This window comes from Mixophyes fleayi, chromosome 2, assembly GCF_038048845.1.
Source record: "Mixophyes fleayi isolate aMixFle1 chromosome 2, aMixFle1.hap1, whole genome shotgun sequence".
NCBI classification, from domain to species: domain Eukaryota; kingdom Metazoa; phylum Chordata; class Amphibia; order Anura; family Limnodynastidae; genus Mixophyes; species Mixophyes fleayi.
In genome coordinates, this window is record NC_134403.1 from 239,727,676 (window position 1) to 239,799,764 (window position 72,089).

A 72,089-nucleotide genomic window follows, 5' to 3' on the forward strand; every position below is an offset into this window, starting at 1 on the left:
GTCGAAGGCCGCGGAGAGGTCAAGGAGGATAAGTATAGAGAAGTGACCCTTGGTTTGGCTGATAGGAGATCATTAGTGACTTTAGCCAGGGCTGTTTCGGTGGAGTGGAGGGGGCGGTAGCCGGATTGGAGAGGGTCAAGGAGGGAGTTGTCAGAGAGGTGTCTGGTGAGGCGGCTGCAGACAATCTGCTCGGGTAATTTGGAGGCATATGGGAGAACCATATGGCACTACGAAGTGCCATAAGTATTTTTACACAATAAAATTCATATAATGCTGCATTATCCTGTTTGACTTTCATCACTCCTATCTCCCGTGTGAATTTTCACAAATGCGAAGTATACATCACCTTCATTCATTCACCTTTTTGTGTCACCCACTCGTTTCTATCCTTTTCATGTTTTCTAGTTCCCTTTACACTGACTCACCTTTATGTGTCACCCCATTTTATTCCCATTCCCTTTAGATTGTAAGCTCATGTGAGCATGGCTCTCTTCCCTCTTGTACTCCTCCTCTCAACACACCAGATATATTTTGCACCTCTATGCCCTGTCTCCACATCTCCCTTGTCTTTACACCTCCAACACTGGCTCCAATCCTGTTAGTTGGGCCCATGCTTTTCGGCACATGTTCAGCTTGCTCTGATTCATTCCCAATACTTTCCTCTCTCCCTTTTCTAGTAATAGTGGTTTTGGAGCACCCATTCCACCTTTTGGCCCTTCATGGCTATTCTTAACTGTCAATTAAACTACAATGTGTTTATTGTATTGTCCTGTTATGCCATGTACTGTTTTGCTGTAAACTCTATCTATAGGGCCTTACAAAGGGTCTACATTGCCATATAGAAAGGATAATAATAAAGCTGAATAGAGGACCATGAACATCTCAAATAGTGCAACTTATTTGTTTATAAATAAAATGTCATATTATAAACAAAATCAAAAGTAACTATTTCACCAAATAAACAATCAAAAAGACGAAATAAACTTAATCAAGTAAATTGGTCTCTTTATTTGAAAATATGACATATCAGTACTGGAGTTGGATATTCCTCCACGACCCTGCATATACAACACTGAGAAAAACAAATAAAAAGTATGGTCGACAGTAACATAACATAAAAGAAAAAAAATAAATCCTACTTTTATACAAAATTTAGAAAGCAGATGGTTGTAAAGAATGATTTTTTCATATTTTCATTTATATTCAAAAAATGTAAAGAATTTCTCATTTTGAAGGAATGCCGATGTAGTGTTGCTTCAGTATCTTAAACTAATGTTTTAACCCCAAGAGTTCTAGGAGCATATTCAATTGGCCGCGTTACTGTCAAAAGTAACACGGCTTGCGCACAATTACAGTTATTACGATAATAGTGCGCGTAATTACCGTCATTAGGGTACCTTTAACTCAGGGAGTAGCGAGTTGAAATCCAGGTTAGAATTACCATAATAACAGTAATACTTTTAACGCTGCGTTACTTTTGCGAGCAACGTGGCTAATTGAATATGCCCCCTAAAGTCTAACAGCTGCTAAAGAGATCATCATATAAACCATGAGGCTCTAACAATTTTAAAGTAAAATACAAATACATTTTAAAGTAAAATAATCCTTAGATCAAATTTATTTTAGCAGGCTACTTTTTCACAAAAGTAGCTTTGGTTCATTTCCAAGAGAGCAATAACACAAGCTTCAGTGTAGTTTTTTTGAATGCAGTTCACATTTGTACAGAAATGTGAACTGCACTCCTTTTCATTGAATGTTACAGAAATCTGTCAGTAACTTCTCAGTAACCAGTTCCTTAAAGTTTGTTCCATGTCCTTAGGCTGTTTTCAACCAGGCTTTGTTCAACACACGAAAAATAAATGACAATGCATTAAAGTGTGATTTTATTATGCACTGAGCTGGACATTATTCACTTGAAGAATGGGACACATGCATGTCAGCACATAAGATATGTGAGTGTGAACTATACCATGGAAAACTCCATTTAAAAAAACAAAAACAAAAAACATCACATATAAAGCCCAATAAAATCACTTGAGAGATTAAGTGGTATAAATATACCACTTAATCTCTCAAGTGAGAGAATATTAAACAGCTGGATTGAAAAAGTGGAGATGTTGCCCTTTAGCAACCAATCAGGTTCTAGTTATTATTTATTTAGTACATTCTACAAAATGATCGCTAGATACTAATTGGTTGCTTGCTATAGGCAACATCTACACTTTTTCAAACCTGCAGTTTAGTAAATATACCTCCTAGCCCTTAAGCTGACTACAGATGTCCAGAGGGCAAATGCACAGTGCGATTCATTTGCTTGGTGCAGCACATTAAACAGTTGCATTTGTACAAATCGTTTTCAGATTTCGTCGTTTGAGGATTGTGCAATATGGCCATGTTACACGAAGTGTGGCCTCCTTCACTAATGAACTATTGACAACAATGTGTGCTGCAAACTTATTTTATTTTTCACTTCCTTATCATGCCACACTCTTCTTGCCTCTGCTGATCCCCACCTAGACAGGGAGAATGTTGTCCACCAACAACACAATGCCTGCAGGGGTGTGCAAAGCTGTGATTGACGTGCAGCATCGTTGGAGACCTGCTGGAGAGACTGAACACTGGAGTAACTAACTTCTGGGGAACAGGTTTCAATACAAAACTGAAATTTCAAGTGTTGCAGAGAATTATCCATTAAACAAAAATCAAAGCAGGACAATTCAGTTTTATACTTTTCTGAGATCATCAAAGCAGCTTCCACTCAGTTAAGGCAGCAATTGCAAAATTGATGTCTCAATAACCTTTTTTTCATTTTAGCATGTAAAAATACTGAAGATGCTCCTCAATGTTTTCACTTGAATTTTTGCAAGTGAGGAGTGGCTTATCCTTTTCTCGGAGTAGCAATAAATATGCTATATATAAACAATACATAACTAGAATCGGTGTATGTGGGAGATGTGCCTTTATGGTGAAACAGGCAGCAACAGTAATTTATATATAATCCAGTTATGTACTGGTAACATAGAATGCTTTTCTAATAAACATACTTTACTTTAATGAACAATGGATGCGCCAAAATAAAAATATTTAACTAAAGAGTATCAATCTCAAGTGTGCCCACAATCAATTTTCCAATTCTGTTTTAAGGTCACTGTATATAGTTTGTAATATGGAACCTTAAACACTGGAAATGGAAAAACAATGCAAACAGTATGTTCAAAACCTTGTATTTTGTCTTCGTTTTGACAAAGCATTAGAAGTGTGTTCATTAATACCTGTCAAAGCTTCCCTGCAGCTTTGTGCTTGATAAATATTTCCATACAACTCTCATTGTGTATAATCAAATGTTGATGCTACGCTGCAGGCAACCTCAAAATTGATACAAAGCAAAGAATTGTGAGAGAGTTTCTGGGTGTGTGCAAGTCCATCTGCTTACATACTTTTTTGGACTACTGGGTCAATGCACGTTTTATAGGCTTTAAGAATGTGCACTATAATGCTTTAACATAATACCTAATGGTTAATTTTCTACCAATAACATGTGTACTACTCATAAAAAGCATTAACTTGTGCTTCATTCTTTTCTTATGTACATATGACATTATAATATTGTTTTACTTCCACCTTTTATGTTGGAGAATATTATTAATACTACATTCAGAGTTCTACAATAGATTAGGCATGTTTATAGCTACAATGTCAATATATACATTGTCCTGAATAACATTATATCGTTAAAATGGCACCTGACAAGGGGTGGGATATATTAGGCAGCAATTGAACAGTTATTCCTTGACATTGACATGGTGGAAGCACAAAAAAAAAAAAAAAGTATAAGCGTAAGGATCTGAGCGACTTTGACAATGGCCAAAAATATATAACTACACCAAACCTAGCGACCCAGTGGGATTAAGTATATAATACACCACACTGAACAGCAGTGAAGTGTGGTCACATTAATGGTCACACTTCTTAAATTACACTGAAACAAAGACAAAGTACAAGGTTTAAGTTACACTTAACTAATGTCTGTGCATGAGCTAGAAGATGAATCAAACAATAAAAAACAAACTCAAGTAATCATGATAATTTGTGAAAGAAACACATTATTACAGCATATGTAGAACTATAAACAAATGCAAATGTTTGAGGAACACATTTATGTTTCGTTGGAAGAGAAAGTAATTTTTGCCAACAGCTACTTCAAATGCACAGAGGACAATAGTTGGGTTAGGGACCAAACACATATATAAAGTTACAATCATCTCCTTCTCTTTCCACCTTCTCAAAGCCTCTCAAAGCCTCTCAAAGGGTCACAACACACAATCCTCATATCACACAATAAATTAGGAAGGAAAAACTGGGAGGGCACTGAAAATACTAGAGTTGAGGGAATAACAGAACAACAGGTACATGTAAAAATTGTGGATATGTGATGGTGTGTATTTTTTTTGTTATAGACATTGGATTATTAAACAATTATAATGAGCAGAGCCTTGCAAAATGGAAATATGGTATGCTCTGATATCCAATACATCTTCCCACTTGTAGGAGTGTATTACATTATTTTAGTGATTTCTCTGTTCTTCAATATTGTATAGAAGTGAATGGATTTATCTTTCGTAAAGTAAATCAGTCAGTCTTTAGCCTAGTGCTTGACATACACTACAGACATGATAAAGGTGTTGTGCCATTGATTTCCTGATTTTGTCAAATGGAGTTCAACCACTCTCCCCAAAAAAGATTACAATTATCAAGGAGTTGCCATTAAATCCGAATAGTTCTTAGAAAATTTTCAAGTAAGTTTCACTTCAAAGGTGAGCCAGGGATAGTTTAACTACAGTGTATGTAATATGGTACAATGACTTTCTCAGTAGAAAATTTATTAAGTTGCAAACTAAAAACAAAGATTTTTTTGTTCTGTAAAATTAAATGTAATTCAACTTTGCAGTGTATTCCTTTGATTACATTTGTTTGGTTAAGATGCTCCTTTCCTTTCTTATGGTGTTGTTTATGAACCCCTAAACTAACAGTCACTATTCATCATCATCACCATTTATTTATATACTATTGCAACTTATAAGGTTTTATGCAACATTCTAAAAGATGAGGAGCACCATAATGAAACAATAAGCATATATTTATATTACACTCTGAATACTATGGAAAACTAGCAAAATTGTAATTATATTTCATTTTCCACAGCATTAAAATGTGTCACAAATCTCCTTTAACCTCTCCATAGCATCAAGCCCTGCCATAAGTGAATATATGTAGGTATTTACAAAAAAAAAAAAAAAGGAAGGGATGCAACATAGTGCACTATTAGTACTTTATTTAAAAACACTTCATGTGAATTAAAACTATTCATACAAGATAAAAACAGCAAATCTTGTAGTAATAATGAACATCACAACAGGTTCCCATCACTGGTAAGGTATGCATGTACCAAACAATTTAATCTGTTACCCATTTATGGATTGTGTTGTGATCATCATTATTACTACATGTTTTGCAGTTTTATCTCGTATGAGTATTTTTAATCCACATGAAGTATTTTTAATTAAAGTTCTTATACTGTACTATGGAGCACCCTCTCTCTTTCCTTTGTAGATTTCCATGCCCGAAGAGAGTGTAGGTACTTGAAGTTGATCCACAGATATTTTAGCGCATTGGATTTTCACTGGACTGATCTTTTGGACACCACATCACTATTATATCTTATTCTGGTTTGAATAACCTGGATAATCACGCATTGATATACATATATTATATGAATATGAAGGTGAAGCAAGCCCATTACATATATATAAGTAATTATATATATTTAAACGCTACACAGCCAAAAGTATGTGAATATCACATCCATATGTGCTTGTTGAACATTTCAATAATATGATCATTAATATGGAGTTGGTCCCCCCTTTAGCTGCTACAATAAACTTCCACTCTTCTGGGAAGATTTTCCACTAGATTTTTGGAACATGGCTGCTGGGGATTAACAAACATTCAGCCACAATCTAACAATTAGTGAGGTTAGTCACCGATGTTGGGCGATAAGACCTGGTACGCAGTCGGCATTCCAATTCATCTCAATGGTGTTCGATGGGGGTGATGTCAGGGTTCTGTGCAGGCTAGTCTGCACAGAGCCCTGCACAGCCATTTATTGATGGACTTCACTTTGTACACAGGGGTATTGTTATGCTGAAACATAATAGGCCTTCTTTGTAATTGGAACCACGCAATTCTCTAGAATGTCATTGTACGCTGTAGCATTAACATTTCCCTTCCCGGTCCAACCATGAAAAAATAGCCCCAGACCATTCCTCCTCCACCAAACTTTACAGTTGGCAGTACAAATTCTCCTGACTTTCGCCAAACCTAGATTTCTCCATTAAACTGACAGATGGTGAAACATGATTAGTCACACTAGAGAACACATTTCCACTACTCTAGAGTCCAATGGCGTCCAGAGTCCAGTGTGCTTTACAGCAGTCCATCACGAATGGTGATCTGAGGCTTGTGTGCGGCTTTGGAAAACCAATGCATGAAGCTCAGTTCGACCCGTTTTACTGCGAATGTTTGACTGGCTGGAGATTGCATGGTTGTATGCTTATTTTAGTCACCTGTTAGCAATGGCTGTAGCTGAAATTGCTAAACACACTAATTACACAGTGTGTCCACATACCTTAAGCCATGTAATGTATAAATACTGTATGTTTGAGTAGCCTAGTAATCCTGGCTCTGTCAATACCTTGCACTTACAGCACTGGACTCTCATTAGTGCAATGAACTTGCAACTCTTATAGGATGTGATTTTTTAGAAAGTTCATTTTATACCAGATTCCACATCAATTTAAAACAAAAAAAATAAATGGAGTAATGTAGCAGAGACCTCGATATAAACAAATTAATAAAACTAGTACCCCTTCCACTTGGGATATAAGGCAATTTAAGGTTATGGTCAAAATATATCTTAGCTCATTTTTTATCCTTTCACATCTTGTGCATGAAATGCTCTTGTATTCCATAATGAAGAGGTAACAGTGACTATTGCCTTATAACTGAAGACTTCCAGGCATATTGTCTAAATACAATTGGGCAGTAAAATCGGTTCAGTCCTCTAGCCCATTGGTCTTGTATTTTGCCAGATGAAAGGGGCAAGTCTAATACATTACAGGAGAGAATCATCTGTGCAACCTCCCTCCAGCCCATAACGGAATTCCTGCAGGTTTGAAACGCCATAAAAGTGGATAAAAGCTGCTGCCACAACCAGGACATGGAAGATCTGGTGGGACTGGAACTAGAACAAAAGAAAACATGGAAAAGCAGATTATTATCATACATATATACACATAATATGTAAACAAATATCCAGGAACAATGATGGCACAATTAAAAGGAAAAAAAAAATTTAGGCAATCTGCTTAAACAGTGACTGAATTATAACCACATTTATTAATGCTCCTATAAGATTTCTCTAATAGACATACAAAGAAAAAAATGTTTTGCACAACAGAAAGACATCAGCCAAGGGTAACCCTACCATTGCTATCTGTTACTTTTTCCTATCAAAACTGCAAACTGCCTTTCATCCCTCAATCCCAATGCTCCCTCTAACGGTGGATGTAGTGGGAAAATATAAATAAAAAATCTTAAAAAAGGTCTGAATAACAAAATTCGTTTCACTTGTTTTTAATCTTTTTGCTGTTACATAGAGCGAGACATCTGGAAGACAAATGTTTGTTTTTTTCTTACTACTTTTATATGCAGACACATACACAACCAAGGAGTTACATTTTCGGTGATATGTTCCAGCATCGGAATGCTACACTATGTACAAATTCATGAATTGGTTAATTTCATGATTTTGTGTGCACACACACACACACACACACACACACACGTATAAAATAAATGTATTAGCTGTGTATTTTGTAAATATGTATTAGAGCCTATTTTTATATGTACACAAATTCCATACTTAGAGGTGAAATAACATTTAGCGGCATATTCAAATGTTTGTTTCCCGCGCAGCGGAAAAACTATTACCGTTAATACGACAATAGTTAGCTGGATTTCAGCTCGCGGCTCAGGAAGCTGTGAGCTGAAATCCAGCGAGAAAATTACCGTATTAATGGTTTTTACGCGCACTATTACCATAGTAACGGTAATAGTGCGACGAGCGCGAGATTTTTGGCGTTTCCGCAGACAATTGAATACGCCCCTTACAGTCAAAAATAGATACTTTTTTACATTTTATTTATATATGTCGAAATGTTTTCCAAATGAAGCTGTGGCTGGTTTAACCAATTTTTTTGTTCCTTTTGGCTTCGATGCAAGTGTGCACGACTCGTGTTTCACCGAAATAAGAGGATGGAAGATCACTGCACCATGAGTAAGTAAAAAGTATATCCCACATCACTAAAGTTCATCCATACCTACTCTAAAGCTTGCTTTGCTGAAATACAGGGTGTTGAGGAAATCTGCAAAGCATGGTATAGCATAACTGATTAAGTAGTGTGCCTCCACAAAAGGATTTCTCCTGAGAAAGACACACCACCAACCATCTGCAAAGAATCTCCCCTGATTGTATTTATTAGTACCTACTTTCTAAAGCAACATGGGATAACCAGGATGCTGGGAAAAAGGAATAAAAAAAAAAAAACATATCAAGCTATACATATTCCAGTAATATAACAATAATAATAAAAAAAAGCCATATCACCTGTCACTTTTTATTACTGCATTATTACTATATGACCAGTAAAATGGCCATTCCTAAGTCCAACTCATTCCACATAATACAATATCAAATAATTGAGGCTGTCTGTGCAAAACAAATAACAATGAAAGGAAAAAAAAAAAAGCATTATGGTACTTCAGGCACTTACAAATATTGTAATGTTTCTATAAATCCCAAAAAGTGTTCCCAGCTGCTGTTTGACAGGAAATGCAAAATCCCCTATTTCATAACAAGATACAATCACTTAAAACAGCGCACAGGAACATGTTTTTGTCCTTATTATAGCATACGTAGCTATTTTTGTCACACACACATACAGATACGAAGCTGAAGCAAGCTTCTTATTCACTTCTTATTCATGCTCCAGGTTCTTATTCAGAAAAGCTGATTTTTAAAGGATTAAATCAATTTATACAATTCTACTATAGCACTGTATTTTTCTGAATTTGCACTACAAAGTGTTTGGGGTCTCATATACACCCTATAGAAGAACAGATTTTTTTTCATTGCTGAAATCCTAATATACCAGTCATTGCACTCTTTTTTCTGAATTTGCACTACAAAGTGTAGGGTCTAATATACACCTAAAGATGAGTGCTCAAAGAGTCAGTGATTAAGAGGAGGCCAAGCAGGCTTGTCTGTAAAATTTGCAGGCAAATTCTACTGCGTTGTATGTGTAACACCCAAAGAGAAGAGCTCCATTGCTAATTGTAATTGCTGAAATATAAATTAAAGGCCTGCCTGGCTTGGTCTAAATCTGCAGTTACATTTTATTGTAGCATAGCTCATTCAGAAACAGGTGGCAGGGTTCAGTGCTAATCTTCCTCAAACAATACTAATTCATCCCCGCTGGAATCCATCATCATAGAAGTCTGTGTACTTTGATGTAATTGCCGATAATGGCCTTCCTCATGGAATTTGTAGTTCATTTTATGGCATAGCTGTCACGATTTTTGGGCAATTCTGTTAAAGCAGAGCAAATGTCAAAATGTTGTGCCAACTCATCTGCATCAACACTGGGTGTCTTGGGATAGCCAAGTTTTTTCCGAGAAGCAGTTGCCAGAGAAACTGAAGGTGTAGACGTCCTCACAAGATGTTGATAGCTCTTGGATCCTGGCAAAGTTAATTAAGTCCTAGATCTACAATTACAATATAGTTAGCAGATTTTCAAAAAGTATTATTAAGGCAATCACTTGACTCAAGCTAACCGTGTCTGCACTCTCTTCACAGGTGACTACTTTGCTGGACTAAAGTACATTCCCCTCAAATGCTAGTCTTCTTGCAGCTGCTGCATTCTCCTACATGCTGTTGCAGAATCCCGAAAATGACCCTACATTTTTTGGGACACAAACAGCATCTCATGCATGTCATTGTCATTTTTTAAAAGTAACACCAAGTTAGTTGGCAGTCACAGAGTCTATCCGCTCATATATACAAACCAACGACCCTAAAGACACTTCTATCTTTACATATTGGTGCGCTCTTAAAGCGGTAGTTAGAAGGACAATAATTCAGGTGGCCGCTAGATTACGCAGAGCAAATCTTTACCGGCAGACAGTTCGAGTCTAAGCTTACTACCCTAGAAACAAGGAATAAAAAAAATCCTTCTAGAACACTGGGAACTGAGATCTCTCTGGTGAGAGCAGAGTTACAAAAACTGCTCTTAGACCGCACCCTCACTGCGTTAGCAAAGTTGCGACAAAAGTTCTATGTGGCAGGAAATAGAGCAGGGAGGCTGTTGGCAAGGAAGCGAAGGGGAGTACAGGCTCGTAACCGTATCAAGGCCATTGTAGATCCCAAGGGAACCAAACGCTCCAACCCGAAAGAGATAGCAGATATCTTTGCGTCCTTTTATGCTAGCTTATACAATTTGCAGACGGACCCATCCACCCATTATCCAAGTATGGTAGATGTGTCCTCATTCCTAGAGGGACTTCCTCTTCCTTCCATAGACCCCCTCACTAGGAAAGTATTAAACGCCCCATGGTCCTATGAAGAGATCTAACAAGTAATTAAGCAGCTCCCTAGGGGCAAGGCACCGGGCCCAGATGGATATGTTTACAAATTCTTTAGCTCCTTCCAGGCAGACCTACTCCCCATACTAGAGAAACTATACAATGGCGGCACTGAACAGGGAAGCTTCCCTCCCGAGATGTTAGAATCTCATATTATAGTCATCCCCAAGCCTGGGAAAGATCCCTCTGACTGTAAAAACTATCAGCCTATAGCCCTTTTAAATACAGATATCAAGATCTTTGCAAAGCTCATTGCCAATAGACTGTCCTTTGTTATACCCAAACTAATACATCCAGACCAAATAGGTTTTGTACAAGGCAGGCAAGCTCTGGATAATTTGAGGCGTATATTCCATCTTATCGAACAATCCCACAAAACCAAAGAGGCCATGCTCTTACTTTCGCTTGACGCGAAAAAAGCGTTCGATAGACTGCACTGGCCCTATATGATAGAAGTTCTCAAACAATTTGGATTTAGGGGAGATATTATGAAAGCTATTCTAGCATTGTACTCCAATCCGTCTGCAAGAGTATTTAGTGACGGGTTCCTGTCCTCAAATTTCCCTATTTTTAATGGTACTAGGCAGGGCTGCCCCCTGTCCCCCCTTATTTATCTTCTATCAATAGAGCCATTGGCGGTGAGAGTGAGAATGGAGCAAGAGTGCAGGGGGATGACTGTACGTGGAGTGGTACATAAGTTATGTTTGTTTGCAGACGACGTCATGCTATTTGTCACAGAACCGGAAACCTCGTTGCCTGCAATCCATAACATTTTATCCCATTTTAGCAGAGCCTCTCTCTACAAACTCAACACTACTAAAACGGAAGCCCTTCCAAATAATGTTTCTATTGAGAGGCTACGATGGTTGAAAGACAAATTTAATTACAGATGGAAATACACGGAGATAACATATCTGGGTATACAGTTAACCCCGGGACTAGACTCAGTTATAGACAAGAATTTTTCTTTACTGCAGACACAATTGATATTATTAACAACAACCTGGATGTGCTACGAGGTCTCCTGGTTGGGCAGAATTGCAGCATTTAAGATGACACTCCTCCCGAAACTAATGTACCTATTCCGCATGTTGCCTTTCCGCTTACCTCCACGCTTAATGAGCAAACTGATCTCAATCATGAAGTCATACATTTGGAGAGCTAGGCCTCCTCGTATGGCAATGCAACGCATGACTCGGGGGAAACCCCAGGGGGTCTAGCCCTTCCAAACTTGAGAAATTACCAAGAAGCTTGTCTGTTGTCCCAGGTGAGAGACTGGTACCTGCCACAGGGCGAGAAACCTTGGGTGGACCTGGAGCGCGCCCGCAACCCTGACTTACCACTAGTAGATCTCGTATGGGTGCCCAAAGAATGGAGGCCCCCGGCTAATAATTTGCCTGCCACTACTAGAGATGCTTTAGTAACATGGGACCGGCTATGCAGAGATACGGAGGGGGTGGTGCGCCCAACAGCTAACGTGTCCATTCAAGCGGCGGCTAAACAGATCCCTGACTTAAATCTGACAGGGTGGACAGCTAGAGGTATTAAGACACAGGGCCACTTATTTGATGAAGGTAGACTCTCATCATTTACCTACCTATGTGATCTCTACCACTTGCCTAGAGGGGACTTCTACAAGTACTTGCAGATCAGGCACTGGCTTACAACACCGCCACTTAAGAACAGACTAATCGGCCCGCCCATAGTATTATACTACTCTAAATTGACTAAGGGGAATAACAAAGCAGGCATAACGATTTGGTATAATATTTTGCAGGCGCAGGCGGACCCTCCCAAGTCCAAAGTTCAGCTTCAGTGGGAGGCAATCTCAGATTGGATCTCTCGGAGAAAGACTGGGAGCGTATTTTTCTGAACTCATTCAAAATGACCAAATGCCTTAACCACACAGAAATGTTAGTAAAACTTGTAAACAGATTATATGCCACCCCAGAAAAACTACACAAAATATGGCCATCCACCTCTCCATCTTGCTGGCGTAACTGCTCGGAGAAGGGAGACATACTCCAAGTGTTCTGGTCTTGCCCGATGCTGCGGCCCCTGTGGAATGAGGTAGCTCTACTCCTTAATAAAGTATTTAGATACCACGTACATTTGACCCCTGAATTGGTTCTATTACACCATTATCCAGCTTCAATCCCGAAGTGGGATAGATACGTGATGGGTCAGATCTTCATAGCCGCTAGAGCGGCGATAGCCCAGGCGTGGAAACAGCCCCTTCCTCCTCCAATGGCAAAAGTTATTTCTAAAACCAATTTCAGTTTTGAAATGGAAACACTTGGAGTGCCTTATTCCACAGCGACTGCTTCCCCTTTGGTGAAATGGAGAGCGTGGCATGTATATATGACAGATGGTGAGGGGGCACCGAAACGAAATCCACAGCAAAGGACAAGAGCTAAGGCCTTAAATATATAGAGTATGACGGATCTGGAGAGCTCAAGAAATAAAGCTGTGTATAGTATATGCCTTTGGTTACTTGGATGACATTAGGTTGGGCCATCCAGTACATTCATGTGCCCAATATAGCGCATTGAAAGGGTTTTTGATGTATCTTCTATGGTTAAAAGGTGCCGATATATTGTTGTGTTCCTTACCCACTATGTACCCCCCCCTCCCCTTTTACCCATTTGTTTATTGTCCTTCCCTCCTCCCCACTCCCCCCCCCCATCCCCCCTATTTTTATTTCTGTACCCTTTAAAAACTTTTGCAAAATTTAATAAAAACTTTTAAAAGGAAAAAAAAAAAAGTAACACCAAGTTGATTGTGTGAGCAAAACAAGAAATGTGATGGAATTCCCAAACGCTGCAATGCTCTAAAAATATTGGTGTCGTATCAGAAATCACATATCTTCAGGAGAGTCCAAGCAGGATTAGCTATGTTGCAATGACATCCCTTACAAAAAGTAACAGATTGTCAGCTGTATGCCTCTTAGTGAAGCTGCTGATACACAGAGTAGCCTACTTTTGAAAAATGTGACGTACTTGGGTACATGCTGTTACAACCTCCTACATGCTGTTGGAGAATGACGGTAAAGTCCAGAAATTTTTCCAGCCACAGACAGCATCTTCTGCACGTCCCTGTCATCATCCTCATCAGCAGCAGCTAATTATATAGCGCCAGTAATTGTGCTGCGCTGTACAGAGCAGATGAGAACTAAGCAGAAACCATTATAAGTTATGTTATTTATTTAGATAGTTATAAGATATAGTTATAAGTTATGTTAGCTCACATCAGTCCCTACCCCATTCGGAGGTTACAGTCTAAAATCCTAACATACACACACACACACACACACACACACACACGCAGTCAGTTAACCAACTAGTACAGTGGATTCCAAACTTTTCAGTTCAAGGCACCCTTAGTGTTTGTGACAGGATGGACCGCCTATGCCACCCCATCTGTTGCTGCTGGAAACCAGCTGAATTAGAAATAAGAAACTGCGCTCAACCCCAACCCGGCAAGAGCAGCAATACCCAGGAATCCCTTCCTGTTAACTACCAAATACAAAAACCAGCGTATAGCGCTCAATTACCTAGGTATACTGATAGTGTAATGAAAAAGGGGGGGGGGGGGGGATATCAATGGTGAATATGAAGATCTGGTGTGATGCAATAGTGCAGAGACTGAACCCTTCTTCCATAACCAGGGATAAACCTGTATCAATTTATAGTGCACAATAGACTAAAGTGCACTATTCTGTGATTGATTATAGTACTGCAGCTATAAAAATAGTAATATGTCTTGGTAGATATAATGCAATCATACAGAATATACTTCCAGTAGGTGGATTTAATGGCTAAACAAAAGACAATACAAACACCTAAATAGAGCTAAAATACAAAGCGAATAATTGATAAAACATATTGCTTAAAGTCCACGATAAAAGGGGCTATCACAGGTAATCGGTAATACAAGAATGATTATCCATATAAATTGTCCATATAAATCCTCGGTGTCCCAATAACACGATTGTGTCAATTACAACTGTTGTGGAAAATACCGCAATTAATTGATGCCACTCTACTCGCGGCAATTCCAGTCGGGATATAGATATACAGTCTTGTACCTGATGCCAATGAGTTATCCAAGGCGGGTCGCGGTGTAAGCGAAGCGGTGGCTAGCGATGGAGCTCGTATCCCTAGATGTCAGCTTGTTCCTAGCAGTAGTGGTGCACGGAAAAAGCACGATGATGGCGTGCGTTCCACAGTGGAACGCAAACCGGAAGTCCTGTGTGATTAGGCGGAAGTGGGTGTGTTCCAACGCGTTTCATCTGCAGGGCAGATTTCCTCAGGGGTTGTGAAGTAGCGGCTTGACATAATGCTATTTATGGTGGATTCCTCAAATTGAATATTTGCCCAATACATTGTTAATATAAGTTCCTAAATGGTTGTTACTGATCATAAAAGAGTAATGATGTAACACTATGTTCATATATTCATAAAAGGATATGTATAAAACACAAATATCATAACATAATAAAATGGCTAATGTTGAATGTCAAAAAGGTAAGTGGGTGAACAGGAGAAAGACAAAAAAAGACACATACATTGGTGCTAACCAATTAAAATATTCAAATAATAAATGATCAGAAGAGCACATACATTAATAATGACCAATTAAAATGATGAATGATCAATATAGTAAATGTTCAGTCAGTCTGACATGATTCATATATACAACATGCCCATACAGTCAATACAGACCTGTATCACTACTCTGACAGTAACATTAAAGGGCTCACATATGATGGAAATAGTGCTTAGACTCAAATTGCAGACTTATAAGAATATAGATACACTCTAATGTATTAAAACACGCTGTGACTGTGGGGATATAGCAGGGACTCTAGATCACAAAAAATGAGGAGTAAAGAAGTTGACATATTGCTGATTGTGCATAATATATATGGAACATTAAATCATGGCATGTCAAAGATGGCATGTCCTGCCACTAAAATCACCGTATTGGGATCAATCTACAACATGTCTACTACTGTACTGGATATTCCCAGGAGGTCACCCATCCCGGTACTAGGCCAGCTCCACTCTGCTTGGCTTCCAAGGTCGGTGGGGGTTGGGCATCACCAGGGTGGTATGACCGTAGTTCTCATGGAGATACTTAACCCAAAGGGACAATAGGGCATGGACACTACGATGTCACCATATGGCAGCCAATATCAACAAATGTTCCTGATTAACCTATATATCCTATCTTATAAGGAAACATCAAACTCCATATTTAATCCTCGGGGTGTTAGAGTGTTAAGGTGGAGGATCAATTTGGATTCTTCTCTATTGATGTTTTTGATTGGATCTCCTCCTCGCCAGTTGTTATGTACAATCTTAATGCCTAAAAATTTAAGCCCTATAGGGTCACAATTATGCATAGTCTTAAAATAATTAGGGAGGTGGTGTTTATCAAAGCCATTCTTGACATTCCTAATATGTTCACCAATTCTAACCTTTAGGGGTCTGATAGTTCGGCCGATATATTGCTTGCCACATGGGCATTGTATAAGGTAGATTACGTTCTTGGTGTACATGTAATGAAATCCTCGATCGTGTATTTTCTATTGTCATATGCCGAAAAAAACGCAGATATTCCTTTTATGCTGTTGTGTTGAGTCGTACGACAATTGACACATTTGCCACAGTGATAGAAACCTGGTTTTTGTCCATTATTGATTAACCAATTAGTGCTTTCTTGAAGTCCGGGGGCTTTCCTGAAAACTACTTTGGGTTTGGTTGGAATCAAGGGGCCTAAGATTTCGTCCTTCTGTACGATGTGCCAATGTTTGTTAATAATGTGTTTTAAATGATGGGCTTCACTAGAGTAGTTGGAAACAAAGTAAATATGATTGTTGGCAGTAATTTCCTTGCCGGAGGAGTCTGCTTGTGTTGATGAGTGATACTTCAATAACTGGCTTCGTTCATAGATGCCACCAAATGTCTTATTCACTCTCTGATCATTTCCCGCTTGGACTACTGTAACCTCCTCCTCACTGGCCTCCCCCAATCTCATCTTGCTCCCCTTCGATCTGTTCTTAACGCAGCCGCTAGGCTCATCTTCCTTTCTTGCCGCTCCTCGTCGGTCTCCCCCCTCTACCAATCCCTTCACTGGCTCCCCTTCCCCTTCAGAATCCTCTTCAAGCTCCTCACTCTTACATACAAGGCCCTCGCCAACTCCACTGCACCCTACATCTCCTCCCTCCTCTCTATTCATGCTCCTTCCCGCCCTCTCCGATCTGCCAATGACCGTCGCCTCTCTTCTCCCCTGATCACCTCCTCCCATGCGCGTATCCAAGACTTCGCCCGCGCTGCCCCCCTCCACTGGAACAAGCTCCCTCCCTCCATCAGAACTTCCCCTAATCTGTCCAGTTTCAAACGGGCTTTAAAAACCCACCTTTTTCGTAAAGCCTTCCAGTCTCCTGCCTAATTACCTTCCTTTTCTTCTGCCTCTTCCCCTTCTTTCCCCTTCCCCTATCCTCCATTCCTCCCTCTCTCCCCCGTGTCTTTCTGTCTGTCTACCTTACCCCTTAGATTGTACGCTCCTTTGAGCAGGGTCACCCCTCCTCCTGTCTCACCACTGTCAACTCTGCTCTCCAGCAACCTGGTCGTCCTCCTCGAGGACCCTCTTCCCCCTGTCCCCTCCCTCCTCTCCCCCCCCAGGGGTCTCCCTATTATCCGTGCCCTCCCTCTTGGGCTCCGTTGTACGAAGACCTTCCCCTCTCCCCTCCCCCGCCCTTGCTGTGCTTTGAGCTCACTGAGTTACTGTGCTTATTGTTTACTGTACTGTGCTGTCTCTCCTTGTATTGTAATTTCGTTTGTCCCTGTACGGCGCTACGGACACCTAGTGGCGCCTTATAAATAAAAATTAATAATAATAATAATAATAATAATAGATATAATTGTATTCATTGTTAGATAATATTCCCAAATCTCTACCTTGATTAAGAATAGTTTTAAGTTGATCAGAAAAATCCATGGTTGGATTTGTGTCTAAAAGCTTGAGCGCTATACGCTGGTTTTTGTAAACCAGCTGGGCTAACTTTGCCACCGTTCCCTTTCGTTATTTCGAATGCGCCCCTCCTGCCGCAGTGGGGGGGGGGGCCTGCTGCCACTACTGAGCTCCTTCTATGGCACTCAGAACCACGTTCCTTCTGGGTCACTGACGCTGCTAGCGTGTCTCATTGCTGGTGTACCCGGACTGGTACTCCTGAGCTCTTACTATGGATCAGGGATGCTGTGAATGGATCCCCCCTGGCCTATCACACTAACCAGGGCTGCAGGTAGCAGGCAGGCGATGGTACTGGAAGCGCTTGGGTCCAAACCGCAGACACAGCCAGAGAACGGATTACATTTTAGGGTCTAATCTGTAGATCACAGGAAACAGCAATATTGAAGATGTTTTCAAGCAGTTCTTTGAAGCAAGATGGTTTATTTGCTCACACACACACTGGTGGAAGGTACCAGCGTGATCAAGTCAGATGACAATTCAGAAGAACACCTATATGCTCACAGAGATCATCTTTTATACCGTTCAGAAATAGTCCTGTCTCTCTACTGACACATTTCCACTCATCTTTAAACATGTGCTCATCTCACCAATTCTAAAGAAACCAGCTCTCGATCCAGCCTCCCTGTCTCCATTTACCACCCTATTTCTCTCCTCCTCATCCAAACTGCTTGAGCGACTGGTGTATAACTGCCTGTCTCACTTTCTCTCCTCTAACTCCATTCTCTGTATACAGGTTTCTGCCCCCAACATACCACTGAAACTGCTCTCACAAAAGTGATCAATAATCTACTTACAGCAAAATCTAACGGTCATTTCTCCAAACTCATACTCCTGGACCTCTCTGTAGTTTTTGACACTGTTCATCACTTTCTTCTCCTACACACCCATCACTCCATTTGTCTTTGTGACAACATTCTTTCCTGGTTCACGTACTACCTATCGAACCGCTCCTTTATTGTTTCTACCTCTGGAACATCCTCCTCTCCACTCCTAATATCTGTTGGGGTCCCGGAAGGCTCTGTTCTTGGCCCATTACTTTTCTTACTGTACACCCATTTGATTACCAATACCACCTCTATGCTGACAACACTCAAATCTATCTCTCTTTCCCTGACTTATCCCCTTTTGTACTCATGCAAATGTCTTTCTGCCATCTCCACATAAAATAAGGCAAATGGGGAATATGTGTATATAATATTTTGGCTTCTGGCTAATGTCAAGAGGCCATAATGGGGATACTACTGTACCTCAACCAAATTTAAGATATGCATAGAATTCCAGACATTGGATCTCAGAGTGACACAGACTCTGAAGAAACTGGTCTACCAAAAAGGAGAAATTAGACGTACGTGACTGTGGGGGAAACGAGGCATTAATATCACCTCAACTTGTCTGCACCTCGTTTCTCACAAACTGCGGACTATAAAAACATATAATTTTTCTTGCCCTCTGGTTCCCATATTTGTCAGTCATATTTAAGCTTGTATATATATTCTATCTTGAAAGTAGTTAAAATGTCTGCCAGCATGTTTTATCATCTTGCAGTCTAGTCCATTGTTTCAGCCTAGGAAAAAGGATTATTGTCCACCAGTCCTGTATGAATGTACATCACAACAGGGGGTCTCTTGTCTTTGTTTAGCTGTGAGTGCTAGCATAGGGAAAAGGCCCACAGACAGAGCTCTATGTTTAATTACAGACAACTGCATTGTGTATTTAAATGTTAATGTGTCTGGATTGTGATCTCTCCTGTTTAAACAAACTCTGCTGTATAGCCACAGAACAATACTTGTCCCTAATTAAATCAGGAATGGCTCATCTGCTATCATTTTGTCTGTATGTTTACCTGTGAAAAGGTAAACACAGAAAAGGACCAATCAGGCAGGTCCTGAAATTGCTGATGAGGTCATTTTTGGGCTTAAAAGAAAGCTCCAGAGGACACCAAATTGGCATTCACTACCGAGTGATAGCTGAAGTCAGGCTGGCGTTGAGATATAGAGCTTTGCCCTTGACAGGAAAGGGACAAATCGGTCCCTGGAGTATTGCCATTGCACTTATCCACCTCTCCAGGTCTTGGGGAGCTGTGTATCCGATGAAAGCGAAGTGACAATGACTCTAAGGCTACCAGCAAAGGAAGCGGCCCAAAGGAGAGAGGGGGAGAAGCTTGGATTGAGAGACAGCAGTCCCTGAGAGTGACTAGGATACTGGTGAAGTATTTTCATTATACCCATTATGTTGTCTGTGCAAGACTGTAGTGTTTCAAGTGATTATTTAAATATGTTTATTGCTATTTGGTGCTACCATTTTGTTAAATTAACTTGTTTATTTATTTTGGATATATTTGCCTGGGTGATTGTCAAAGATATTTTATTTTGGATGAAGACAATTTATTAATATGAAAATATTTATATTGTTCTGTCTTATTTTGGTATATCATTGATAATTGGTGTGGTGGTGTTGTGTCGGTTGGAGCCTGCGTGTGAGCTGGAGAGAAGGAAGGAGAATAAAGGAATTATTCAAGGGACAGATGTTTCTAATCACAGATGTTGGAACAAAGAGTTGCAAGAATTTCTTCAGAGTTTCCATTGCATCCTGTAGAGCCATGAGGATCAGGATACGCCTATATACTTTCTCAGCCAATTGTAATATGATATTTGTAAATTGTAGTACAGCCTACTTTGAAACAAAGACTATGTGTCTGGTCTGTTGGGGACCAGTTTTCAGTTTTTGAAAATGAGCTGATAATGTTATCACAGCGCTTGCTTATTCTTTTGTAAATAAACAATGATGTAATTTTATTCTTAAAGTTTCTTTTGCTGAAGGAATTATTTAATTACTTTATTAGTGATTTTGAACCTTGGATAGGTACCGGGTAGGCCAGCTGTGTGGCGCAGAAGGTTACGTAAAACCCGGTATCCTCACAGTGACCCAATCTCAGAAATAACTGGACGACTGTGTGTGTGTGTGTGTGTGTGTGTGTGTGAGGGGGTGGGGGGGCTTGGGGTGGCACAGTAATTTATGGATTTTGGGGAGGTGATAAAAGATAAAAGCAAAATATAGTTTCCTACATAAGGTTTGTGCGAACCTATTTAATGAAAAGATCAAACAGGTTTGGGTCAGAGTTGGGCAAAAGGCTCATAACAATTGTTTACCATGGGATACTTAGTTCTCAACTGGATAAGTAGAGGCTACTCTGAAATCTATTTGTTCTCTCTTACGTTTCCTTCTGCCTCTTTTTCCTCTACGTCTCCAAGAGTGCTTGGGCATAACTATGGGCAAGCTCACCTTTCTAACTACTATTCCGTCCCTAAAAAAAAAAAAAAAAAAAAGAATCATTCTTACGGTGGGGATGGGGGCGATTGGGATCTTGAGGCTTTTGGTCGTGCCCATAAAATGTTGCAAACGCTCACCATCTTGATGTTCATCGGAGACGTTGGTGGTTGTGTTGCTCCCATATTATACTACCTTTTATTTCTGCTCATATCAAATGATTGATGTTCTTCCAAATTAATCCTATTTGTCTTACTATTCTCAATCACTGGGGTATCATTTTTTTTATTTTTCCTCTTCATTTCTTTTGTCAAAATGTCCTAACCTTCCCATATTAATAATCTCAAAAATCTTGTGTAAACTTACTACTATTACCTCAAATCAATTATTTTTCATAATTTTCAAACGGCGTGCCAAACAAGTCTATATAAGTAGCAGCCTGGATATTTTTCACTTACTTTTCTCTACCATGTAATATCATCCAGCTTTTCTGGCAATTCTAAATCATATATTTTATGGACAGGGACTAAAAATCTCAAGCCCTCTGGGAATTGTATTATTTTACACATATCTCTGAAATGAGACACTGTCCCATCAGTACCTCACTTCAGCTTGAAATTTCCTGAATTCATTATCAAGTGCACATCTTTTCCTACTGCTTCTGAACCCTTTTTAAAGGATATTAAAAATGTTATTAAATCAGGTAAATCCTGCCATTGCATAAAAAAATGTAGGATACCAACTCTTCAAATGGTCTATGGTCGGGTCTGGCACACCTATCAGATGGAACATACCACCAGTGTGCTTAGGGGCTCCTCCGTGTCCTTTAACAAAATCTGGTCTCCCTGGGCTTCATATTGTGATCAACCCCTGCTTCAATTTTAGTTGAACCTGACTCATTTCTGGAAAAACCAGATTAGACTGCTCTCTCCTGCTAAAAGCGTGAATTCCTTCTCCCTTCCCCTAGTCCCTCCAACCTTTTCTGCCCCCCCCCCCCCCATCTTACCTTATACCATTCCCCCCTTTGTTTGTACAACCCAAGATAAAATAACATCTGCATGGTACCAAATTGACACGAAGTTGAGTTTATATTGTAAAGCACTGTGAGAGAGAGTCATATATATTGCTCTATTTATATGTACATATGTAATCTCACTAATGTACCTTATAAGAATTTTGCTATTCTGTAATATTTTTCAAGATAAGATTTTACTAATAAAATGTATTTAAAACAAAAAAAAAAGAAAGTAGGATAATATATATCTGTTCCTAAATATAGAAACCCAGATTAAACAGCAATATTAATAAAACAATCCAAGAAAAGCAATTGATACTTCAGGTGCTTATACATATTGGACGTTCACTGTATAGAAAAGTTAAAAAAAAGTGTTCCAGTTGCCGTTTAAGAGGAAATGCCAACTCTATTTCATAAGATGCTTAAAACAAAACTCAGAAACACTTAATATCTACATATGCTGTAATAGGAAAAAAAATATTACCCAGGCAAAAATTATTCATAGCATTCCCTGAAGCATACTAGGAGAGTCCTCTATAATACTTCCCAGTTGCATGTAATTTTTCCACCTAAAAAGGAAGATATATTTTCCTGCCTGTGAAATTGAGAATTTTTTTGGATTGGTTTAATATGTGACCAGATGGGCTTACTTCGCCACCCGGTCTGTTGGGGAAAGAAGGATATAGGGATGTTTTTCCTGCACAGTTTATCTGGGTTTCTTTCTCACTGTCAGTAACCAACTGTTACTGACCACTCCTACTGGTGTCACCTGCTGCCAGACATTCGCCGACTGCAAGTGCCAACTGCGCAATAGTTGTAGGAGAAACTCACTGCCACCACTAGACTTCTTCGCAGCACCTAGAACTGCTTACTTCTATGGTAACTGGTATAGAAGTTTTAATGCCTCTTTGCTGTGGGTTGGCTGGTACTTCCTAACTGCTTACTATAGATCAGCACTGCTTGGTCGCTGGCAGAGCGTTGACAGAGATGCTGGGTTCAACACAGGACAGCCGAGAAACGGATTTGAGTGTAATCTTTTATCTGTTGGTCACAGGATAAAGCAGGTAATAGGCATCAGGCAAAACCCTCAAGTTATGTTTATTTGCTCAAGGGGTCCTTACAAGGACCATTACACACTAGTCGAAGGTACTAGTTATCATCCAGAAGTACAGATGGTATAATACAGTTAAAGTACAAGATACAGCTCTTATATACTGCTTCTGACACACATGTTGGTAGGGGGTAACTCAGCCCCCTTCCTAGCTGGCATCACAAAGTCTGAGATATTACATCAGATATTCAGTGAGGATGTAATATTTTTTAATGTTGAATTCAACAAAATTCACATCAATCTTTGATTTTCTAAATTTCTTGCTGGTTGCATTATTCATGTAGTTTGTCTATCTTTTTAACAAGACAGGATAAATGATAAAGAAACCCTGCTGTGTATTCAGGCTAAAAAAGTGTTGCCCACTCACAGATGAAAAAGGCTTAATTAGCATGGGATTTCCTTTCTTCAGACAGTTGCAGAAACAAAAATTTCCTGTAACATCAGTACATTTGCAATACAAAACATTGGCGCACTGCTCCAGTAAGTGAAATGAATTTATATATTAAAGTTATTTCTAAGTGATCCAGCCACACTATACCTACAATCTTTCAATCATTCTTTCAAATTTTGGTAATAAAAATTATTTATAATTAAATTTGGTAACCTCCCCCCATACATACCCAGATATCAAACTTGCCAGGAAAGAAACGTTCAGGAATCCGTGCTGCATACAGACCAGCTCCTGTTATATACATAACTGCCATTAGGAAGAACCAGCCCATCTGTCCCACTGTAGTTGCCTTAACAAAACCCTCTGCAATAGTGAAATGGAGAGTTGGAACAATGCCACTCAGACCAAGGCCTAGGAACACGCCTGGAATGACAAGAAAAATTGTAGGTTATCCTGGAGACAAAGAAATGCTTATAGCTAGCTTATGTTTTTAGCAGACAAACCCATAGAAACCCCAAAAGGTTTTTGACAAAACATCTCTCCTAGATGCCAAGTGAAACAAACAGTGTTCATCTGTTGAGACATTGGTCATAAAAATAGATAAGAAACCATCTGTCTTATATTCATGAGGCTTTTTCAGTAGCAACTGTAGTTAGTATAAAACTTCAATTATTTTTTGGACTAAAATAAATGATGCTCCCTGTTTGAACTGAGATTACCAATATGTTTAGTCAGAGCGTTTTACATTTTCTGTATTCATAGGGGTTAATAGAGAGAAGTAATGAACTACAGCAGATGTCAGTCTTTTCTCAAAATCAATAAACAATATATTACTCAAATATATTACGGTGTTAATATTATTGGGAAGAATACATTACTCTGTCACTTGTTGCCAAATTTTCATATGACACACTATTCATGGAAATGTTCTGGCCAATTACAAAATTACCTGCTCGTGTTGGCCTATGCTTAGGTGTGGCAAAGCGGTCCCACTGTGCTACGATAATTGCAGTGATGCCCAGCACACAGACAATGGACAGATATATGAGACGTGGCTGAGGGGAGCAGTAGAATGAGTAATACAGCCAGGGCACAAAGCTTCCCATGATGAGCAGTGCGATACCAGAGTAATCCAGCCTGGAAAATAGAAACTGGTGAATTTTTGTCTGTAGAGACGTGTGATTGTCAACCAGACACCCTTAAATGGTCATATGTAAGCCACTTTTACCTTCTAAAACTGCAAACTACTCTAAATCTCAAGGATAATTTAAAACAATACATTAAAGAAACACCAAATTTATAAAATTATAGCAGCAGGCATTTTAATGCAAGATATACAAGCTGTAAAAAACAAATATGGCAATGCAATGGGACATTTGGAAGACCATAGCTTCGACCATCTTTTGAAACTTAGCTGTAAGGCTGGAACAGGCAAAATGCAATTCTGCAAGGAGGTTTAAATCAGTCGCTTTTTTTTTATGCACCCCATGATTGAGACTATCCATGAAACCAAAAATGCACAACAATTTTGCAGCACACTGACACACCACAGGGTCTGCCTAAAAAATCCTTAACTTGCTTTATTGCAGTAACCAGAAATCTGCAAAATTACAATTCTGATTGACACATTTACTTATAAACATATATCATAAACTTACTTTGAGAATGTGCGGGACACTTTCTCTGAGTGACAGTACACAGTGTGAAAGAGCCAGGAGAAGCTGAGACACAGTACAGCCCCCAGAAAGAACATTCCAAACACTACCTTCTCTTGCAAGGGAGCCATAAAATACATGTTGGGTCTAAGCATGGTCAAAACTCCCAGGAAAAGAAACAGCACAAAACCTGTATGTAGACATGGAATAATTAAACAGTAGACAAAAAAGGAAATTGAAATAATACAGAAGGTCAAAAAGGAAATAGATGCAAAATCAAAATTAAACACATTTATCTAGGTGTATGGAGAAGAATGTGCTCAACATTCCAATCTTGTCTCAGATTAATCTAAAGGGAAGAGAATCCCAAATGAGATCTTCCGTTATCCACCATGACTATTATTCTCTCATTTACCTAGTAAGTGAGTCCATATGTTTCCCGTCTCTGTGTGTATTCGGAAGATGCTCCTAAAGCAGGCTCGGAATGATGGCATTGGTGGACGGTGTCCATGTAGAAGATAATCGTTGTCCTTAAGCCAATCAGGAAGTACATCATATGGAATGACTCTCCATCGACCTTCCCACATCTTTAAGTAAACACAAACAAAAAAAGCCCCAAATAAATGAAGTAAATGAGTGGCGACTCCTTTTGCAGCAACCACCATGTATAGGAAATCTTCCACCACCTCCCATCAGTGTATTTTTAAGTAACCCAGTCACAAATAAACAAAAAAACTAAAACCCTGTCACACTGCTCAAATAAAAAAAATATTTTGAAAATAACAAAAAAGTGCTGCCTGTGATAACAACTGGAACTTAGTTACGGGTAAAACTCTGTTTCTAAATCATCCCTAAGATAGCACAATCCATGAAAAGATTTCAAATATATAAAACATATGGACAAGGGCTTCCAAACCTTTTCCTAAAAGGCCAAATTCCAGTTAAGATTCATCACCTTGATAATGGTAAGTGAACTTACAAATACTGGCCGAACAAGCAGCCTTGCAAGTTTGCTCAGCAGTGGCTCATACATTCTTGATCCACAAAGCTGAAAAGGTTCTAGACGAATGAGGTTTGACCTATCGTGCAAATTTATTTTTATAACACCCTGCTTTCCTACCACTTTCAATAGCCTTTAATTATGATCAACAGATGCTCAAAGTTAACTCACTCAGAGATGATGAATCACACACCTTCTAACATCCACAGTTTTCCCCTTCACTTGAATTTGCCAGCTTATGATAAAAGGACTACAATACTACTGTAAGAATAAAATAGGAATCCAACCAGAGAACCATTTCTTTCCAAGATTCAGATAAGGTTGTCAAGATTGAAAAAAACTGGCTATATTTACTCTTCTGGCATTAAAAAAATCTATTTTATAATGATGTGCTTTAAAGACACTGAAATTGGTTCAAAAGAAGGGTCAAGGTTATATAGACCCAGTTCAGATTAAATGATGCAAAAGTATGTTCCTATAGTAACAAAAAAAGAGGAGAGACAGGACAGAGGTTATATAGCGGGGCACTCTTGGATAAGTGGTCGTCAAGAAATAAGAAATAAATAAAATGAAAATTTTTATTGGTATGTATTAAAATTTGGTCATCCTAGTAAGAATAAAGCTACGCAAAATATTAAAAAAGACAAAAACAGTGAAAATTAAAAATTGCAGATCAACTGCAGAAACGCTTTGTGGTCAATTTCTTAAGGACTAATAAGTCATGTAATATGATATGAATAAATGGATCAGTGGGCAAATGTGCAGTGAATAGGCAGAAAAACGCCTTTTACGGGTTGTATTCAAATCATATATCCCCTATACATCATTCAATTGGTAGATGTCATATAGTAATAGATTGAGTGATTTCCTTTATTCTGCCTATGAATACACCAATCGCTACTACAGTGCAGTTTCTTATATGATACTCTGAAATGCTTAGGTACTCAGTTTGGTATATAAGAGAATTGTTCTGTGAGCACTGCAATTAGTAACAAAATCACTATCTGTGTATCAGAATTTTAAGTAATTAACAATGTATCTCATTGGCCTATATAGAAAAGAGATTCACCTATAGGCACTATAATTTATGGCAGGATCACTGTCTATATATCAAGACTTGTGATATGTCTTATAAGCCCTCTGATTCTAATTATGTAGGAGCGCTAATCGCTGCTGGGTTTCCAATTCCCCTCACAAAATTATATATAAAGTATCATTGATGATACAATGATTTTGTGTGGGGAATTGGAAACCCAGCAGCGATTAGCCCAACTCCTGAGTTAATCCCATTCAGGACCCAAGCTGATAATATGAGAATCCTTGTGGATACAAGATGGGTCTGATGTTTAAATTTAGCATTTCCAAGGATCAGCCAAGTGACCCCTGGCCAACATGGGTAAAGACCCAACAGAGCCAAAGCTTAACTCTTTATTAGGGCTTCCATACCCCAAGGTTACTAGAAGTTAATTTTTAAGGGACTGAGAAACAGACCATGTTAATTTCAATAAAATGGTTTGAATTGTGCCTCACATACACAGAGGTGTATTATGCTATAGTACGTTTTTATTAATACAAAAAGAGCACAGCCATAAACCAAAAAGGAAATATCATAACAGATAATAAGATCTGTTAAAAGTAGAGCATTCATTCACCAATATAAGTGAGAGACATTCGCTATTGACCACGCAACAACATTTACTAAATAACTATTGCAAGTATGTTAATGTAAGAAGAGAAATTCAGTAAAACCTAATGCTAGTGTTATTGATGGCAAACATTGTTAACCATAAAGTGTTCCAGTATAGCTACAATTGTGCAACAAGGTTTGAATGTTCTGATTCTCTTGTTAACTTAAGTATCAGTTTACAAATATTTAATTAATGCAAGGTGTATCACATAATTCTGTTATGTTTGTGCCCAAAGAGTTTGCTAATTTTGTCAATGATATGAGGTTTTCTGAAAAAAAATAAATAAATAAATAAATATATATATATATATATATATATATATATATATATATATATATATATATATATATATATATACACACACACACACGTACATAAATATATATTTATATTAGTCCATAGACAAAAAACCTTACGGTTTAACATATCCGATTAAGGTTCCTAACACACCATCTAAAATTTAAGAACACTTTTAAAACTCTTCTACTCAAACTCCAAAAAGCAATGAAATTCTGACGATTAAGGCCTTAATGGACGTGTTACTTGCGCTATACAGACATGGTTTGCCATCACATCCTGTGAATTAGCAGCTCCACCATTTTGTGAGTGACAGCAATCTCACTCCATGATAGTGCTGAATCTACAGCTAATCACAGGATGTGATGGCATACCATGTCTGTATTGCGCAAGGAACACGTCCATTAAGGTTCCTGCCATATTTGTTGGAATTTCATTGCTTTTTAGAGTTTGAGTGGAAGAGTATTCTTAAATTTTAGATGGTGTGTAAGGAACCTTAATCGGACATGTTAAACCGTAAGGTTTTTTTGTCTATGGAATTTTATAGCTTTTTGTACAGTGAAAATATTGAAAGCTATAGTGAAAAATGAAAGCTATTCTATCACATGCCACCTCATAACCAACAGCTTTTCGCTCACGTTACCCCATGTCTACTAGCTTTTCCCTCACATGCCACCCAACTCACCAGCTATTCCACCAGCTATTCCAACCTCTGCTCCGCCAGTGACAACTTCACAATTCAAAGAGCATTCTCCGATCTCTGTACAAAATAGAGCCTTTTAGTGAAACCTGCACCACACAAAAAATCTTCTAGTGACCCCTACACATGATAGAGAATCTTCATCTGATCGCTGCACAATAGGTAGCGCCTTCACTTATCAATATACAATACTGAGAGCCATCCTCTGACCCCTGCACAACACAGAGAGCCATCCTCTGAACCCTGCACATCACAGTGAGCCTTCCTCTGACCAACATAAAGAGCCGTCCAGTTATCCCTGCATTATACAGATAGCCTTTCTCCAACCCCTTCACAATACAAAAAGCCTTCTAGTGAAACCCCTCCCAATATAGAGGGTCTTCCACTGACTCGTGCACATTATAGAGAGCCGTCATCCGTCCACTTGCACAATACAGGAGCCTTCCAGTGGCCCCTGTGCAATACTTAGAGAGATGACCCCCACCTTTGGATTCCTGAGCTTAAACTAGCCTATGATCTGCAACCCCCTGGACCCTCCTGAAACCTGGACCAATAGAAGCAAGCCACACACTTTGCATTGTTTTACTGTATTTCTGTTTGCATATAAGCAGCAGTTCCTCATCTAGTGTTCAGTCACCTTGACCACAGACTTCAGGACTGAATGACTGTTCACTGGATCCAGACCACCTGCGATAAGTAACGGCTGTAATTATTACTTCGCTTGAATTATTTTGCTACTTTTTGAGAATAAATATTTGTGCGTTGGAAACACAAATCGAGATTCGACAATCGTTATTGGATAGCGACAAAACGCTCTTAACAATATATATATATATATATATATATATATATATATATATATATATATATATATATATATATATATATATAGCTTTATATTAAGGTTACATCTAAAAAACAACATTTTGCCATTGGAAATCTGTGAGAGGGAGAGCATGGTGTTTGAGGGTCTACATTTTAAAAAGTATTAAAGCTGTTAAACTGAAATTTGGCATGCGAATGAAGAGCCGTCCATAGGTGCCGCATGTCAAGTTTCAGAAAAAATAGAATAAAAAATTACAAATAAGGAATAATTTAAGTTCAAAATCTCGCCGTTTTTTTTCCAGTTCCTGTTTTGCAAAAGTCGCTGTTTTTCTGTTTTTTTTTGGGAGAGCGTAACTCGGTGTACATGGCGTTTAAAGACATGCTGTAAATTTTGTTAGAAAGCTATTAGGGCTGAGGAGTGCCTTTTAGGGTTCACAAGTTTGAGAAAGTTAGTTTTTTCAAAATTTGGTAAAATATGCCCCATTTTAAAGATAGGGGATTTCATAACGTTGCCCATGTCAGATAGAGGTATGTGCTGGGTGTACTCAAAGTGGCTTCACTTGAGAGTATAAATATGGCTGACTGACCCTCTTCCCTTAGATATTTTCTTCTGTGAGCAGGAGAATTTAGCCATCTGTATTGGGTACAGGGGGGCTGGTTGGTATTTTGGGGCTGAGGAAGAGCACACTATACTAGTATTAGCACTGGCACCGCTCTCATTTTACAGTTTATTGATAGCACTAGGGCTCTTCCTACACCCCTGGGCAGTAGGTGTAGGGTAATAACGGCGATAAAGTGGTAAAAAAACAAATGGACGCCATTTTGATTTGTGGAACTACAAGTCCCAGGTTGCCCTGAATAGTGTGGGCATGCTGCTACTTGTGCAACTACAAGCACCTGCATACCCAGGGCATGTTGGTACTTAGAGAACCACAAGTGCCAACATGCCCTGACACCCAGGACTGGCTGGGACCTGTAGTTCCACAAACCAAAATGTTAACAAAATCACAAACACCCTCATTACAACCACTAACATTTAATAGCTTGGGCAAATCCCCTAATACTATGAATAGACCTAGCGCAATGAGCTAAGCTCATTGCATATCGGAGCTGTTTGCGGCGGTCCTTCATTTTTTTTTATTTTTCTTCAATCAAGCAACATGATTTGTGGATTTTACAAATAGGGGGCCCCCTTGGCCGAAGAACAGAAGACTGCAATCAACAATGTAAGTGATGTGTTTATACAACTCGCTGCTACAACACAGGAGAGTTAGCTAACACAGGAGTGTTTTCATCGCAGCAAAGCGCCAGAGATGACCAGCGATTTTGAAGATCAGGGTAAAAATTGCAGCTTGATACATTTGATGAGTTTGGGGAAAAAAAAAAAAAATCGCTGCAATTTGCCACGATTTTAACACGCTAGCAAAATCGGACATTGATACATTTACCCTTGGATGACGGAGAGTAATATTATCTGATGAAAGGCACAGGGCAGGATCCATGTAGTAATGTGGATGTGATGGAGTGGTATAGAGAAAGGCTTGGTACAGACCGACTGACGGAGAGTAATATTATCTGATGAAAGTCACAGGACAGGTGATGTAATGAATGACTCTGATATAAAATTAGCATTTGTGATCTTACAACACTGAGCCTTGCCATAGAGTTTGGAAAAATTCTGTTCAGGTTAACTAAAAAGAAAATCCCTCTCTGGACACAGACAACTGGGAGCAGCGCGGTGACCTCCACACGATTGCCTACTCTGATCTGTGCTTATTCTGTGGCAAGTGGTAAGATCTGAAATTCTTCCCATGTTACGGTATGATTTGAACAAAAGTAGACATTTAGTGGCACTACACTTTAAACTGAAAACAGACATCACAATATATAAATCACATATTTGAATACATTTTTATATAAGGCTGATTTTATGTTATTAGGTGGAGATTTTCATTATGCCATATTCATTTATTTTTACCCTGATCAGCCTGCCTACTTGCCCTTGGATATCCAGGCGTGAGTGAGACCCTCTAGTCTGTATTTGTGTAATATATCCTGCTCTTGCCCAGGTATTACATCCTATAAGGGGTTATTGAAGAGCGACTAAGCACACTGACCAGTTCCTTTGAGCTATAGTTTACTATGTCTCCCTTTATAACATGTTTCAATGGGTAATTATTATAAACTAAATATCCGTGACCTGTTTCCTATGTGGAACATCCAATACTTTTTGAATATGCCCTATGCAATATCAATATCAATATCAACCCTCCAGGGGATGGGTTCCGATGTTCCCGCCAAGATTACTAATCCTAATAGTCCATAATTCCTTAACATTAATAACTTGCGTATGCACTCCGTGATCTCTTCGCAGAGTGAACCGGACAGCTGCAAATGTGAAGGGGATTAGTATGATAACACACATGACATGATTCCTTCAACGTGTACCATATGTTTTACCGATATGCATATAACTTATATTACACATAAACTCTACTATATTTCGACATAAATAACTATGTGCTGCAACTACCATTAATGTGTACTATTTTACAAATGTGAGTGTTTGTGCGAATGTATGTAAAAGCGTAAATACTGTTTGTGTCACGTGTTGCGGCCGCGTACACCCTTTCACTCCGTAGCGTGCCATACGCATCTTTTCAGACAAAGACAACCAAGTTTGCTCGATTTTAATTGAAATGACTTTATCCAATTTGCTGACTTTGACAGCTCCACCCTTTGATAGTGTAATAAACTATCATCTAATCACCGTTTCAAGTTCAGGGTTATACAACACTTCTTCACAGACCATGCTCTCGGTATCTTGTACCACCCTTTCAGTCTCGTTCTCAGTGTTTCTCCTAGAAGACTGTTTTCCACACTTCAACACAGTAGGAACACAGTTGACACATAAACCAATTGCTAAGAGGACACCCAGTGTAAGGAGAAAGAGCTTACCTACACTAGCAACCATTTCCTGTACCCACTTCCCCAGACCAGAGAACCATTTCACAGGGTTCAACCATGAGAACCAACCTGCCACCTTTTCCCCGACCTCATATAACGAAGAATTATGGTTCCTTCGAAATTCCCATTTCAGTTGCAGAATTTCATCCATCTTCCGGTCTATAACCTCCTTAGGGTCATCCGTATTATTGGTGATGTACATGCAACATTGGACACCGAACTGGGTGGCCAGTGTCACACAGTACCCACCACTAATAGAGGTGAGATAATTTAGTACCAGTCTATGTTGCACCAACTCCTACTTGTACGCTTGTAGCTCCCTTCCAGTATACCTGAAAGTGTCATCATACATCTCGGTGATATGGTCTATTAATTTAGCTAGGTCTTGGATATATTTAAAGTTTAACGTTCCCCGAGCGGTACTGGTGAGATCTAGAGCAACCATAACTTGGAAACCCGCGGTTTCACTAATCAATTTTGTAGCTATGGGTTCCTCACCAGGAATCAAATTTCTCTTGTCACGGTGTTCATACTGTGTGTGTATGTATGGTGGTGATGTAGTCTTGTGAATACCAACCATTTCTTCACGAGTAATAGTCATGATTTCAGGAACCAGTTTAGCTAAAAAACACAAGCCCTTGGAACTCGGAGTCACCCAGGAATAAGCTATCCTCCCACAAACAACGTACACATCATCAGGGAGAACATAAGGAACAGTATGTCCATTAATTATATCACACAGAGTTTTGATAAAACTACCCATGCCTAGTGTCTCCGTTTGCTCAAGACACGTGTCAGCATGGATGACATTCTTACAATTATCTATAGAGAGTTTTCCAATGGATACTTTCTTATGTTTGGTTATACGGCCTAATTTGTGACTTCCATCAACATTCCTGCTTATTGGTGGCCTTAGTCTCCCTCCAAAATGAGCGTGGCGAGCCATTGTCTGATTTGATAGGTCAGCTTCCCAATTCTCCAGACGCTTTGCATGAGAGATATTTAGGCACAGCAAAGATCTGTCTACAGAGTATTGTCGAAGCATTAGACTAGGGGACCTAGTGTTATTGTACCTCCCCTCTATGGGCCTCCCACCCCTTAATTTGAGTACTTCGGAGATGTTTAATGGGAATGGCACTAGTCCTATGTTATGCTACCCCTGCGGAACGTGAGAGCACACCCAGCACTCGGTTTGGTTTAGGACCTTACCCATCAAGGAGTGATAATCCTCCAGAGGATGCCCGCCCACATTCAGATTACCAAAGGACTGGCATCGCTGGATGCATCTCTCTTCAACTAGGGAGTCACAGAACTTGCAGATACAATACTCATCAGACAATAGCCCCTCACACTGTCTCCGAGTTCCCGAGCTAGCAGACCTTTTCCTAACCCCTGGACCAAGCTTGATGATGGACTGCTCTGGGTATTCTAATAACTTTTCCTCGATCTCCATTTCATCCGTATCACTGCCATAACTCTCCTCCGTCCTCCATCCTCCTTCACAAAAATAGAATGTCCTAGAAAAAGTAAAAACAAGGAAAATCCTGGAACAAAAGAAAAACAAAAACCGCCACTCCATAGCTGGAAAGATAGTTCTGATGCAACGTCTTTGGTTCAGGTTTCTTGACTGCGGGCCTTAGGTCTCCCGGAACAGATTTACGAGTGACAGATCTATGTCGTCAGTCTCAGTTTTATCTCACACTTTCTCCGGGTTATTGACTCTCCTGCAGTGGGTGGAATGGACCCAAGTGTCTCTCTCTGCAACCTTCAGTGATGTAGTAATGGTCAGCAGCACTTGGTACGGGCCTTCCCAACGGTCTGTTAAACATAATCTGAACGTAAGAAATTGCGGATCATAACATAGTCCCCAGGTTCAACATCATGATAGTTCGTTTCTGGCATACCAGGTGACAGCATTTTGAGTTTTTGTTGTTGTTGTTTCAGCTGTCTGCTCATTTTTGTAAGATATTGCACAGTCACTTCATTATTCCACTTTAAGTCGTCTTGCGGACTCACGATCAAATGAGGTTGTCGGCCAAACAGTATCTCAAAGGGGCACAGATTAAGAGGAGGTCTAGGAGTGGTTTGTATGCTATGGAGGACTAGTGGCAAAGCTTCAGGCCACGCTAACCCAGTTTCAGCCATTACCTTACCAAGCTTGTTCTTAATGGTACCATTTACTCTTTCCACCTTACCACTGGCTTGTGGTCGGTAAGGGGTGTGAAGTCTGCTACTGATTCCCATGAGTTTACACATATTTTGGAAGATATCACCAGTAAAGTGGGTACCCCTATCACTTTCAAGGATTCTAGAGATACCGAACCTACACACAAATTCTTGTACAATTTTCTTTGCAGCAAACACAGCAGTATTAGTGGCTGCTGGATATGCTTCTACCCAAGCGGAAACCACATAAATACATACTAACACATACTTTAGATTCCTGCACGGTGGTAATTGGATATAGTCAATTTGTATTACCTGAAAAGGTCCGTCTGTAGGAGGGATGTGGGATGGCTCAGTTGGAATAGTTTTCCCGACATTTTTCCTCAAACAAGTAAGACATGACATTGCCTTCTTACCAGCCTGAGAGGAAAATCCAGGAGCACACCAGTATGCTCTCACCAGTTTGCACATACCTTCTTTACCCAGGTGAGTTAGACCGTGTGCTGCTTCAGCCAGGCTTGGATAGTAGGTTCGGGGAGATACAGGCTTACCTTGTCCATCTTTCCAGAGTCCTGAGGACTCTTGACCACATCCCTTCGCCTTCCAGACCGCCTTTTCCTGCAGGGAACACAAATCTTGCATTTCAATTAATATCTGCATGTCTAATGTCTGAAAAACCATCATAGTCTCGGTCGATACAGTCATAGGTTGCCCTGCTGCCCATTTAGCAGCTTCGTCTGCCCTGTTGTTGCCCCATGACACCGGGTCTTCTTCAAAGGTATGGGGTTTGCACTTTATGACGGCTACCGTTCTGGGTAATTGTATCGCTGTCAGAAGTCCTTTTATGTGTTGTGAGTGTGCCACTGACGTACCTGCTGCTGTCATAAAGTTTCTAAGACGCCAAAGGGCCCCAAAATCATGCACTACCCGGAAGGCGTACTAGAGTCAGTATACATATTGGCTGATTTACCCTCTGCCAATTCACACGCTCTCCTTAATGCTACTAGTTCCGCCACTTGGGCTGAGTGAGGTGGGCCAAGGGGTTCAGCTTCTACCACATCCTGATCGTCTACAACAGCGTAACCAGTACATAGCTCTCCTGTCTCTGTCTGTCTATAACAACTCTCGTCTGTATAAAATGTAAAATCTACATTCTCTAAGGGGGTGTCACGTATGTCGGGCCTTGTAGTAAAGGTCTGGTTCAGGTGTTCCATACAATCATGCGTATCAGTATTCTTGCCTAACTCATCACCAACCAGGGTCTCCTCACCTCCCAGCCTTTGTGTCTCTAGAGACACATATGAAAGGTATGTAGCTGGATTTAAGGTGCTGCATCGTTTGATGATGATGTTTGAGGGTGACATCAGAGCTAGTTCCCACTTTGTGAATCTAGCTGAAGAAACATGTCTGGTTTGAGCTGAATTTAACAGAGCTGATACAGCATGGGGTGTATAGACAGTTGAATTATGTCCTAATACTATGTCCTCGCTCTTACTTACCAGAAGAGGAGTTGCTGCTACACTTCTGAGACATGTTGGGAGTGATCTAGCCACAGTGTCCAATTGTGCACTGTAGTATGCTACCGGTCTGCTAGCGTCACCAAGTTTCTGTGTGAGGACACCTGCTGCACAACCATCAGCTTCCGTACAGTATAGCTCAAAAGGCTTTTCATAATCAGGTATTCCCAATGCAGGTGCTCTAGTCAAACTATCTTTAAGATTAAAGAATGCTTGCTCTGACTCTTCTGTGTGTACGACACGTTCTGGTTTTGAGGAAGAGACTAGTTCCTGCAATGGTAATGCCAGAATAGAAAAACCTGGGATCCAGGATCTACAGTATCCACACATCCCCAGGAAAGTACGAATTTGCTTCTGGCTCTGCGGCAGAGTAATGTGTTGTATCGCCTCAATCCTGTCGGTTGTCAGGTGTCTTAGCCCCTTGGTGAGGCAGTGTCCTAAGTATTTGACCATAGTCTGACATGGCTGTAATTTATCCTTTGCCACCTTGTGCCCTGTTTGTGAGAGATGGAGCAACAACAATTTAGTATCATGTAAACATGACATAAAAGAAGCACAGCACTAAATCGTCCACATATTGAATTAGAACAGACCCATTGTGGGGTTGAAAGGATTGCAAACAGTCATGTAAGGCTTGGGAGAAAATACTGGGGCTGTCAATGAACCCCTGGGGAAGTCTGGTCCATGTGTATTGCACTCCCCGGTAGGAGAATGCAAATAGGTATTGACAGTCAGGGTGAAGAGGGACTGAGAAGAAAGCAGAACATAGATCATTGACAGTAAAATGACTAGCAGACAGTGGAATCTGCATGAGGATGACAGCTGGATTCCGCACTACGGGGAATTGGCTCTGAACAACTTTATTAATTCCCCTTAAGTCCTGGACTAATCTATAGCCCCTCCCCCCACTCTTCTTCACAGGGAAAATGGGACTATTTGCTGTGCTATCCTACCACTTTTTAGATTTACCATGACAGGGGCTACATTTGCCATCAATCCAGTGTCCTGTCCATCTCTGGTCCATAGTGAACCTGGTATTTCCAGCAACATCCCCTTTACTTGAGATGGACTTTGTTCTATAACAGTAGAGTGTAACATTAACCTTTGAGGGGTGTCCAATATATCCTGTACCTCATGCGCGACCTTCTCTGGTATATCTAAGAACACACCATCTGAAGTACAGTATATGACACATCCCATTTTACATAACAAGTCTCTCCCTAGCAAGTTAGTAGGAGCCGCTGCAGCTAAAAGAAACGAATGCTTAGTATGCAGGGGCCCGATAGTAACTTCAGCGGGTTTAGTTAGAGAATAATGTAACACTCTTCCCGTTACCCCCATAGCTGGAATAGTTTTACTGGTCACCTGTAGATTAAAAGGAGAGGTTATCACATATCTGGGCGCCCCTGTATCTACAAGAAAAGTGTGTTTCTTACCAGCTATGTCAACTATCGTTGTTGGTTCTTCTCTCTGACTCGCAGTTAACCTCACTGGCTGTAGACTACAAGTATGAGCTGACCCCTAGCGCTGACTATCGTTTTCCCGCATGGCATTTGCTGCTATAACGTGCACGGGCAAGTATGAGTCTTCTTGTCTATGTGAATTCCCCTTTGGAGGATATCTACGTGACCCACCCTTATGTGTATACTGTTATTCTTTTTTACAATCTCTTGTGAAATGTCCTTCTTCGTTACAATTGAAACACCTGATTATTCTATGTTTCTTATTATGTGGGTTGTAGGCTGGTGGTCGTGTATGCATTCCCTCTAAAGCCTGTATACTTACCGTCATTAACTTATCACTTTTCTCCTCCCTTTTTTTTCTTAAAAAGGTTTTTGTCATGCTCCTCAGCAGACTCCCTAAGAGAATCTACTGTGATGCCTCTCCAATTAGGTAATGTGGTTTGTACCCTCGTCTTTAAATTTTCTCTAAGGCCGTCCATTAATACCCCTACAGCTACCTCTCTGTGATGTGGGTCCTCATCTATGTTTGATATCCCAGTGAACCGTGCTATCGCTGTTAGAGCTCTAGGGAAGTAATCTGATGCTGTTTCACTATCCTTCTGTTTAATGGTGAAAATTTTACTCCAATTCACCACTATTGGAAAATAGATGGGTAAATGTGTGACAATTTGTTCTATATTTTCTTGATTAATCTTATCCGTCAAGGTGTCATCTTCATTCAACAAACAATCTTTAATAAAATTTTGTATGTTAGTATTGGGAGGAAGACACGCCCTCAACACTACATGTCCATCCTTATTGGTTGGTTCGTGTGCATTTCCTAAGTCTTTAACAAATTTCTGACACTTAGCCAACTCTTTTCTAGGATCCGGGAATTCAGTCATAATGGAACGTAATTCTGATCTAGTCCAGGGACAATGCATTGTAACATTCTTTAAAGGAACTACACCATCCTTGTCCGCTTTCCCATTGGGAACTGATATTGTGCGGACTGGATACGTACCCACTGGTTCACCGTCTTCAGAGGTCACTACTGTATTTGCTGTTTCAGTATTTAGAATGTTATCCCTCCTAGTGGTCACACTACTCTCACCTATCTCAGCCATTGCCCCCTTTCCATACTTACGCTGAACCTCTAGCATATTAACAGCATGGGCAGTGGCTGAAATTACAGTGGGTTCATCTTCTTCATCAGAAACACTTATTTTAAACTGACTTAAAACAGGATATAACTTAGCAAATTCCTTTCTTTCATTTTTAATAACGGCTGTACTTACCCCTCCCGCCACATAGGGTAGCGGGTGCGCGCTTGCGCTAAGTTCGCCACGCTTCTCAACGGCCACTTCCGCCGTACAGGCGCTTTTCGCCACGCCTACTTCCGCTGTGCATTCGCTGCTCTGCCACGTGTTACCTTCCATTTGCCACAATTTTAAACAATCATTATGTCTATTTTTCTCTTTCGTTGATTTAATCAACCACACTTTATCTTTTACATTATTTAGTACCTCCAAATTAAATTTAGTACCTTCCTATTGTTGGGAAAGGCCCAACACACTCTTTGGTCATCTTGACCCACGTGTCGCAATAAACAGTTGCGTATTCACCATATTTCTTACACATAAGAAACCTCGCTGAACCAATAGGCCCTTCCTTAGGCAGTACACTGGCCATCTCTAGCGTATGCTTAGCACCCATGTTGAACAGTACCTTCTATGTGGAACACAGATACACCGCAATGCTCTGTTCTTTCCAGGCAAACACTACCCTTTTATTGTGTAACACAGATATACCGCAATACTCTGTTCCTTCCAGCAAACAATTTCAACTCTGTTGCTACAATCACTGCTAGAGATCTCTAATGCCCGGTGAACGTATTTCCAAATAGCCGCGTCCACTCTCTTCTTCTCGTTCCAAACGAGAATCCCTAGCACAGAAATAGTTCTTCGATAGCCCAGCTATTACAAATTTCTGTTGAGTTTATTATTACTGGAAGCACTAAGTCGATACAATCGCTCAACCTTTCCAATAGAATTCCTCCACGCATTTCCAATTTTACACTCACGGTTGTTTTTACCGTGCGGTTATATCGCACCACTCACTAATACTAATTATCAGTAAACCTTGCGATCTACTGGTGGCGCTTCTTGAAAACCCAGTTTTAGCACTCGGTATACCTGCCCCGTATACCGTCCTTCAGTTGGGCAACCTGCCTCGTCAGACAGCAACTGAGCTCACTCAACAATAAAACAGTGTATCTACGTCACAAAATCACACAACATACACCTTTTCTGCGCAGAAAATCAAAAGTTCCCAACAATAGTAATAACGTTTCAGAAGCTTTCACAAGTGATTATACTATGCATGTATAACAACTATCAAAACGATTGTTTAACCACGTGGAAAATCTACCGAAACTTCGCGTACGCAAAGCAGGAAGTACATATACGCTAAGCAATGCAATACAGTTAAAACGCACAATGACAGTAAAAAGAAACAGTTTTCTCTTTTGTCCCTAGATTCAGTTAGCGTACCTTAGATAATGCAAAAACGGACATTCGGTTTCACAGCACAGAGTAAAATTCAGGTTTTGAACACATTGCAATCTTGTCCGTATACGACGCGTCTCCACCCTTTGTTGCGGAACCGAAATCCGTTGGTCTTGCGTATCGTCCGGCGACGAAAACTCCAAACTCACGAGCCCCCAAATTGTTAAGAGCGTTTTGTCGCTATCCAATAACGATTGTCGAATCTCGATTTGTGTTTCCAACGCACAAATATTTATTCTCAAAAAGTAGCAGAATAATTCAAGAAAAGTAATAATAAGTACAGCCGTTACTTATCGCAGGCGCTCTGGATCCAGTGAACAGTCATTCAGTCCTGAAGTCTGTGGTCAAGGTGACTGAACACTAGATGAGGAGCTGCTGCTTATATGCAAACAGAAATACAGTAAAACAATGCAAAGGGTGTGGCTTGCTTCTATTGGTCCAGGTTTCAGGAGGGTCCAGGGGGTTGCAGATCATAGGCTAGTTTAAGCTCAGGAATCCAAAAGGTGGGGGTCATCTCTCCAGGGGATGGGTTCCGATGTTCCCGCCAAGATTACTAATCCTAATAGTCCATAATTCCTTAACATTAATAACTTGCGTATGCACTCTGCGATCCCTTCGCAGAGTGAACCGGACAGTTGCAAATGTGAAGGGGATTAGTATGATACCACACAAAACATGATTCCTTCAGCGTGTACTATATGTTTTACCGATATGTATATAACTTATATTACACATAAACTCTACTATATTTCGACATAAATAACAATGTGCTGCAACTACCATTAATGTGTACTATTTTACAAATGTGTTTGTGCGAATGTATGTAAAAGCGTAAATACTGTTTGTGCCACGTGTTGCGGCCGCGTACGCCCTTTTACGCCGTAGCGTGCCATACGCATCTTTTCAGACAAAGACAACCAAGTTTGATCGATTTTAATTGAAATGACTTTATCCAATTTGCTGACTTCGACATTATATATATATATATATATAACAAAAGGACGCATTTAGCTGGCAATATGCAGAGAAAGCAGGGAAGTAGAGTAAAACATTTGTGCAGTAATGCACCTAGAGTGAAGACTTATGTATGAAAAGCAATAGTTTAAATTTGGTTAAACTTACATGATCTGAAATCCTTCCTCTCAGCAAACAGACAGGGCGTGTCTGGTTGTGCAAACAGAGCCAGTGATGGGTGTTTTCTTTTAAAGAGAAGGTGGGTGTGTCACTTGTGGCAAGAGCCTGCTACTGCAGAAGCACACGCGAACAACTTCTTCCTTTTTATGGTACTTTATTGTCAGGATGGTAAATATTTTGACACCGTATACTTGCACAGCAATCATGGAGACCGTAAACGCTAGCTATACATAGACCAGCTCTCTCTCAGGACCAGCCAGCTATCCCAGCGTTGGTCTCCCTTAACAAATGAAAGAAACAAGCTTTTATACATGATGCTCCTCCCCCAGCCTTAGCTTGATGGACAGGTGACACACCCACCTTCTCTTTAAAAGAAAACACCCATCACTGGCTCTGTTTGCACAACCAGACACGCCCTGTCTGTTTGCTGAGAGGAAGGATTTCAGATCATGTAAGTTTAACCAAATTTAAACTATTGCTTTTCATACATAAGTCTTCACTCTAGGTGCATTACTGCACAAATGTTTTACTCTACTTCCCTGCTTTCTCTGCATATTGCCAGCTAAATGCCTCCTTTTGTTACTATATATATATATATATATATATATATATATATATATATATATATACACACACATACACACATATATATACATGCCTCTTGAACATCTGATTCCAATACCATGGCCATTAATATGGAATTGGTCCCCCTTTGCTGCTACAACAGCCTCTACTCTTCTGGGAAGGCTTTCCCTTGAGGTTGGGGAAATATGTTTGGTGATAAAGCCTGGCTTGTGTGGTTGGCATTCCAATTCATCTCAAAAAAGTTTGATGGGGTTGAGGTCAGGGCTCTCCAGATAAGATCTTCTACACCAAACTCGGAAAACCATTTTATATGAACCTTGGTATGTGCTCAGTGTCTTTGCTGTGCTGAAACAGGAAAGGGCCATCCCCAGACTGTTAATACAAAGTTGGCACCCCACAAATCTCTAGAACTTCATGTTACACTGTACCATTAAGATTTTCCTTCACTAGTACGAAGGGGCCCAACCCAAGTCATGAAAAAATGGCCGCAGACCGCTATTCCTCCTCCAAACTTTACAGTTGGCAGCACACATTCAGGTAGGAAGCATTCTCCTGACATCTGCCAAACCTAAATTCGTCTGTCAGACTGTCAGGTGGTGAAGTGCGATACTTCAATCCAGAGAACGAGTTTCCAATGCTCTAGAGTTCAATGGTGGTGTGCTTTAGACCACTCCAGTCGATGTTTGGTACTGGGCATGGTGATGAGGGCTTGTGTGATGCGGTTTGGCCATGATAACGCAATCCATGAAGCTCTCGACGAACAGTGGTTGTCCTAACATTAATTTCAAAGGTAGTTTGGAACCTGGCAGTGAGTGTTGCATACAAGGAAAGATGATATTTGTTTGCTACGTGCTTCAGCACTTCCGTTCTGTGAGCTTTGCTGGGCCTACCACTTGTTGTTGTTGCTCCTAGATATTTCCACTTAACAATAAAAGCACTTACCGTTCATTAAGGCTGCAATTTGACAAATCTGACTTGTTGGAAAGGTGCAATCCCGTGTTTAAAGTCAGTGAGCTCTCCAGTACAACCCATTCTACTGCTACTGTTTGACTATGGAGATTGCATGGCTGGATGCTTGATTTTATGTATTTGTTAGCAATGAATGTAGCTGAAATGGCCCAATACACTAATTAGAAGTGGTGTCCACATACTTTTGGCCATGTAGTGTGTATATCTATCTCTACAATTATATAAATTATGATACAAGACATGAATACATTGCTTCCAAGTTTGCATATAATAATAAGAATAATAATAATAATATATGACAGTGGGCTGTGCGCAGACTTAACCTTTTGGAGTGTCAGAACCATTTTGTCACAAGGCGGCATTACAGACCCATGAGGAAGTAATTTTGCACAAATATTTTTAAAAATTAAACACATCCATATATCTAACACCTTAGATAAATACAGTCCCAAATGTCCCTTTGCCAGCCTAATTTATACAATATCTAAATGAGTTTCTATCAATACAATAAATTAGGAAATGTTCAAATTAATGAGGGCTGAAGTCTTAGTGGGGAAGTAGGTTGCATTTTAACCTGACTCACTTTTACACTATTTTGCGACTAATTAACAGCTCCCTTTGTTTAAATAAAGATATAAATATTTTTTTCCTAATAAAAGATGTGAAAATAGAATTTCTTGCCACTTGTCTTTTGTCATGTTGTTATATTTGTGCAGGGAATTGTTGACAGTAACTTGAGTAACTAAAGACATCCTAACAGTGTCAACTCTAAAATAAATCTTAGTTCTATCAGTGTTTATTTCGGTAATAGCGAGTGTTGGATAGAGGTTTTTGTTTTTTTTGAACAGGTGGTTTTGTTCTGATTTACTCTTTCACACTATGCCCAGGTGGGTCTTTTTGTGAGAATAAAAGTTCTGTAAATATTAATGCAATAATTGTGACCATGATTTAAGTAAAACAATAATGTTCACCTTATATACAAATTCTTCCATTTTCTCCATGGCATGATGTGCCTGAAGAGGGAGAGTGAGCACCCTAACCTCCTCTTCTTCTTCCTCCTCTTCCTGAGACCCCTTTGCTGCTTGGTTTTCATTTCCCTACAACAAAAGCAGATATATCATCATCATCATCACCATTTATTTATATAGCGCCACTAATTCCGCAGCGCTGTACAGAGAACTCACTCACATCAGTCCCTGCCCCATTGGGGCTTACAGTCTAAATTACCTAACATATGCACACACACACAGGCGGCCAGACACAGACAGACAAACAGACTAGGGTCAATTTGTTAGCAGCCAATTAACCTACCAGTATGTTTTTGGAGTGTGGGAGGAAACCGGAGCACCCGGAGGAAACCCACGCAAACACGGGGGGAACATACAAACTCCTCACAGATAAGGCCATGGTCGGGAATTGAACGCATGACCCCAGTGCTGTAAGGCAGAAGTGCTAACCACTATGCCACCATATAATTTCATTACATGTTCTCTGGTCCACAATTCTCAACTATGTTTCATAAAAATGTATGCTACACTTATAAATTACCAAAATGCTATATTCTTTATGGAGGTAGGTGATAAGATACATCATTTCCCCATATATATATATATATATATATATATATATATATATAGCTAAATAATGATTCCCATGAATATAAAATTCTTACATATACATGTAAAAAGTATGAAGAATCTAGGCAAGAATTTGTTTGAACAAGTATAAAAAAAATGCAGGTGGAGGTGGTGTCATATTTAGATATAATATACCACAGTACCCTTATACTTACACAGTTTGATGTCTGGCCCATTCTCTCTCTTCCTCCTTCTAGGAGTGGTCCCAACTCTGTTAGTTCTAAATCGTCAGTATCTCCTCTACTGTTGCTGGACAAGCCACCCTCCTGCCCTGAAGCCTTACAAGTTGCCATCAGGCCTGTGTATGAATGGGTGGGAGAAGAATAAGGTTGTTTGATAACCGATTTCTCTGTGGTCTCCGTAAGTAATATGTTATTAAACCTAAGGATAGAAAGACAAATTCACAGTGAATTAGTGGCGCTATATAAATAACCGATGATGATGTACATTAATGTTACCTATTATTTCAAACACAAAAGACAAAAGTTAATTGGCTACAATTAACAATGGTTTCTTTTTAAAAAGGGATTGTTGAATATAACCCTAATTTATTTCTTTGCAATTTTGCTAAATAAAATAATTAAACTTTAAACAGTTAAACACTGCAGGGAAGTTGGCACATAACTATGTACAGATACTATGACGGTCATTGGCCTGTAGATTTGGACACATACACTATTTTGTACTACTTTAGTATAAAACAGCCAAATTCACTTAATTCAATGAGCAACAAACTACATTAAGGTAGTGCAGATGTATAACAAGGCACTAATTATAAAGCCTAAAGGGGCATTTTCACTTTGATCCCGGGATCGCGGTAACGCAAAAGGAACAGGGTGCGATGGTAATCTGCGTCACTGTAATAACGTTGATTTTCCTTTGCAACCCTGCGGGGTGTGAATCTGCGTAATAGCGGTAATGCGACTCTGCACATTACCGCAACCATGGAAGTTAATTGAATATGCCCAAAAATTGGATTTTTGTACTCACCGTAAAAACACTTTCTCGTAGTCCATTGGGGGACACTGCGATACATAGGGGTATAGCTGGTGGTCCCGGGAGCCAGGTACTTAAACAGTTAAATCTGTGAGTGTAGCTCCACCCCTGCCATACCCGTACCATAGAAAGAGTACTCATCCTATATTTAACAAAGCCCAAAAGAGGGCTGAAGGAAATCAAACAACAACAACAGACAACTCCTCAAACATTCTGAGCAAGGGTGGGAGCGCAGTGTCCCTCAATGGACTATGAGAAAGGGATTTTATGGAGAGTGCAAAAATCCTATTTTCTCTTCTGTCCTATTGGGGGACACTGCAAAACATAGGGGACATACCAAAGCTACCCCTAAGGGAGCAACCACTCTGACACAGCTACACGCAAAACCTTATTGCCAAAGCTAACATCCTGAGATGCAAAGCCCTGCAACCTATAAAATTTCAAAGGTGTGGAGAGAAGACCACGAAGCCGCCATGCACAGCTGTTCAGTTGAAGCTCTGTAATGCTCCGCCCAGGAGGCACCTAGTGCCCTGGTTGAGTGAGCAGTCAAACCATCTGGCACCCGCATAGCTGAGCTTGTATAAGACAATTTGATGGTGGAAGTGATACAATGAGCTAAAGACACCTTGGAGGCAGGCCAACCAAGTTTGTGCGCATCATACAGCACAAAAAGATCTGTGGTTTTGTGTAGACCCACAGTGCGGCCTACCTAGCACTTAAGGGCCCTGACAACGTCCAACAATAACAAGGACAGATCTAAAGATCGAGGCTTCAGAGTGAAAGCAGGAACTACAATTTCTTGAATCAAGTGGAAATGAGAAACAACTTTAAGAACAAAGGAGGGCCTGGCACAAAGTATCGGCCGGCCCTCATGAAAAACAATGGAGGGGGTCACAAGACAACACTCAACTCAGATACTCGCCTTGACAAAAACACCGTCAGTAGAAATTACATTTTCAAAGTGAGATACCAAAGATCCACAGAATTTAAGGGTTGAAATGGTTCTTGGACAAATGCTTGAAAAACCAAGTTCAAATCCCATAGCTATACAGGGTATACAAACGGTGGAAGAACATGAAGCTCCCCCTGTATGAAAGTGTGTACCTCCGGCAGGAAGCCAGCTTGCGCTGGAAATAAATAGAAAAGGCGGAAACCTGCAACTTCAAGGAGGCAAAATGCAATCCCTTATCTAAACCAGTTTGGAGGAAGACAAGTAACCTGGAAAGGTTAAAATGCGATGTGTGAAAGTGTTATGTTTCGCACCAAAGAACACAAGCCTTCCAGATTCTGTAATAGTTAGCACCAGAAGAGGGCTTCCTGGCTTTGATCATAGTTTTCACCACAGCTGCAGAAAACCCTTCAGCAGTCAGAATCATAGTTTCAATAGCTACGCTGTCAAAGCCAGTCGATTTAATGAGTGGCATCGAAGAGGACACGGAGTGAGAAAGTTTGTTCCGTGAGGCAATCGAAACAGAGGTTGTATTGCCATTCCCAGGAGGTCCGAGTACCAAGTTCGGCGCGTCCAATCCAGGGCCACCAGGATGACCATTACCCATTCCCTCTTCAACTTCTTGAGAAGCCTCAGGAGCATAGCAAAAGGAGGGAATAAGTAGACAAGGAAACCTCCACGGAATCACCATGGCGTCCACGAATCCTGCTGCAAGGTCCTTGGATTTTGCGCAGAAGAGAGGAACTTTGAAGATCAACCGAGACACCATGAGATCTACCTCTAGATATCCCAAAATTGAACAAGGACATTGAATATCTGCTGATGTAGAGCCCATTCACCTGGATGAACCTTGTTACGGCTGAGGCAATCTTCTTCCTAGTTTTCCATGCCGGGAATATAGACTGCTGAGATGACAGGAATGTGTTGCTCCATCCACAACATTATCCTAGTGGATTCCTTCATGGCCCTGGCACTGCGAGTGCTGCCTTGATGGTTTATGTAGGCGACTGCTGTTGCATTTTTTGTCAGCACCCTCACCAGTTTTCTCTTCAGAAAACTCTGTGCCTAGATTAGCACATAGTAGATGGCTCTCAGCTCCAGCACATTGATGGAGAGAGATGTCTCCAGAGGGTCCCACAAAGCCTGAAGTCTGAGAGTTGAGATGAACCCTCCCCATCCCGACAGACTTGCGTCCGTGGTCACGATTGTCCATTCCCACGTTTGGAAGGATCAATTCCTTAAGCCACCAGGTAAGGGACTGGCACACAGGAGAGGAAAGACTGATCATCTGTCTGTCCAGGTGCAGATGGGACTTGGACCATTTGCGCAGGAGTTCCCACTGGAATGCTCTTCAGTGGAACTATGCATAGGGTACTGCTTCGAATACTGAAACCATTGTGCCAAGCGGCTTCATAAAGCTCCACAGTGACACTTCTCTTTTCCTCAAGAGGTCCCTGGTTTTTGCCTGGAGAGAGTGAATGTTGTCCTCCGGAAGGATTACTTTCTGACATCTGGTGTCAAAATTCAGGCCTGAAAACTGCATTGACCAAGCTGAAACCAGAGAAGACTTTGGACGATTATCCAACCATGAACCTCCAGGAAGGACATGGTTGTCTGGAGATGCTGGGATAGAGTCTGGAAAGATAATGCTGCGATTCCTTGAGAGCGGAGAATGGCCACCATGACAGCCATCATCCTGGTGAAAACCATCGGAGCAGTGGCCAGACCAAAGGGTAACGCTCTGAACTGGTAGTGGTCGTCCTGTATGGCAAAGTGCAGCAAACAGTGATGTCCCTGCCATATGGGAACATGAAGGTATGTGTCCTTTATGACCAGGAAAGCCAAAAATTCTCCCTGTTCCATGGTCACAATGACCGACCTGAGAGACTCCATTTTGAATCCTAGGACTTTGACCTGTAGGTTGAGAGACTTTAAATTCAGAATCAGACTGAAAAAGCTGTCCGGCTTCGGGACAAGGAAAATGTTGGAGTAAAGACCCAAATCTCTCTCCAGAGGAGGGACTGGAATAATCACCCCTGACCCCAGTAGGTTTTGGATCGCTACTTGAAGCGCTCTGCATCAGAGTCCGCAGGGTGGGGGCCCTGTGGTGAAATATCGGCAACGAGGTATGACATACCCCCTTGTAACAGTGTCCCTGATCCAGGGATCAGTTGATGATTTCAGCCATTTGTCCTGAAACAAAAGTAGACGCGCTCCCACCACACTGCTGTGAATGGAGTCTTGTCATGCAGAGAATTTCCGCGTTTAGAGGAAGCACGACCCTTGTGGAAACCACTTCTCGAGGGAGCATTCAACTATCCTTTGACTAGGGATGTCCTTACCTTGTTAAAGCAACAAAAGGACCAAATCGTAGGGTGGTTAGGCTTCAGATATGAGCTGGTCTAACCTAGCTCCAAACAGGAAGGCTCCATGAAATGGAACCGCTTCTAGCATGTGTTTATAATACGCTTCTGGACCAAAACCGTAGCCCAAGGGAGCGTCTAGCAGCTATAAGCACAAAGAGTTTAGCTTTGAATTCACATCCACAGATGCCTGACCAATGAAGTCAGAAGAGTCTCTGATATGGTCTGTCAGGGCTAATAACTGATCTGCAAGGGCACCCTCTTGAAGTCCCCTAGCTAACTGCTCAGCCCATGATTGAATGGCCTTACTAACCAGGTCTGAAAATACTACCCAGCAGCTTCATACGGCCGAAAGGAGCAAAAATAAATAAATAATAATAAAAAAAAATCACATTTGTTATTTTCTGTTGAAGTCATATATGACAATGTGAATATTTTATGTAACCTCTCAAAGTGCTTTGCTGACTGACCTAAGGGTCATTCCATGTCAGTTCAACTAGGGATGTCCCACTACCCATCTCAGATTTTTTCAAAATTTTTTGTAGTTAAGAGTTAATTATGTATGCTGCACACCAGTAATCGAGCATCAACTTCATTATTTTTTTTCTTCACTATGAAACAGAGTACCCTGCTGATTTTTTTTGCGGTAGTAATGTATACCTTTTTTAAATACCCCTCCCTCCCCCAAAATGAAAATCGGATCCCTATTGCTGAATGAATCTAGCGTTAATTCTATTCAAAAAACGTGCATTTTTGCCGTAAGGCAAAACGTGAGGCAGATAAAGTAATTTGGTTTGGATTTGGGAGGAAGAGTTACCTTAAGGGTCCAGATTTTGTGGCGATTCCTTAATAAACACCCGTGATACTAAATTATTTAATAAATTGAAAAATCAATATTTAATCAACTAATTGTCAGACAGTCAAGATATTTGGCAGAAATAGTTGTTTTGACATCCTCTCTTAGCGAAAAAAAATTCAAACAAATCTGAGATGGGTGGTGGACACATAATTTTTTTTGGGGTGATCTGATGTGGAATGACCCCTAAGTGACCTATGCAAATGACCAAAAGTCTTTTGAAATTAGTCAGGCCCCGGGATAGATAAGCATCTTGAAGTAGTTTGATGCCCCAAAGTTGTAAGCCACTCAAGCAGAGTTGAGGTGAGAGATTCTCTGAGGTGCCTAACATATATCTTAGTGATAGATAACTTAGTTCAAAGCTCTGTGTTATTTTGGGAATCAATCTGACTTAATTGAAAATGTAATTCCTAAGGTGGTGGGTAAACAGCCATGCAAGAAGGGTTTAAAATGTTCTGCTTTAGACAGTACAGTGTTCATTTTCTTTGAGGGGGACCTATGCCTAGGTCAGAAAAGTGCCATCTTTTCATCGTGTACTCCTCACACGCAATATCATAACTAGTAAGGTGGCGGTTCTGGTTTCATTTCCTATTTTATTTCTGAAACTTATTTGTGCAATTTATCCGGTATTTCTTGTTATGAACTGTTTTGTAATTAAGCTGTGGAAATATTTTTCAGATTAAAATAACTTTAATCTGGCATATTCTCCGTGATTCTTTGTACAATTTATGTAGCCAAGTAAGGCTCATGCTACAGGCACATGTGTATGTGATTTAAGTGTGAAAAATTAACAAGTGGTTTTGGTGAACCCAAGGACGCCATAGTAAATCCTTTGTGGTGGCAGAAAAGGTGTATTCATTGATAAGTCACTAAGGTGACTCACAGACAGCTGTTCAGATTGTTTGACCTGGGACAGGCTGGGCGTTTGTGACAAACCAGTTTGTCACGACCTGTCTCTCCAGCAGCATTGGCGGCCATTACTATACTTCCTCAATTCATCTAATATATTATTATAATTATAGGGCTCTTCGCTGTTTCTTACAAACTTTGAGGTTGTCAATTTTTTCTAAATATGTTTAGATGAAGCCAATTGGCTAGTTTTGTTTTTATAATTATATTTTTTTCTCTTTCCAAAAGAGATTTTTTTCAATCAGCGGGGATTTTTGAGCCTTTCTGGATTCTATTATGGCTTTTTATTTTTGCCCGATTTCTATATGTGATAATGCGATTGCTAATTTATGGGATATTATGGTGCTTCGGTTCTTATGTGCTATTCATATAAGTTTACGAACAGTGTATGTCAATATATCCATTTTTCGTCTGTATATTAGTATCTTAGGCAAATGTGAAAATGACTATGTAGGATATTTGTGGCATCCTTTTAATCTCTTACGGGTCGTAATCAAACCAGCACAGGATCCTTAGCTCTAAGATTACAAAAAGTCTTCACTTGTTCTCACTGGTAACCATGACAGCGGCCACACAGATCTTGTGTGGGCCACACTGATCCGACAGAAGAATGGAGACTGTGCTTGATTGGCAGCCAGGGAACACGTGATTGGCTGCAAGATAATTGATGGAATAAGATCATGTAACCCTGGTGCGGCGTTATAAATAATGCATGTAAATGAACTACTACTTATGCCTCTGATGAAACGGCTTTATGCTAGCCGAGAAACGCGTCAGTTACTAATAGCAAATTCAGTGTTTACTGGTGCTTCACTAACCCTGGGATTAACCACTTCATATCGCCTCCAGGTGTTTCAAGCTTCTTACCACTGGTTGCTCGAGGGAAGTTTGTTTACCATTTCCTTTACTCTGCAGGCTGAAAATCGGTTGAGTACCAATTGTGCTCTTGGAAACCATCTATTGTAAACACCCTTAGTCTCCTCCGCAAAAGGAGATTGGATTCACACGCAGCTGTGATAATTGGGTGATACAGCCCAGGAGTGTTCTGAATTGGCAGTCCCATAATAGTGGTAATTATAGGAACTTTTCCCATGGACGGTGATGATTTTATTTGAGTATTTTCCTTATCTAATTTACATCTGGGTTTGGATGTTATAATGCCAAATGCACCTAAAGTTTGACTATTAGTCTACACCAATAATGCACAATTGTCTTTTGCATATTACTTGATAATTTTATTAAAGTGTTATCATTTGGTTTATAAGCTTAGCGCTTGTTCTGTGTTCTTTTATTATAGCGGTCAAAGCTACATACCCCGGCTCAGGGACCACCCTGGTCCCTGCAACCTTCCTCCACCCTGGAGGAAGGTTGCAGGCTATCCACCCCCTGGGACGCATTCCTGACCCGGCAAGGCTTCCCCTCCTAATAAAAAATTAAAATAAATAAAAGAATAATAAAGTAACCTCCAGGGCAGAAGCCCTGGAAAACATGCCCAACTCCTGAGGGCATTAAAACTAAACGGAGTACTGTTCCTGTGGGAGGGGTATAGCAGGGGTGGAGCTACACTCACAGATTTAACTGTTTAAGTGCCTGACTCCCAGGACCACTAGCTATACTCCAATGTATCGCAGTGTCCCCCAATACGACGCAAGAGAAATGTCAGTTCTGTTTACTGTGCCATAGCTCTGCCCTTCAATCTAGAAACCAAAAGTAAAGCATTGTTATTACTTAGAAAATCAATTCTACAAGCTCTGGCTACAAAAACATTGAAGCACTCCGCTCCTAATATACACCTTTTCCTATTGGAAAGATCTGGTTAAGCAGTGATCTCCCCAACACCTATTTCCCGGGCGCTCCACGCGGCTGTTTTTACTTGCCACCCAGCTCTTGGACCTCAACAGGGTCCTATTATAATAACCATTGTTTCTACTATTAGAAGAAGCAGTATGTGAGCACTACAGTCAGCAGTGTGTGTGTTAGACCACTGACCACCAGTCTGGGCAGGTGTGGGCAATAATATCCCAACATTTTTTAATATCATTGCAAACTATTACAACTGCCCTAACCGGCTACTTCTTAATGCCACCCGACTGGCAACATTTTCTGGGGAGAACACTGTTAAGTATAAACAAATAGTTTATTTAAGGTATGTAGCTTAGCTCATCAATATATATATATATATATATATATACATTGCTATAACTTAATGTCCCCATGTCTCTTAAAATCTTCTTTAAGATGCACACACAAAACACAACAAATTAGATATTTTGCTGGTGTATACTGCAGAAAGTCCTTCTGGTGTTTCATAAACAAAAAAATATATTAAAAAACCCCAAAAACATGTATGAAGTTTGTGTCATACAGAGGTCTGGTTTTTCAAAAATGATCCTGTACCAGTTTGATAATAGGCTCACCTCACTACTCTGCGCTGCTGGAGACTCAACTCCTTCCATTACCTAATTTTCAATATGTGGCCTCCCCTGAGCAGCCTGATCTCTTCTGGTGTCTCTTAGGCTTTTTAGTGTGGTCAGAAGATGCATACACACACAGGCCAACAGCATGCATCATCTTCTGATCACACTTACCAACATGAAAGATCTGATCTATTTTGGTTATTAGACATGGGGGTCATTTTGTGACCACACAAACTGCGATATCGAGCCACTTGTATTTCAGGATACACACGTGTAAGCGGTTCTCTGAAACTCCCCTGCCAAAACTTTACTTCACATACTGTCTGCATCTTTACAATTAAGGGCTTTAATCTTCAGGCAGAAACTAGGTAACTAAAACAGTATGCACAAAGAACTGCAGAGGAGTGAGAAATGATAAATGCAGAGGATGAAAGGTGTAAGAGTTTTAAAAGATAAAGAATAAAAATAGTGTCATGGCATGTGTGCTCAATGTAGCTGGCATAGTTTGCATTGTGAACGTTAGTGTTGGTAGCATGTGTGAATTGCAAGGTATGCATTTTGTGTAGAAGTCATGTCGGATGGCACGTTGTGTACCATATTGTGCATCCAATATGTGTGGCATTGTGTGCATGCAATCTGGGATGCATGTGTGAATGGCATAATTTGCAAACAGTGTTGGTAGTATGAAGCAATGTTTTTACGATTTCTATTATGTGCATGATCCAAAACATCTGCAAGTCTTCAAATGTAAATGGAAAATTGATTTTACCGACTCATTTCCAAAGTCTGGAAAGGTCTTAATCAATAAAATGGTACATGTAGCACAAATTAAACAGTTTCTTTAAATAGTCTAATGCAGTGGTTCCCAAACTTTTGCAGTTCGCGGCACCCTTAGAGTCTCCAAATTTTTTCAAGGCACCCCTCCAAAATAATTACTGAGCAGTCCTGTTTTAGAAGTAGTATGGTCAAAAAATTATAATAAGTATTTAGGTCAGGACAGAAATACTTATTTAGTTGTATGCAAAAATGCTCCCTCTGCATCCAGACACCCTGCCCCCTATGCATCCAGACACACTGCCCCCTCTGCATCCAGACACACTGCCCCCTCACCCTGTCCCCCCTCCTCTGCTCTCTCTCACGATTTCCCCCTACTCTGCCCTCTCTCAAGATGTCCCCCCTCCTCTGCCCTCTGTCACGCTGTTCCCCTCCTCTGCCCCTCTCACGCTGTGTCCCCCTCCGCTGCCCCTCTCACGCTGTGCCCCCCTCCACTGCCCCTCTCACGCTGTGCCCCTCTTCGCTGCCCCCTCACGCTGTGCCCCCCTCCGCTGCCCCTCTCACGCTGTGTCCCCCTCCGCTGCCCCTCTCACGCTGTGTCCCCCTCCGCTGCCCCTCTCACGCTGTGTCCCCCTCCGCTGCCCCTCTCACGCTGTGTCCCCCTCCGCTGCCCCTCTCACGCTGTGTCCCCCTCCGCTGCCCCTCTCACGCTGTGTCCCCCTCCGCTGCCCCTCTCACGCTGTGTCCCCCTCCGTTGCCCCTCTCATGGTGTGCCCCCCTCCGCTGCCCCTCTCATGCTGTGTCCCCCTCCGCTGCCCTGCTGTCACTCTCCTGTGCCCCTGTCTGCCCCGCTGTCACACTCGTCTGCCCCGCTGTCACGCTCCCTCTCACTCCTCTGCCCTGCGCCAGACATAAAAAAAATCCAAAGAACACAAACTTGCCAATCCGCCGGGCGCCGGGACCCAGCAGCCTCCTCTCTCCCGCAGCAGTCACTGAATATCGATGTCAGTGACAGCTGCTGCGGGAGAGAGGAGGCTGCTGGGTCCCGGCGCCCGGCGGATTGGTAAGTTTATGTGTTCTTTGGGTTTTTTTAGGTCTGGCCCGCGGCACCCCAGTGACAGCGCCGCGGCACAGTTTGGGAACCGCCGGTCTAATGTGTACTAGACCAGAGTTTATAAACCCTGGTCTCATGTCCTTCAAAAGTTATTTTCCAGAGGGTGCTGTTAATTACTACTTTGCTAATTTAACAGCGTCAAAATACACAGGAGAGAAGTTTTGATTCAACATTAAGGCTGATAAACAACAAAAAGATTATCTAGATAATTCTGAACTGTTCTATTAGCACAACTATAAAATTAAAGCATAATTTTAACAGTACTTCTCTTTGAAAATCTGTACTTCTGAGCTGTTACCTACCAGTCTTGATCATATCTCTCTATATACAAAATATTAACTGCTGCGAGAATAGAAGCGCTTTACATTTGGGGACAAACACAGTAATGAACAAACTGGGTAAAACAGACAAAGTAGTAAGAAGGCCCTGCTCGCAAGCTTACAAGCTGTGGACAAAACATTTTTTTATTTTTTATAAAAAAGGTGTACCTTTTTTCCAAATATTGCCTGTCACATCATATTTCCTCAAACTTCTCAAGTACCCCTAACAGGTTATGTGTAGAGGATTTTTCTATTTGAGTAAATGCTAAAACAACTAGAGTAAACCTTCATATAGTCCAATAGGATTCTGAGGGCTAATTTTTAAACGCCACCAAGTGCTGCAGTGGAAAAACACCATTTTTCAAATTTGGAAGTGACCAGAATGATCTTTTTATTGTAATCAAATATAAAAATATAACAAAATAAATATCTATATTTTGAACATCAAACACAATCATTATGTTTTTAAGATGGGCTCCTCTTGGTAACAAAAAGCAGCAGTTAATATGCTTTTGAAACATTTGTTTAAAATATGTATTACAGCATAAACTTTACAATCCAATAACGAGACAATTGTGAGGCCAACAAAAACATGTTATGCTGTAAACATTTTTTTGGGAACATTCAACACCAGCAATGTCTCAAGGACCTCCAGCTGATATTACATTCAAGTTGGTTAAAAGTAATTTAATTTATCATGTTTTAAAGAGGAATCTTTCTTTCAATGGTATAATAATGAAAGCAAGTATAAACATGCCTGTAATTAACCCTTTAAGCATTCATTTAGGAGTGACTAAATTATGCATTTAAAACATTGAAAAACTATGCAGTGGTAGACTGATCAAAGTGAAAATATTATATTTACTATGAACATGTACACCATCAAGAATGACAGTGTTTCTATTCACACAGAGAACACAGCACAAATCAATATGGGACTCTTATTACATGTTTATCAAAGAGATCATAATCCCTATAATTATACATTCAAGCAGCAGCCATAACATGGTGGATATGCCATAACATGGTGGATATAGCTAAATGCACCACAAGCAAAACACACTTATTTTACACTTCTTAAACAGAAAGCATTAAAATTTACACTTGCTATTATTATAAAATTAATATTGACACAGATATAACATCCAAGTATGTACAAATGTACCAAAGTAGGAGCAAAGTTTACAAAACACTTGTATTCGATAACTGTAAAATACCTTACTACTTATTCTACTGTAACTAATGTCGATAGAGAATGTATTATTATTTATAATGCACCAACATCTCCTGCAGTGCTGTACAGAGTAATACATTATATGGATTTATACCAATGACTTACTAAATTACAGATTTTACAGGTTTTTTTTTTTGTTTTTTTTTTAAACATCTACACAAACATGAAACAATAAGAATGGCAATCATGCTCATAGAGCTTACAATCTAAAGTCTTTATACAAACAAAAGTCTTTCTCCATCATACTTCTAAATTCCAACGTGCAAAAATAACAATAAATATACAGCATAGAGAAGTACTAAATGCTTTTTTTTAAAATGTCCCCACCCAAATGTAAAGCAAACCGAATTTGGGTACATTTGAACACTATAAAATGCACTCGCTGCATTGAGAATCATATGGATTGAAAAAAAGGTCTACGGGTGTATAAATATACACTCTATTACAAATCAACAGACAGTTGTATAGCATACAATGCAACCAAAAGAGTTTAATTGAAAAACAGTGTGCAGAAACAGTTTTGATTCTGTAAATCTAAATGATACAAATAAAAGCAGCAGCCTTTCACCTCCATTCTATAACACACCTATGCCTATGATATGGATCTATCTGTCAGGCAGACATAAAACAGTACATATTGCACAAACATGTTTACCTTAAGGTTCTACCAAATGTCTCCGAAACAACCACTGCCTAGGAAATGACAACATAATAATCGCAATTTCCTGTGTCGGACAGGAGGCGGCCCTCTCTCTGCGCTGCTGACGATATTCGGCAAATGAGTGCGACGGAGGTACTATTATTGTATTTGTGTGACAGCTTCCCCTGTCCCTCACAATTTCCCCAGTTTCTTCTATTGCTCAGGGTCAGAGACGAGACTTTGAGCTGCGACAGACACTGTTGTATATGTAGAAAAATAAAGGTTTAAATTGTATATATAATAGGACCACAGCGCTTGTGTACTTAAGGCAATTTTCCCTAAAGCAACCGTTTACATAGGCCTATCCAAAATGGCTCGTATAACAGTGACATCAGAGTAAAGCATTGTTTGGCTCTGTCTTGTTTCCTTTTCATTGTTAAAGAAGGGTAATTCTTTTGTGGGATATACTAAAAGAAACGATAGTTCCAGTCTTCTAAAAGGAATGGCAATTGAATAGAATGATTGCAAGTTAAAATGTTATGTATATTCCAAAAAATCCCAAACTTGATAAGTTACTGTGTCATGTTTTACACCTGGAACAACAGTAGTTTTATACATACTCTTTTGGATTTCACCTCCAAGAGACTCTGCAGGGAAGATCAAAGGGGTATGTAAGGGGGAGTGGGATGGCACAACTTGCATCATCATAGGCCCTGCAGAGCCATAGATTTGCACCATAGTGGGTCCAGGCCTGTGATGACCCTGTTTGCACCATCAGGCCTTTCCTACTGTTGATTGATGAGTCAGATTACGACCTTACGCAGAGGAAGCCCACTTTACAAGAAAGTGAAGCAGGGGCGGATCTAGAAATTTTTTCTACCCCGGGCGATATAGGGGGGGCGATTTAGGCCCCGCCCCCTTTCTAACTTCTAAGGCTCCCGGCGGCTGCACATGATGTGCAGGTCCGTTCGGCAGTGATAATGTGCTGTCCCACTGCTCTTTTATTTTTTATTTTATTTTTTATTTTATATATATTTTGGTAGGTGAATAGTGCTGATTAAAAATATAAAAATAAACAGTGCAAAAACCAAAACATGAGTGATAATGAATATCAAAGTTAAGACTGATCCAGCAACTCTAGCTGATACAGAGAAATGAACATTAATGTGCTTTTTTGGTTTCATGTTTAAGGAGCTCAGTTTGTATATCCCCGCCCCTAAGACCAAGATTTATCTGTTCCATTGCATATGTCTTGAGGTATTTAGGATCATGATCATGATGTTGTAAAAAATGTTTGGCTACTGTAGTCAAAGGTCTCATGTTAGTTCTATCCTTAATAGCATTCCGTATGTTCCCCACGTGTTCGAGAATTCTCCTTTTGAACGGTCTGCTGGTCATTCCTATGTATTTCAATTTGCATGGGCAGGTTAGACAGTATATCACGTTGGGTGTGTTACAGTTAAGGAATTGTTCAATACTCCATTTGTGTTTAAATTTGTCTATATATTCTTTAGTTGGAATTGTGTATTGACATGCCTTACAGACTCCACAAGGAAAAAAACCCTTAGGTCTTGTTGATAATTGTTTACGTTCTGATTGGAGTGAGCTATGAACCAATTGATCCTTAAGATTCCTTGACCGTCTCCATGTAATTGATACTCTGTCATTGAGAATTTTACGGAGGTCCTCATCAGACATTAGGACATGCCAATGTTTTTGAAAAATAGATAATATATTTCTCCATTCCGTACAATATGTTCCTATCATTCTGATATCATTAATTTGTAACCCCTTCTTGGTATTGGGAGAGGGATATAAAAGGGATTCTCTATCTCTCATTTTAACAGCTTGCTCTGCCTGTTTAATCACCTTTCTACTATATCCTCGATCATGAAATCTCTTTTTCAATTCGTCTGCTCTTTGTCTATACACTGTTTGATTAGAGCAATTCCTTTTAATTCTTAATAGTTCTCCTTTCGGAACACCTCTAATCACGGGAGGAAAATGAGAGCTAGTAAAGTGCAGGAGACTATTGGTGGCTGTCTTTTTTCGGTATACATCCGTATCCAGTCTTCCATCATTAGTCTTTGTAATTGTAAGATCCAAAAAGTTGATTGCCATCTCATTAATTTCTGAGGTTAATTTAAGATTGATATCGTTAATATTCAGAATTTTAACAAAATCTTGAAAAAGAGAATCCTGACCGTCCCATAGTATTAAGACGTCATCAATGTAACGTAGCCATAGTATTACATGATTTGTATATTCTTCATTCTGAGCACAAAATACATATTCCCTCTCCCACCAGCCCAGGAATAAATTGGCATAGGTGGGAGCACAAGCTGTACCCATGGCTGTCCCCTGTATCTGTAGGAAGAATTTATCTTCAAATATAAAGTAATTTTTGGTTAGAACAAATTGTAACAGTTGTACAAGAAACTCGTTGATGTTATTCTGTTTCTCCATATTGAGAAAATAACGTACAGCCTTAATGCCTAAATGGTGAGGGATATTGGTGTACAATGATTCCACATCTAGAGAGGCCAATTTTGTAGAGCTATTGATTGTTACATTATGCAGTTTGGCTAGTACGTCCAAGGTGTCTCTTACATAAGAGTCCAAACTCACTACGTGTTTGCGTAAGTGAAGATCAATATATTTGCTCGCATTCTCCGTAAGACATCCTACCCCCGATATTAATTTACCTTTTAACTGATTTATTACAGGTTTCAATATTACACTCATCATTTTTAATATTTCGCTGTGACAACTTTTAATCATAATTATCAATAAAGTTTATTTGTTTTTATAATAATAATGCAACCACCTATTACCTGCTCCACTCGTTAGTGGTAACTACTGCAGATCATCGCTACCATCTCTCCAAGTGTAGTGCTGCAACTCACCTATTACCTACACAACTCGTTAGTGGTAACTACTGCAGATCATTGCTACCATCTCTCCAAGTGTGCTTCTGCAAATCACCTACTATCTCTGTGGACTATCACTGAGCATCACTCAGTAATCCTACTCATTTGTGGCTATCTAGTGCCTACAATCTTCTGTCTACTAGGTTCTCTATCACCGCTCACTGGGAACTCCCCTAGAGGGCCGCGACCTGCAGGGTGGAAGCTGCCAAGCCCAAATTCCCTTGCAAGAACCTCTGTTGAAAACCTTCCACTCTGTTAGATTCCGCGCCTCTGGGTGAAGTACCATCAATCCCAGGTAAAACAGAAGGATCCCACTCATCCTAGTGAATCATGACAGTAAGAACCAGCCATGACGGATCCCGATAGAGAACCTTCAGCTAAAGATCTACTCCATTATCTCGTTGGAAGGTTAGAACAGCAAGATACTATACAAGTATTACAATGTTCGCAACCTCTGGCCACCCGCTTGGACGCACTTCAAGTAACTCCTTCACCTCCAGCCGCAGTTCAAGTTCCGACTCAGCCTCTTGTATTCGAGGCATCTCCTGCTTCCTCCACGTTACGCCTCCCCACTCCTTCCAAATTTGATGGGGACCCCAAGTTCTGTAGGGGATTTTTGATCCAATGTTCTATTCAATTTGAGCTCCTTCCGCAGAACTTTCCTACCTCTAGGTCTAAGGTTGCCTACATCATATCCCTGTTATCTGGACGAGCGTTGGCCTGGGCTTCCCCTCTCTGGCAGCGAAATGATAACCTCCTCAATGAATCCTCTGCCTTTATTATGACTTTTCAGAAGATCTTTGATGAATCTGGTTCGGTTATTTCCACAGCTTCTAGTATTCTCCTGCTACGCCAGGGCATACGTTCTGTGGCACAATATGTTATTGAATTCCAGACCTTGTCTTCAGAACTTCAGTGAAACGAAGAGACCTTGGTAGCCACCTTCTGGCAGGGCCTTACCTGATAAAGTGAAGGATGCTCTATTCTCCCAGGAATTACCTGCTACTTTTGATTTGTTAATTTCTCTGTGTAACAGGGTGGATCTACGGTTCAGAGAAAGATCTTATGAGAAAGAGTTCTGGCGCCTCAGTATCTATCTCCCTCTTCTTCCGATGAACCCATGCAGTTGGGCCACTCTTGCCTAACTCCAGAAAAGAAAGAAAGGAGAATTAAGAATAATTTATGTATTTATTGCGGAGACGCTGAACACCTTCCCAAATCATGTCCTAAACGATCGGGAAATGACAGACCTTAGCTTGCTCAGGGAAGGTCAAGCTAAGGACATGTAACTTCTCTCCAGATTTTTCTTTTAACCAAACATGCTCCTTTCCTGTCACCCTACATTGGTCCTCTGGATCTGTTGAGTCCTGTGCTCTACTAGACTGGTGCTGCCAGGAATTTCATTCACTGTCCTTAGTGAAACAACTGGCTTTGTCTTTCGTGCCTCTGAAGAAACCAATTGTCATTACCGGTATTGATGGTGCTCCTCTGGTAAATTGCCGTATTCACCACTGTACCAATGTACTCTCGCTACAGATAGGGGCCTTACATTGGAAAAAAAAAATATTTTCTCATCCTTCCATTGGCTACTAGTCCTATTGTTCTAGGCCTACATTGGCTTCACCTGCATTCACCGCACTTGGACTGGCCTTCCTCTCAAATTCTGGCTTGGGGAACAGCCTGCTCAGGAAGATGCCTTACCCAAGTAAAACCACTGAGGACTCTCCATACCGTAATGGACTCTACTACCTCCATGCTTCCCTCCCAATATTTGTCGTTTGCAGATGTCTATAATAAAGCATATTGTCACGAAATCTGGTAGATATTTAGAGAGTCTTGTGTGTCCTACTACCTAATGCTCGAACTGGGGCGCGGAGTCTAACGGTAGGTGGTATTCACCATTGATCCCTAGGAGAGGGCATGGACTTTGCAGCACCTATTACCGCAGGTTGCGGTTCCCAGAAAGAGTGATGGCAGAACAATGGGTGGAGCCCAATGTAGCGAGAAAGCTATAAGAGCGGGGGCTGCCCGGGAGATAAAAATAGCAATAAACACTTAGCTGATCCGTTAGATGGTAACTCAGAGCAGCAGCAGGTGAATTACTGGTACAGCGGCAGTTCAGTAGAAACAATAACAATGAGGAACTTAGCTGATCTGTTAGATGGTAACTCAGAGCAACAGTAGGTGAAATACTGGTACAGCGGAAGTTCAGTACAAACAATAACAATGAGGAACTTAGCTGATTCGTTAGATGGTAACTCAGAGCAGCAGGTGTAGAGAGTTTCTAATGAGGCTGGAGATCCGGCAAAGAAACGCTGAGGTCGGGGCAGTTAAGCCGAACAGGAAACACAGAACACGGCTGCAGTGGACAGGTATAGTTGAAGTACCAGCGGAGGCACCGAAGAGAAACTACAGCTGACTTGGAACAGCATACACAGCAGATACAGGTAAGTCACAGGCAGGAAGCCGAATCCTGATGAGAGTGAGTAACTTGAAGAACTGGCTTCAGACAACAGGAACTGGGAGGTTGAAATAGCGCTCCAAAGTGCCAGGACCAATAGGAATGGATAGGACGTCATAAGAGAGTGGGGGTTGACACATGCGCAGGCTGGCTAACCAGATGGATACTGGAACGTAAAACACTGAGTTCAGGATACCGTGGTCACCACTTATGAGATAGAGGTAACAAAGCCCGTACCCGCCCACGGGGCCGGTGTGTGACATATGCTGAACAACTACCTCCTCATCGGGCATGGGATTGCCCCATCTATTACCTGGGAAAATTTCTCCTAGAGGCAGAGTCTACCCTCTTTCCTTACCTGAAACCGAGTCCACCGCCTTATACATCAAGGAGAATTTACAACAGTGTTTTATTAGGCCCTCCACTTCTCCAGCTGGAGCCGCTTTCTTCTTTGTGAAGTAAAAAGATGGTAACCTGCACCCTTGCACTGACTACAGAGGCCTAAATTTCATTACCATCAAAAACCGATATCCCATTCCACTAATAACCGAGCTATTTGATCGTATCAAAGGTACCCAAATTTTCACCAAATTGGACCTTCGTGGGGCCTATAACCTCATCAGTATACAAGCCGGGGACGAGTGGAAGACTGCATTCAACAAGCGGGATGGCCACTGCAAATACCTAGTGATGCCTTTCGGACTCTGTAATGCTCCAGCAGTGTTTCAGAGCTATGTCAATGAGATCTTTGGCGATCTAGTGTATTCCTTCGTGGTGGTGTACCTTGACGACGTCTTAATCTTCTCAAAGGATCTCCAGTCTCATCACCTGCATGTTGCCGAAGTCCTCTCTCGACTTTGTAAGAACTAGTTATATTGCAAACTGGAGAAATGTTCTTTCGAAGCTCCCAGGCTACCTTGGGTACATTGTCTCTGGATCAGAACTTCAGATGGATCCTGAGAAGGTTCGGGCTATCCTGGAATGGCCTCGCCCTAACACCCTCAAGACCATTCAATGATTTCTTGGATTTGCCAACTACTACATGCGCTTTATCTCAGGATATTCTACCATCGTGGCTCCTTTAATTGCTCTCACTAGGAAAGGAGCCAAAATCCATCAGTGGTCACCAGAGGCTGTCAAGGCCTTCTCCTTCCTCAAGGAAGCCTTTTCCTCCGCTCCTTTTTTAAAACAACCTGATCTGTCCCTCCCTTTTCTTGAAGTTGATGCTTCTATGATTGGAGTTGGAGCAGTTCTGTCTCAGAGGTCCAGTCAAGGCAAATGTCATCCTTGTGCTTTCTATTCTCGGAAATTCCTACCTGCTTAGAGGAACTACACCATAGGTGACAAGGAGCTGCTAGCTATTAAATTAGCCTTATGCAAATGGAGCTATCTTCTGAAGGGGGCTCGTCACCCGGTCACAGTATTCACAGATCATTAAAACCTTTTCTACGTCCAGTCTGCTCAGTGCCTAAATCCCCGTCAAGCACAGTGGTCATTGTTCTTCTCACGTTTCAATCTTCATGTGACCTTCAAACCAGGGCTTAAAAATAAAAAAGCTGATGCCTTTGAGAATGTTGAACCTGATGATTTCCTTGAACGTCGTATCTTGGACCCTAAATGCCTCCAAGCGACTACGCTGTCTACTCCTCCTATGGGGAAAACCTTTGTCCCTCCCTATTTGCGGAAAAGATTTCTCACATGGTTCCGTGCGTCACGTTTTTCTGGACATCTAGGGACTCGTAAGACCTGTGAATTGATTTCTCGCCAGTACTGGTGGCCTAAATACCAGTCCAATATTAAAGAATTTTGCGCTGTGTGTGCCCAACACAAATCTCGTCAGCCTCCACTGGGTCTTCTCCATCCTCTTTCATTGCCCACTAAACCATGGATTCATATATCCATGGATTTCATCACGGACGTGCCCACTAGCAAAAAATGTAACACCATCTGGGTGATTGTGGACCGATTTTCTAAGATGGCACATTTCGTCCCCTTGGTTGGCTTACCCTCTTCAGCAGTATTGGCACAATATTTCGTTAAAGAAATCATTCGCTTACATGGCTGCCCCATGGAGATCGTCACTGACCGCAAAGTTCAATTCGTATTAAAATTCTGGAGATCTCTTTGTCATCTCCTGGACATCCACCTAAAACTTTCCTCCTCCTACCATCCTCAAACCAACGGCCAAACTGAGAGGGTTAATCAAGATCTGGAAACATTTCTCAGGATCTTCTCCTCTGCTAATCAGGACAATTGGTTTGATATGTTGCCATGGGCCGAATTTGTTCACAATAATGCCTTTTATGAATCCACCTCTGCCACTCCGTTCTTTATTGTATATGGAGGACACCCTCTCATTCCAGGATTCTCAACAATACCACCCACGCAGGTCCCTGCAGTTAACAATCTACGTAAGGACTTCCTTTCTACATGGTCCCAGGTACGAAGGGCGATTAAAAAATCCTCTACTCACTACAAGCTTGTTGCTGACAAGAAGTGATGTTCCTCCCCTGAAAGTTGGAGACAGAGTATAACTTTCTACCAAGAACATCTGGCTGAAAGTACCATGTGTAAAATTTGCTCCCCGGTACATTGGTCCATACAAGATTTCTCGGGTAATTACCCCCGTTTGTTTCAAGCTTCAGCTACCCTTTGCTTCTGGTCAGACTCCTGGCCTGAAAGCAGCTCATGCACTCTGCTGCTGCAATCACCTATTACCTGCTCCACTCGTTAGTGGTAACTACTGCAGATCATCGCTACCATCTCTCCAAGTGTAGTGCTGCAACTCACCTATTACCTACACAACTTGTTAGTGGAGCAGCGATGATCTGCAGTAGTTACCACTAACGAGTGGAGCAGGTAATAGGTGATTGCAGCAGCAGAGTGCATCAGCTGCCTACAGGTGTATTGCTAAAACTCGCCTATCACCTGCTCCAGCCGTTAGTGGTAACTACTGCAAATCATTTACTATCTCTCTGTGGACTATCACTGAGCATCACTCAGTAATCCTACTCATGTGTGGCTATCTAGTGCCTACATTCTTCTCTGTACTAGGTTCTCTATCACCGCTCACTGGGAACTCCCATAGAGGGCCACGACCTGCAGGGTGGAAGCTGCCAAGCCCAAATTCCCTTGCAGGAACCTCTGGTGAAAACATACCTGTGACTGGATCACTTAAATAACTTTTGGTAAAAATGTATTTAAAGCAAATACCGCAGGACACTTATTTTTTGATATTGTGTATATTAGGAAATCGTTATTTCTGAGAACAGGGGAAGAAATTCGTCACTTGTGTAACCTTGCTATAGGAAATGCCTATTTCTGATGTATATATCTGATACAATGAGCCTGTGTTTACCAAGCCTTTGGTGTATTGTGATTTTGGGAAGTGGCTTGTTGTGTGTCCTTTTGTTGTTCTGTGTGAATATGTATTCCGAACGGACAGATGAAAAGCCACATGCTAATCAGGCCTTTTGATTTGTGAGGTTTACCTTGGAGACAGGAAGGTTTAATTTAAAACGTGCTGCTACATTTCCTGCATCTCAAACAAAGATACAAGATATCACAGCAAGGATATCAAGAATTTCATAGCCAAGTATAAATATTAGTGGCTTTGCAATGTATGTAAATCAATGTTTTGGTAAACGGGCTTACATCCTGATTCTAAAAATAGCCTATGTCAGAACTGTATAAAAGATGAGCTGTGTGAGCATGTAAGTGTTCTTCTGATGTTTCATCTGACTTGATCACACTGGTATCTTCCACCAGTGTGTGTGAGCAAATAAACCATCTTGCTTCAAAGACCTGCTTGGAAACATCTTCAATATCGCTGTATTCCTGTGATCTACAGATTAGACCCTAAATCTAAACCTTTCTCCGGCTGCTTCTGAGGTTTGGACCCAAGCGTTTCCAGTACCACCGCTCTGCCTGCTACCCAGCAGCCCTGGTACATGTGATAGGCCAGGGGGGATCCATTCATAGCAACCCGGATCCATAGTAAGAGGTCCGGAGTAACCAGCCGAGGTACACCAGCAACTAGACACGCTAGCAGCGTCAGTGACCCAGAAGAAACCCGGTTCTGCATGCCGGTATAGGAGTCCAGTGGTGGCAGCATTATAAGCCCCTCCTACTGCGGCAAGAGGGCGCATTTGGGATAATGAAAGGGAACGGTGGCAAAGTAAGCCCAGTCGGTTCCCAGCAACAACAGACAGGGTGGCATAGGCGGTCCGTCCTGTCACACTACCACTCTGTTAGATTCCGCGCCTCTGGGTGAAGTACCATCAATCCCAGGCAGAACACAGGATCCCACTTATCCTAGTGAGTCCTGACAGCAAGTATGGTTTTATAGGGTATGGTAATGCAAAAATCTTAATAACAAGTTGCATATGTTACATGAAAAGATCCCTTCTCCTTCCAGCTACTCTCAGCCGCAAAATAAATTCTTTGTATACGCGCTCCCTAAACCAATACTTCTCCCTCACAGTGGTAGTCACTTCAGCAACTCAGCAGGTGAAGCCAATGTAGGCCTAGAACAACACAAAATCCGACAGTAGTTTCCCCGATAGGAAGTAGAATAAACATTGTACACACGGCGCTACCTTAAATGACCACCTTAATACCAAGAATATCTGTATCGCAGTTTAAGATGATGTCATGTTTACACGCCGGCATGTTCATTGGCAGCAATTCTTTGCAGGAGGCATAACAAGCTGTCGGTCACCTCAATGTAGGAAACATGAAAATCGGAGTCCTCCTATCTGGGAAACTGCTGTCGGATTTTGTGGAGTCGATAGTTAGTACCCAATCCCTCCCTCGACTGTTGTGCCTCTCTTCCCTAAAGCCATATTTTTTCCTCACCTGTTGTGCATCACTGCCCTAAACTACCTCTCCCCAAGTTAATTTCTCATATTCCCACACCTGCTTATTCCTCCATCTGTCCCTTTCTTGCACAGTGAGAAGCAATAATCGTAAAAATAATAGGAATGAGCAGATGTTTTCGGTAAACAGATCAAATTGTCCTAAAAGGTATGAATAATATCAATACATTAAGAAGTCGGTATATTGTAAGTAGTATTATACTCTTAAAGCAAATATTGTACAAAACACATTCACTCTTGTGGACAATGGTAGGTAATGATAGATTTCCATATGTGTGACGACATTGGGCACCACAGTGGGAATGTCAGCCAACCTGGTCTGTCAATCAGTGGGCCAGTTGGGTGACATCAGCCCACTCAGTTATTAAATTCCTCTCATGTGGCTGGCCCCAGCATTATTTTGGTGGCAGGAGGGGGAGGAAGCCCACAGTAAGCATGGGACAGCTGGGGACCCTGTGACATCACAAAGTTGTGGAAGGGTTTAACTTCAGGAGGAACTGAGTGCTATCTAAGATCTGGAGGTGGGGAAGTCCAATTATTACCTAATTATCTTCCACAGGTTTGTCCCAGGCACTCTGGCAGGGAAACAGGTGAACTACTGCTGAGGTCATATTCTACCTCCATCTCTTTTACCACCTAGATTCCATCCACCACCAATGAAAATGGATCATGACCCAGGGAGGGGGTAAGGATCACAGATTTTCTGGATGAACAAAAAGGGAAAGCCGGAGGGAAGAGGTTGTTGTTGCAGGGGGATTCTGGACAGAGAGGACTTGGACTGATGTTGATTAGCCATACTCAGTGCCAGAGAGGATTGTTTGAACCAGGATCCTATTCAGCTAGATCGGGTGCTGAACCTCTAGGACCGATTTGTCACCACTCCATCGGGAGACACTCGCAGACTCTGGGGAATTGGTGAGCCTACTTAGGTAGGGAGATGGATACCCAGAGTCCCACCAAGCTGATGGAGAGTTGGACGAGTGGTCGGAATCAGCAAGACACACTAAAGGATCAGGACCCCTGGCCCACCAGGATTGCCAACTGAGGACTTTGTTGCAGGGAATTTCAGCCTGTTAGGACTTTGAGCAGGGAGGTAACCTGCTGGGCACTTTGGGTTTTTACTCACAATATGCCTGCTTTATGAATAGAAATAAATAAACTGAGGCGGTGGATACATTGTAGATAGCCCTATATGTAAAGGGAAATATTTAAAATAAGGTTACACTGCAGTAACTTATCATTTTATATAGAGAACTTTATTATAAATTGCATTGTGTCTGATTCTTAGGTATATACTCATGATTAAGTCTTAACACACATCAAAATATTAATACCATACAAAGGCAAACATATCATCAGGGCTGGGAAACCCATTTAGTAATTTTAACCATTGTTAATCACTTTCTCACATAGTTTTATATAATCTACCACTACCATTTTTAATATTTTCATTATTTTCATTATAATAACAATAAAGAATCAAAACATACAACTTTTTAAATTATGTTTTAGTAAAGATTAGAATGTTGTAATTTTGCTACAATTTGACTCCAGAATACTGTTGTTTCTTCCCCAAAGAACACTGAACAGCAATACAAGGAAAAAGAAATATATTTTAGTGCCCTGGGAAAAAGAGAACACTGGCGCCCCACGCCTGTATCTTGGTGTGAGTTGATGCTGCCTCTCAGCAATGGCTCGCTGACTAGCCCTCTACAAGAGCAAGACCATTCTCCATCCCTGTGCTGCACTGTCCTACCTGTTCTTGTAGCTTTGATTGCCTGGTGCTCCTGCTGGTATCTTGAGCTTAGTTGGTGCTTGGCTGGATCCTGGAATGTTTGAACCCTATTTGGGAAAGAGATAGTTATTATTCCTCTCCTGAAAGCTGAGTGAACAATCTAGGCCTACTTCCCCCTCAACCACTCTGACATTAAATCAATTAAGTAGATTTTTGTTTAATAAACAGGCCTCCTTCCACCCAATCAGCTCCTGAATTTAATTTATAGCATTCCCATTTAATAAATATGCCTATTGCAGCCCTGTCATTAAATTAATAACACACATGTTTAATAATTAGTCCTCCTCCCCATAACTAGCCTGGTAGTAAATTAATTGTGTTTACATTTAATAAATAAGTATTCTTCCCAACCAGCCCCAACTTAAAATTATTTGCATTCTCATTTATTAGGTAGACCTATACCCCACCACCACTACAGACATTGAATCAATAGCATTTTAATTAAATATATATACATCTATTTCCCTCAAAAAAATATATGAAATAGAGGTAGATTGCGCAAAAAATCAGCTGCTGCTAAACTTCCTAAAGGAATCACACAATATTCCAAATAAAATAGATAAAAAATGTATATGTATAGGATTAATTCAATGCTGCTGACTGTAATCACATGAATGTATCCCAAGAATAAAAAAGAAAATTCATAAATACATTTAAAATTTACTCAACCTATTAACATCCACAAGTGAAAAATAATAATATAGTGAATAAAATATTCAAAATACTTATTTTTTGAGGAGCAGATCCGTGGATCACAGTGTTCTGAGCTTTTTCTCCATTTTATGTACGATGATGATGTAACAGAAAACAATACAAAATACAACATAGTGTGCTATTGTAACCACAAGTGTTCTATAATGTGATGAAAGTTGCTCTTTTTATAGCGTGATCAGCTTCTATTTAGAATATTCTTCTTATGTGAATCCACTCACCAGATACAAAATAAATAAGTGCCTTGAGTATTAAACGTGTTCAATGTAGTAAAAGGTTTATAACATTTTCACCTATATATATCCATTTTTTATCTATTTCCCTACAGTAACTTAATAACATTACTATTTACTAAACAGACATTCCCCAGTTCCATAAAATTAGTAACATTCCCATTTAATAAAATGTCTTTTTTCCCCACAAGCCTCAAAATCAAATTAATAGCTTACAGATTTCTCCCACGTGTAATATACTATTATACTAATAAAGAGGTCATCTCCTTTTGATTATATTACTCATTTATTTTCTATAGTTATATTTAATTACTTATTATTTTTATTGTTTTATATTGTGCATACACAGCATGCGAAAACCAATGTCATATTGCTCTGTATCTCAACTACATACCAATACAGGGAAGTTGTTTATTGGCTTTTTGGGCCGAGATTGCAGTATTGTCACGGGCACTAGGAGTCTTTACCCAGGGATCACCAGGTGATAGGCTTACCAGAGCAGTATAGGTGGTAATATGGTACTCTGGTAGCAGGGTGATCACGGAACAGGAAATAGCAGATGATGAGATGCTCAGGAAAGTCTATGACTAGCAGCACTGGCAATATGGAGGTAGTAATACACGAGGAACTGTATGGACAAAGGACACGTGAAGGTAGTCAGTGGTCTGCGGTAGCAAGTTGTACCACTGCTATAGTGAGGAGGAATGTCCAACAGAAACGAGGAGGTGATGAGAGTCAGCGGTCTGCGGATAGCAAGTTGTACCGCTGTCTGAGTGAAGGAATGGAATCCAAGTGGAGGTATCCGGGGAGTCAGTGGTCTGCGTTAGCAAGTTGTACCACTGCTATGTGAGAGGATACTGGAGCAGGTGAAACTGGAAACAGGGGTCAGTGGTCTGCCACTAGCAAGTTGTACCACTGAATATATATGTGAGGAGGTGCACGGGGAGAGACTGCAACACAATATATACACGGGCACCTTGACTTTGATCCACAGTAATATGCACAATATAAATGTATAAATGACTGAACAACACTGCCAATATAGAAAGTCTCTTGAAGTAATCCAGCATGAGATAACACAGTCAATGATGGCAATAGACTCAGCGGATAGTACACTCCAGAGGAGAACCAACACAGTCCAGCAAGGTATGCAATACACAGCACAGTCAATGGGAAGTATGCATACCGTGGTTCAGGAGAAGGCAGTCAGACAGAAGTGCAGAGATACCTGAACGGCAGGAGGCCGGCAGGATGCAAAGTCCCTGGATGGGTGAAGCGGTGGTCTAGCAGGTGCAGCGCACAGGTAGGTAGACCAGCAGGGAACCCAGGAAGGCGTGGAGAGCGGATCAGCAGTAGATGGATGCGTAGCGCTGAGAAGTAACAGCAGCGGGTCTCTGCGGGAACACGGAGGTAGCCAATAGCAACCAGCAGGTGCAGTAACGATGGGACACCAGAGCAGAGTTGAACTGGAACAGTAGATCACGGAGAGTAGCGGGTAGCAATAGTGGCAGCAGACTCAAGGAAACACGGGAGAGTTGACAAGGGCTGAAGACTGAAGCGCACAGAGGCGGCGGATAGGAATCAGCTAAACAGTCACGATGAAACACAGACGGGTTGCAGGTTGAAGACTGTAGTGCACGGAGGCAGCGGATAGGAATCAGCTAGCAGTCACGATGATGAAACACAGACGAGTTGCAGGATGAAGACTGTAGTGCACGGAGGCAGCGGATAGAAATCAGCCAAACAGTCACAATGATGAAACACAGACGAGTTGCAGGTTG

At 40.8% G+C, this 72,089-nt stretch overlaps 1 protein-coding gene and 1 pseudogene across 1 annotated transcript; both read right to left on the bottom strand.

Moving 5' to 3' along the window:
• Window positions 1-988: 988 nt before the first annotated feature.
• Window positions 989-57,491, bottom strand: ADIPOR1 (adiponectin receptor 1). Its single transcript, XM_075195710.1, has 8 exons — window positions 57,317-57,491; window positions 44,885-45,110; window positions 44,064-44,189; window positions 25,651-25,822; window positions 25,239-25,425; window positions 24,530-24,717; window positions 23,810-24,003; window positions 989-7,300 (listed from the first exon to the last, which is right to left on the bottom strand). Exons 2-8 carry the CDS (start codon window positions 45,020-45,022, stop codon window positions 7,172-7,174), a joined length of 1,134 nt encoding a protein of 377 aa, XP_075051811.1. The 5' UTR covers window positions 45,023-45,110; window positions 57,317-57,491; the 3' UTR covers window positions 989-7,171.
• Window positions 15,766-15,884, bottom strand: LOC142141971 (5S ribosomal RNA; annotated as a pseudogene).
• Window positions 57,492-72,089: the final 14,598 nt, after the last annotated feature.

Excerpts from the sequence above, each read along its gene's own strand:
- ADIPOR1 (XM_075195710.1), bottom strand. The coding sequence starts at position 45,022 with ATGGCAACTTGTAAGGCTTCAGGGCAGGAGGGTGGCTTGTCCAGCAAC. Across the intron at positions 44,190-44,884 it reads TGGGCCAGACATCAAACTGT|GGAAATGAAAACCAAGCAGC; the intron begins GTAAGTATAAGG and ends CTTTTGTTGTAG. Across the intron at positions 25,426-25,650 it reads CATATGGACTCACTTACTAG|GTTTTGTGCTGTTTCTTTTC; the intron begins GTAAATGAGAGA and ends GTCTACATACAG.